Source organism: Silurus meridionalis, chromosome 7 (genome assembly GCF_014805685.1).
Source record: "Silurus meridionalis isolate SWU-2019-XX chromosome 7, ASM1480568v1, whole genome shotgun sequence".
Lineage (NCBI taxonomy): Eukaryota > Metazoa > Chordata > Actinopteri > Siluriformes > Siluridae > Silurus > Silurus meridionalis.
Genome location: NC_060890.1, coordinates 26708866 through 26780954, shown reverse-complemented (window position 1 = coordinate 26780954; position 72089 = coordinate 26708866). Strand labels below are relative to the sequence as shown.

Below are 72089 nucleotides of genomic sequence, written 5' to 3'. Positions count from 1 at the left end.
AGGTGAGAACCTGGCCAGCAGGATCCATGTCTGCTCTCCAGGACTGCTTTCAATGCACTGACTGGGACATGTTCAGGAAAGCTGCAACCAACGACGATTTCATTAACTTGGAGGAGTACACGTCAACAGTGACCAGCTACATCGGCAAGTGCATTGATGACGTGGCCATCTCCAAGACCATCACTAAACGCTGCAACCAGAAGCCATGGATGAAAACCAAGATGCGTCCGCTGCTAAAATTAAGAGTCTCTGCCTTCAGAGCAGAAGACAAGACGGCCTTAAAGACAGCAAGGGCCAAACTGTCCCGTGCCATCAGAGAGGCGAAGCGTGCACATGCCAAGAGAATTCATGGCCACGTCCAGGTCAGCGGAGACACCCGGCGCATGTGGCGGCAACATGGCGGTGAGGAAAACTCTTTACAGAGTTAACCCACCGAAGTCTGCTGGACCAGACAACATTCCTGGCAGAGTGCTCAGGGAATATGCACAACAGCTAGCGTATGTCTTCACAGACATCTTCAACATCTCCAAACCGCTCCACGGACGATGCCATCTCCATGACCCTACATCTGGCCCTCACCCACCTAAACAACAAGGACTCTTATGTTCAAATGCTGTTCATAGATTTCAGCTCAGCATTCAACATGATCATCCCTCAGCACCTGATTGAGAAGCTGAGCCTGCTGGGCCTGAACACCTCCCTCTGTAACTGGATCCTGGACTTCCTGTTTGGGAGATTCAGTCTGTCCAGATCGGAAACAGCATCTCCAGCACCACCACACTAAACACTGGGGCACCTCAGGGCTGTGTGCTCAGTCCACTGCTGTTCACTCTGCTGACTTATGACTGTGTAGCAATGCACAGCTCAAATCACATCAAGTTTGGCGATGACACAACCGTGGTGGGTCTCATCAGCAAGAACGATGAGTTAGCATACAGAAAGGAGGCGCAACGGTTATCAGCCTGGTGTGGAGCCAATAACCTGTCTCTGAACGTCGACAAAATGTAAGAGATGGTGGAGAGCACAGAGTGGCCATTCTCCACTGAACATCAATGGATCCTCCGTCTGTAGTCAATAAGTTCAGTGATTTGTGTTTTTTTCTGGGATAGGGATGATGGAAAGTTTAAAGCAGGCAGGCACTTCACACAGTTCCAGTGATCTGTTAAAGATCTATGAAACGATGGACACCAGCTGGTCTGCACAGGTTCTTAGACAGGCTGGTAAAACTCCATCTGTTCCTGGTTCTTTCCTTCTTTTTTGTTTCCTGAAGACCTGATGCACATCATCTTCACTGATCTGAAGTACAGGAGGGGGGATGGAGGCTGGTTGAGTGGTGAGATGGTCATAGAGTACATCTACAGTAAAACTTATTCAGATCATCAACCAGTTGTTGATTCCCTACAAAGAAAACTGATTTTCCTGCTTTTTAGAGTAGCTCCTCTTCTTAGCGTTATTATGGCAGCTCCTCTTATTAGCATTATTACAGCAGCTTCTCTTATGAGTGTTATTATAAAAGCTCCTATTTGCCACTCTAATCTCCTTTGTCAGTGTGTGTGTGTGTGTGTGTGTGTGTGTGTGTGTGTGTGTGTGTGTGTGTTCTTGGCCTGATTGTACAAGATCCTGGCCCCATTCCTGTAGGCCTCATGAAGTTGTCTAAGTCTTGCACCAGCGCGTCCAATTTGTTCCCGAAAATCAAGAAATTTAGGACATAGAAGACTTTGACAATAAAATATATGAACTAGATTTAAGAATGTTACTAGTAGAATACTAGTTACTAGGGGATACATCTTTATAAAGACATGCACAAGGCACCCAGGTTCATCTACAGCTGAGTCAGGACATGAGACAGAGGTATAATACACACAGTTTATTAAGAACTATTAAAATGACATAAAACCATACATCATATACCGCACAAGAATGCTTGGACTCCAGGGCTGGGGACCTTACTCTAATGATCTCCTATCCACAGCAAACTCACGTGCACTCATACGACACCACAATCCCACCTGTCGACCACTACACACCAAATGAAACCACCACCAAGCAGAGAGGAACTTGTCCCTCACACTAGAACTGGTCTCCCAGACACCTGGAGAAGAAGCAAACCACAGTATGGTCAAATCAAATTACCCACACACACACACACACACACACACACACAAATCAGGAAAGGACAATAACAATGACAAAAAGCAAAGAAAGTACAACCGATAAAAACAATTTCATTCAATACACCTCATAAAATAAGCACATGACCTCTTAGCATTCCGCTGGCTGTTGTTTTTATATATATATATATATATATATATATATATATATATATATATATATATATATAGCGCAGCAGTTTCTCAAGCCACCTCACAGCGGATCATAACAACGTTGAGCACTGAAACAGACACACTAACACTAATTATTTATATATATATATATATATATATATATATATATATATATATATATATATATATATATATTTATTTCTTAAGCCACCCATTCTCAATTTCTCAATAATAATTTATCATTATTTCTGTTTATCTGAGTAGTTGGAAGACCTCGATGCTATATTTTATATGATATATATATATATATATATATATATATATATATATATATATATATATAAATAAAGCACATAGTTCATTAACTCGCTAGCATTTAGCTCATTCGGTAATCCGTTAGCTATAGCATGGTATGGCTGGGACATGCATCCCACGCTGATGCACGGCACGTAGATAGCATGTACGCCGATGCAATATGTCACTTCGTCCACGCTTTAGTGACCCAAAGATCACAACACAGCCCGGCAGCAAAGCAACAAGACAGCTACACAGCCCAGCAAAACAGCAAAGCAACAAAAAGGCAGCCCAGCAAGAAGACAGCCCTGGTAAGACAGCCCACTACAACAGCTCTCAGTTCCTCACTTCCTAATTACAGAGAAATAAGCATAAAATCACCATCTTTTGACATCAGATATCAATACCTGACAATTAACGGACTTACCGGTTCAACCAGGTCACGATGCACCAAGAAACTCTAAACGAGGAAGTGGAATGATTTTAACCTGATAATGGCTGGATTCCTCAATCCACACTAAAACAAGAAACCAAACCACATTTAAAACCCAATCCACACAATCAGGCTACCAAACAGTCATGACTGTTCCCACTACCACACTGGGAATCATAGCGTCTCTTTATTGTATGTTAAATGTCCTGGTAGAAATGCATAAATCCTCACAGAAACTGATATTAGATCCTACAGAGTCTGTGAGTTTCATCCAGATCAGAAGCAGGAGCTTCAAACACACTCTAATCAGTGCAGTCAAAACAAGCTTGTGATGTCTGCTCTGTTTAATTAGTCCATCTTTTTAGACTTTACTACAGTCTTAGCAGATGAAGGTTGTTGCCTGTACTGTATGTGGAAGATGAACCAGGCAGTGGTCTGAGTCCTAAAGCAGCTCTGCAGATGGAGTGATATAAATCTTTTATTGTGGTGTAGCAGTGGTCCAGAATGGTTTTGTCTCTGGTAGAACATGTAATATGCTGTTAGCATTTTGGAAGTTGCCATGTGAAATGTGCTTTGAAGTCCCCGAGAATGATTATAGCAGAGTACAGGTGTTGGTGCTCAGTGCCTGTAATCCGAACAGCCAGCTATTGCAGTGCTGCGTTCAGGAAAAACTCCCATGGCGAGTAGATACACTTACAGTTGATGAAGAGCGCTTCTAGATCAGGACAGCACACACACTTTTTCATAGCTGTTACAACTGTACACCTCCTTTTATTAATGTAGAAGCAAGTCCCACCACCTCTCGATTTTACCGCCAATTCTATGTCATGGTCAGTTTGGCACATGTAACGTGCTGTCCATGTTGACAAGCCTGCACAATACTTAATACTGGCAAAATACTTAAACTGATGTAGGAAGTCCTTCCCCTGGTGGAAAATTAGTAACTTCGGTTCGAATTTGTGCCATCGACTGGCTATTGGACTTCATGGTGGTTGGCTTCCTTAGACCCGCAGGTAAACCACCCCTTTAAGCAGAGCAGGTGTTGGATTCGTGGACTCTCAACATCAATCAATGCCTCAGCTGGCTGCACAGCTTCCAGCATGAAGTCCTTCAGACTCTGTAGTCCTGCCTGTAATGTTCCTCTTGTTGTTCTATTCCGGTCAGGAACTCACAGAACACAGCAACCATCTTCCCTGCAGAGGCTGCAGCAGAAGAGACAGGTCTGACTTGAGATGAAATAGACTTGGATTAAGAAGGTGGCAGATTCTCCTCTGTCTCCTCTTCTGTAGACTTGACAGTATGCCAGACCACATTCTCCTTGGTCCGAGATGTCACAATTTAGACAGATGACGAAGTCAAAATAAGGACTTGCTAGCTTGTCTAAGTGTCTAAGTATTCAATACGTCAATACGCTTGTGTTTCTGTGATAATAATAGGAGTGAAAATATAATGCTTCAGATTCAGAGAGCACACAATTTCACACCACCACAATTAAATTAGAAATACTGTGGATCTGAACAAAATATAGAATATTATGTGAAATTATTATTTTAGAAAAAAAGTTTTGTAAATAGACATAAGTTCCAGTTTACTTAAAGCCTTTTTCAGGGAATGAAACACAAAAAATCTACCTGGAAAACATAAAAATAGAAATAAAGGCAGAAAGAGACTAGAAAATCAATATCTGTCAGCTAACAACATAGACCTTATCATCACTAGCACATTAGACACCGTTGACCCCATCCGGTTAGAAAAAGTTTAGAGAGAAAACACCTGCACCTTGGTATAATAGTCATACGCATGCCCTCGAGAGAACAACCCGTAATCTGGAGAGAAAATGGAAGAAAACTAAATTGGAGGTATTTAACATTTTTTGAAAACAACCAAAACAATGCCAGGTTCCTTTTCAGTATAGTAGCTAAATTAACACAAATCACGTATCTGAAAAATGTGTTCCATCACAGTTTAGTAGTGAGGACTTTATGAGTTTCTTCACTAAAAAAATGTATAGTATTAGAAACACAATTGTGGAGGTCCAACCTCTGATAGCATCTTGTGATCCAATTTTACCTACAACTCTACAACTACACTGCTTTACATGTACAGGACAGGAAGAGCTGTATGATGTTATTAACAAAGCTAAATCAACAACATGTCAGTTTGATCCCATTCCAACGAAACTACTGAAAGAAGTGTTACATACAGCTGATGAGCCTCTTCTGAATATTATTAACTCCTAACTATCTTCAGGTCACGTCCCTAAATCCCTCAACTTTGCAGTTATTAAGCCCCTCATTAAGAAACCTCATTTGGATCCAAACACACTATCAAATTACAGACCCATTTCAAATCTCCCATTTATGTCTAAGATTTTAGAAAAGATTGTTGCTGCCCAGTTCTGTTCCTACTTACAAGAAAACAAAATCTTTGAAGAATTTCAGTCAGGTTTCAGGCCCCATCATAGCACAGAAACTGCTCTAGTTACAATAACTAATGACCTGTTTTTAGCTTCAGACCAAGAACACAGCTCTCGGTTTTACTAGATCTTAGTGCTGCATTCGACACTATAGATCATGATCTTCTCCTAGATCGCTTTCAAAATTACATCGGCAATCAGGGACAGGCATTAAGCTGGTTTAAATCCTACCTGTCTGATCGCTACCATTTTTAAGACTTGGAGACTTGGAGAGCTATCCAGTTAATGCAAGTAAATTATGGCATGCCACAAGGTTCAGTTCTAGGACCCCTGCTTTTCACAATATACATGCTTCCCTTGAAAAATATTATTAGAAGACATGGGATTAGCTTCCACCATTATGCTGATGATACCCAGCGATACACTCAATTGGTTTGGATAACTGAGTGTGTTGAGGAATTAAAAGACTGGATGATTCAGAACTTTCTATTAGTAAATTCTGATAAGACAGAGTTTTTGCTTATCTGCCCAAAAAACAGTACACAGAAGCTCCAGCATTTCAACCTGCAATTAGACAGACGTTCTGTAACTACTAGTTCAACAGTAAAAGACCTGGGATTTATTTTAGACACCAACTTGTCTTTTAAAAATCATATCAACCATGTTACAAAAACAGCCTTCTTCCACCTTAGAAATATTGCTAAGCTAAGAAACATGTTATCTATATCTGATGCAGAGAAGCTCATCTATGCATTAATTACCTCCAGAAAAGACTATTGTAATGCATTATTAGGTGGTTGTCCTGCATCATTAATAAACAAGCTACAGTTTGTCCAGAATGCAGCAGTCAGAGTTCTCACAAAGTCTAAGAAATATCACCATTTAACCCCAATCTTCTCATCCATGCACTTGCTTCCTGTTAAGTTTCAAATCGACTACAAACTACTGCTACTTACTTACAAAAAACTAAATGGTTTATCTCCATGTATCTCTCCAGTCTTCTAACACGCTACAATCCATCACGCTCCTTCAGATCTCAAAACTCCGGACTTCTAGTAGTTCCTAGAATAGCAAAGTCCACTAAAGGTGGTAGAGCATTTTCACATTTAGCTCCTAAACTCTGGAACAGTCTTCCTGACAGTGTTCGTGGCTCAGACACACTCTCCCAGTTTAAGTGCAGATCAAAGACCTATCTTTTTAGCGAATTCTACACATAACACACATCACATCATAACCTTGTGCTCCAGAACACATCTGATCACATGCACATTATCAACTTGTGCTGCTAATATCATAAAACAGCAGCTATGCTAATTCCTCTCCACTGCTTCTCTTTCTCTACCCATCTCGAGGCATCATGAGGTTGCTCCAGCCCCAGTCACGGCCCACCTTATTAAGATTGTGGACCTTTAAAGAAGTAGATGCCGACCCTGCAAGCATCCCAAACCATTTAGAGACATACCAGTGCCAATTGGATCCCTTTCCATGTGGAGTTTGGACACTGGACCTCCTGGAGTGTTTAAAGGCTCTGGCATGGAGAACCTGGTGCTGTGATGATTTTATTTTATTTTATGAATTGCTTAGTAGTTCCTAGTTTCATAACCACAAATGACTTTGCAAGTGTCAGGGATCCACCTGCCATGCCCCCCCCCTCCGGCTTTCTCCCGGTGCAAGTCTTTACAATAAACATGACTGAGTTACTCCCGCTTCCTACGCATGGTCACGGCTCTAACAATAAGACTGTAGACATCACTCATAATCTTACACTCCAGTGCCCATGTTAGTTCTCACTCTCCAGTGTTCTGTAGTGTTTAAAGACTATAATCACACTCTTGATGTCACCAAAGGAGGATGAGGTTTCCCTTTTGAGTCTGGTTCCTCTCAAGGTTTCTTCCTCCGAACATCTAAGGGAGTTTTTTTCTTACCACAGTCGCCTTGGCTGCTCTGTCAGAAACTCTTGCGGGTGACTAGGTGAGTGAGAACCCAAATGCAGGATGCACACAGGGAGTAAGAAAAAATACAGGCTTTAATGTGGCAAAGGCAAAAACAAATCCAAAAAACAATCCAGGGTCTTAACACAGGCGAACAAGGCAATGCAGGGAGAGAACCAAAACCAAAAACCAAAACAGTCCAAAAAATCCATAGACCAGCAAACTGAGCAATACAGGCAGAGCAAAACATGAACCAAAAACAGTTCAGAGTTTAAACCAAAAGCAGAGGAGAACAGGGGTTGGGATCAGGAGCAGACAGAGTGCCGGTAAAATAATCTGGCCCCGAGCTAAAGTCCTTGGTGTCCTTAAATAGAAGGAGGTGTGGGAAAAATGCCAAGATGGCCTCTGACCTGGAAGTGCGTGCCATGGAACCGGAAGTGCATGCCAGGAAACCGAAAGTGCGTGCCGCATGCCTGAAATATCCTGACAGTTTCCACCATTTTCTTCCACTCTCTACCAGTCTCCATTAGTCTTCACTGTATTCTACCAGTCTTTACCATTCTCCACCATTCTTTACCATTATCCTCCAGTCTCCAACATTCTCCAGTTTCTACCAGTATTTACCAATCTCCATTATTCTCCACCATTTTCTACCAGTCTCCACTATTTCCCACCAGTCTTCACCATTCTCCTACAGTTTCCTCCAGTCTCCATCAGTCTTCCTAATTCTTCACCAGTCTCCACTATTCTCAATTTTCTACAATTCTTCACCAATCTCCATCAGTCTTCACCATTTTCTACCAGATTCTACCAGTCTCCACTAGTTTCCACCATTTTCTACCATTCTCCACATGTCTACACAATTTTCTACCAGTCTCTAATAGTTTCCACCATTTTCTACAAGTGTCCACCATTCCCCATTAGACCCATCAGTCTCCATCAGTTTTCTCCATTCTCCACCTTTCTCCACTAGTCTTTACTAGTCTCCATCATTCACCATGATTCTCCACCATACTCCACCAATTTCCACTATTCTCCTTTATTCTCCTCCATTTTTTACCAGTCCCCATCAGTCTCCACTATTTTCTATCAGTCTACACAATTTTCTACCAGTCTCCACCATTTCCACCATGCTCCACTAGTCTCCATTAGGCTCCTGCATTTTCTACCAGTCTCCAGCAATCTCCACCAGTCTCTGGTTAGTCTTGTGACCCAAATGTTGAAGAATTTATAGTTCCCTTGGTGTGGGAACCAGGCCAGGTGGGGAACACATTGCCACTTGCTCCACAGTTCCATAGCATTGAGGTTATAAGGTTTGTTGGAGTCACATTTTATAGAAAATAAATGTTACTACTCAAAGACTATGTCTTCAAAAAGGTGATTTATTGCTTGAGGGCAACGTTATGCCATAGAAGGATAAAAAAATGCCTGGGGCCATCAGGAAAAAAAAACATGCACGATCAACAATGCAGTGTATTCTGAGGGAAAATACCTCAGACCGCTACACCATAAAAGAGGAAGTTAAATGTGAAATTGGTTTTACAAGATGAAGTGAAAAACAAGTCTATATATGAATATAAGATTACAATCTGTTGATGAACTTTGGTTGAACATTTTCTTTCTCTTTCTTCATCAACTAAATGCATGCTGCTAATTTATCTAAAACATATTGCACTTATATTATAATGCATTAACATTACATTTTATTAAGAGGATCTAAAAGTATTTTTGTCACCACTCTATCATGTGTAGAACGGAGAATTCTATAAGGGTGTGGAGGAAAACTCTGGAGACATGTGGAATTGTATTTAGCTTCCATTTATTCAGTCTGCACTTTTCAGCACACTTTCAATATTTAACAAAAACAACAGAAAAGTTTATACCTTTTGTGTGTGTGTGTGTGTGTGTGTGTGTGTTTCTTAATCTGCCAGCTCTGCCACGCCACTTTCTGTTTCTGGTTATTGCAAATACTGAAAGCATTTTAAGTTACAAATAATGTATGTAGACTGGTGGTAAAAAGACACAGGTGGGAATCAGGTGAGTGAAAATAGAGACACTCAGTGAAATGTGACTCCTGTAAAAGTGTCCCTTTAAACGGTCATTTGAGTAAAAATACAAAGACCTTTAAATGTACTTAAGTATCCAAAGTACTGATTTAGTATAACTTTAATGTTCTTAATATCATTTTTATCACAAGACTCTATATTTAATCACCTTGGTTGATGTGAAAAGACTTGAATGTGACTCAGCACACTGATCTATTAATAGAATATTAATCACTCAAACACTGATTGATTTCTATTACAATTATCATGAACCCAAAACCTTCAAGTCAGAAGTTTTGAACTGTTGAACTGGTGTCTTTGCTTTATCCAATCAGACTTTGACTACACTGGGGCCATCTAGCAGGCGTACAATAACCTTACCTATAATGTCACAGAAAATATGTTTGTGGACTTAATAGATGTTTTTGTATTCTACAATGGCTGACAGAGTGGAATAAACTGATTTGGTCGTAGATACACTTACAAAGATATTTTTAAGATAGACCTTTCAAATAAAGCTGGACACTGTGAGAAAAGGTTCACCAAAACAGTTCAAAACAATGTACTTGTTACCATTTAGATTTTTGCATATGTGTTCTTGTAAAAGTTGCACAAAAACGCACAATTTGTTGAGAAAATTATATTATACCATTATGTATTTGACTGTGTGAGGACTGCAGTTTGTGCTTGATGTGGCAAGTGTAATGGTGTCACACTAGATTATTGGAATTACGATTAACAGAACTGGAAGTGCATGCCGGGAAACCGGAAGTGCGCGCCACATGCCCGGAAGATCCTGACAGTCTCCACCATTTTCTACCACTCTCTACCAGTCTCCATTAGTCTTCACCAGAGGTGGGAAGTAACGGAGTACAAATACTTTGTTACTGTACTTAAGTAGATTTTTCTGGTATCAGTACTTTACTCCACAAAACTTTTTACTTTTACTCATTACATTTTCACACAAATATCTGTACTTTTTGCTTCTTAAATTGTTAAAACCGGCTCGTTACTTTAGTTTTATTCCATTGATTTGGTGCAATATATTTTTTCTTTTCACTGTGTGCCGATTTCAGCCGAACAACTGATTTCCTGTTACTGCGCATCTTTTTCAATCCGCTGGTGTACAAAGTCCTGACACTCTTTATGGAGATAAGAATCAGCAGGCAGAAGGCAGTAAGAAGTTTGGGGTTAATGTGGATGAGACAGAGGGAGTCAGTGATGTAAACATGACTGAGAACAGACACATTTATGATCATCATCATCTTTTCTCTGCTTGTGTTCTATATGTGGATCTTCAGCCTGGATACATTCATTAGATAACAACATTTTTAATTTGTTTTGTATTGAGATATACAGGGAGTGCAGAATTATTAGGCAAGTTGTATTTTTGAGGATTAATTTTATTTGAGGATTTAATTTGAACAACAACCATGTTCTCAATGAACACAAAAAACTCATTAATATCAAAGCTGAATATTTTTGGAAGTAGTTTTTAGTTTTAGCTATTTTAGGGGGATATCTGTGTGTGCAGGTGACTATTACTGTGCATAATTATTAGGCAACTTAACAAAAAACAAATTCATACCCATTTCAATTATTTATTTTTACCAGTGAAACCAATATAACATCTCAACATTCACAAATATACATTTCTGACATTCAAAACCAAACAAAACAAATCAGTGACCAATATAGCCACCTTTCTTTGCAAGGACACTCAAAAGCCTGCCATCCATGGATTCTGTCAGTGTTTTGATCTGTTCACCATCAACATTGCGTGCAGCAGCAACCACAGCCTCCCAGACACTGTTCAGAGAGGTGTACTGTTTTCCTCCTTGTAAATCGCACATTTGATGATGGACCACAGGTTCTCAATGGGGTTCAGATCAGGTGAACAAGGAGGCCATATCATTAGATTTTCTTCTTTTATACCCTTTCTTGCCAGCCACGCTGTGGAGTACTTGGACGTGTGTGATGGAGCATTGTCCTGCATGAAAATCATGTTTTTCTTGAAGGATGCAGACTTCTTCCTGTACCACTGCTTGAAGAAGGTGTCTTCCAGAAACTGGCAGTAGGACTGGAAGTGCATGCCGGAAACCGGAAGTGCGCGCCACATGCCCGGAAGATCCTGACAGTCTCCACCATTTTCTACCACTCTCTACCAGTCTCCATTAGTCTTCACCAGAGGTGGGAAGTAACGGAGTACAAATACTTTGTTACTGTACTTAAGTAGATTTTTCTGGTATCAGTACTTTACTCCACAAAACTTTTACTTTTACTCATTACATTTTCACACAAATATCTGTACTTTTTGCTTCTTAAATTGTTAAAACCGCTCGTTACTTTAGTTTTATTCCATTGATTTGGTGCAATATATTTTTCTTTTCACTGTGTGCCGATTTCAGCCGAACAACTGATTTCCTGTTACTGCGCATCTTTTTCAATCCGCTGGTGTACAAAGTCCTGACACTCTTTATGGAGATAAGAATCAGCAGGCAGAAGGCAGTAAGAAGTTTGGGGTTAATGTGGATGAGACAGAGGAGTCAGTGATGTAAACATGACTGAGAACAGACACATTTATGATCATCATCATCTTTTCTCTGCTTGTGTTCTATATGTGGATCTTCAGCCTGGATACATTCATTAGATAACAACATTTTTAATTTGTTTTGTATTGAGATATACAGGGAGTGCAGAATTATTAGGCAAGTTGTATTTTGAGGATTAATTTTATTTGAGGATTAATTTGAACAACAACCATGTTCTCAATGAACACAAAAACTCATTAATATCAAAGCTGAATATTTTTGGAAGTAGTTTTAGTTTTAGCTATTTTAGGGGATATCTGTGTGTGCAGGTGACTATTACTGTGCATAATTATTAGGCAACAACAAAAACAAATTCATACCCATTTCAATTATTTATTTTACCAGTGAAACCAATATAACATCTCAACATTCACAAATATACATTTCTGACATTCAAAACCAAACAAAAACAAATCAGTGACCAATATAGCCACCTTTCTTTGCAAGGACACTCAAAAGCCTGCCATCCATGGATTCTGTCAGTGTTTTGATCTGTTCACCATCAACATTGCGTGCAGCAGCAACCACAACCTCCCAGACACTGTTCAGAGAGGTGTACTGTTTTCCCTCCTTGTAAATCGCACATTTGATGATGGACCACAGGTTCTCAATGGGGTTCAGATCAGGTGAACAAGGAGGCCATATCATTAGATTTTCTTCTTTTATACCCTTTCTTGCCAGCCACGCTGTGGAGTACTTGGGCGTGTGTGATGGAGCATTGTCCTGCATGAAAATCATGTTTTCTTGAAGGATGCAGACTTCTTCCTGTACCACTGCTTGAAGAAGGTGTCTTCCAGAAACTGGCAGTAGGACTGGGAGTTCAGCTTGACTCCATCCTCAACCCGAAAAGGCCCCACAAGCTCATCTTTGATGATACCAGCCCAAACCAGTACTCCACCTCCACCTTGCTGGCGCCTGAGTCGGACTGGAGCTCTCTGCCCTTTACCAATCCAGCCACGGGCCCATCCATCTGGCCCATCAAGACTCACTCTCATTTCATCAGTCCATAAAACCTTAGAAAAATCAGTCTTGAGATATTTCTTGGCCCAGTCTTGACGTTTCAGCTTGTGTGTCTTGTTCAGTGGTGGTCGACTTTCTGCCTTTCTTACCTTGGCCATGTCTCTGAGTATTGCACACCTTGTGCTTTTGGGCACCCAGTGATGTTGCAGCTCTGAAATATGGCCAAACTGGTGGCAAGTGGCATCTTGGCAGCTGCACGCTTGACTTTTCTCAGTTCACGGGCAGTTATTTTGCGCCTTGGTTTTTCCACACGCTTCTTGCGACCCTGTCGACTATTTTGAATGAAACGCTTGATTGTTCGATGATCACGCTCAGAAGCTTGGCTATTTTAAGACTGCTGCATCCTCTGCAATATATCTCACTATTTTTGACTTTTCTGAGCTTGTCAAGTCCTTCTTTTGACCCATTTTGCCAAAGGAAAGGAAGTTGCCTAATAATTATGCACACCTGATATAGGGTGTTGATGTCATTAGACCACACCCCTTCTCATTACAGAGATGCACATTACCTAATATGCTTAATTGGTAGTAGGCTTTCCAGCCTATACAGCTTGGAGTAAGACAACATGCATAACGAGGATGATGTGGTCAAAATACTCATTTGCCTAATAATTCTGCACTCCCTGTATATATATATATATATATATATATATATATATGGCTGTCAAAATTAAAATTATTGTAAACGGCATTAGGTTTTATTAACGCGCTATCAATTCAGCGTGCATTTGTTTCACCATTTTTATAAAAAAAGTAAATACATAAATAAATATATAAATATAAAAGGGGGGAGATTAAAACCTTCGAAAAAAAATACATTTATCCACGACGTCCTTTCTTTACTTAGATATAAAATAAATAAATAAACTCCAGATAAAAATATTTTTAATCAGTAAACTTTTGTTTTATTTATGCGCCAAGTCTCAAATCAAACACCAAATCCGCCATGTTTTACACAATTAACCCTCTAGGTGGCGTTTTGTGAGTTTTTCCCTCATAATGGCGACACAAACTACTTTTTACTGAAGTACATGTCAGAGCCAAGACTTCTTTACTTTCACTTGAGTAAAAAAGTTTAATCAGTACTTCAACTTTTACCCGAGTATTATAAAACATGAGTATCTGTACTTCTACTTAAGTAAAGGATGTGTGTACTTTTGCCACCTCTGGTCTTCACTGTTTTCTACCAGTCTTTACCATTCTCCACCATTTCTCACCATTCTCCTCCAGTCTCCAACATTCTTCAGTTTCTACCAGTATTCAGCAATCTCCATTTTTCTCCACCATTTTCTACCAGTCTCCATCAGTCTCCACTATTCTCAATTTTCTACAAGTCTTCATCAATCTCCATGTGTTTTCTGCAAAATAATGTTTTTTTTAAATGCCTTAGTTATTGTGTGGAAAAGGTGTTCTGGTAGCATGGTATAGACAGGACAAAAACTCCTTCAACTGTTGAGCAGTGAAGATCACATTATTTCAGAATTGTTGAATTGTTTATAAATTGTTCTCTAATTGTGATCGCCAGTGTATATACATATATATCTCCTGTATATTTCTAAACATATTCTCTCTCCAAATGCGGTTATATATAGCTATATCATTTAACAGCCTGAGAGACACAAAAGACATTTACATCTGCTTTTCTCTTTTTAAACACCAATCCGTCTGATTCCTCTCCATTTCACAGTGATGTTCCAGTAAACACTGAGTTTTTGCCAAATCTAAAGAGGAGAACATGAGCTTTAGTGCTAAATAGTATACAAAAGAGAAATCTGTGTCGTTATTATATAATTTATTATTATAAAACACTACTAATGAGATGAAGGCTGAGGTTCTGGCTGCATTACTGAGAAATTATTTTGACATTAGTGGAGGATGAAACCCACCTTATTCAGGACGGCTTCCTTTAGTGAAGGATCATTAACATCTGAATTGGCCTGAAGTTTGACTCGAATGATTTGTTTTCGTTCTGTGATTGCTGGTAAACAAGAAAACACGCATCAAATACACAATAATACCTGTAAAAGCTATGAATTGGGGTGAATATGAGAGTGAATGAAACTCACAGGAGTAACAGAAGAAAGGTTTTATGTCTGAGCAAAGCTCATCAGATGCTTCACTATTCGTTAAAGCCATACAGTTTTCGTTCTTTAGGAGATTATCTGGTTGTCCAGGCATCATGGGAATGCTGGTAAAATGGTACCATCTGACCATTTCCACGAATCTCTGAACAGACCAAACCATGTGTTGGCTTTGATCATTGCTTTGATGATTGAATTCTCTGTCGAGGTTTTTGCACTGGCCAGATCTGTGTGATACTGTCTGCAGTAACTTTGAGCATCAGACCAATTCTTTAAACTAGAGTAGTAAATGTATTGTCCTGTGCTTTTAGTGGCTGTGAGAATAAAAAAACAAACACAGTTACATACAATTCATTTTACACTGTTAAACAGAATAAATGCTTACAGTCACAAACCTTAACAAAATGAAAAACATGCCTCGACAGCACTGTAAATCGCTGATGTCACAGAAACTTCAAATATTTGTTTAAAAATGGTCACTATTTAGGAAACTTGGATGAGCTCATATGCTGCTGTAGTGCACATGGATTGCACTGAATAAAGTCCACACTAGCTTTATATTATGCTGGTTGGAGGGAGACGTTACAAGGACAAAGGACAGACAGTCACTAGTAGGGGTGTAACGGTACACAACATTCACGGTTCGGTTCCTACTTCAGTTTTTCACTTACAATCCGGTTCAATTTCGGTACAGTTTAAAGGAAGTTGTATTTTATTTTTTTTAACAAAGTTTACTATTATAAAACATGAGTATCTGTACTTCTACTTAAGTAAAGGATGTGTGTACTTTTGCCGCCTCTGGTCTTCACTGTTTTCTACCAGTCTTTACCATTCTCCACCATTTCTCACCATTCTCCTCCAGTCTCCAACATTCTTCAGTTTCTACCAGTATTCAGCAATCTCCATTTTTCTCCACCATTTTCTACCAGTCTCCATCAGTCTCCACTATTCTCAATTTTCTACAAGTCTTCATCAATCTCCATGTGTTTTCTGCAAAATAATGTTTTTTTTAAATGCCTTAGTTATTGTGTGGAAAAGGTGTTCTGGTAGCATGGTATAGACAGGACAAAAACTCCTTCAACTGTTGAGCAGTGAAGATCACATTATTTCAGAATTGTTGAATTGTTTATAAATTGTTCTCTAATTGTGATCGCCAGTGTATATACATATATATCTCCTGTATATTTCTAAACATATTCTCTCTCCAAATGCGGTTATATATAGCTATATCATTTAACAGCCTGAGAGACACAAAAGACATTTACATCTGCTTTTCTCTTTTTAAACACCAATCCGTCTGATTCCTCTCCATTTCACAGTGATGTTCCAGTAAACACTGAGTTTTTGCCAAATCTAAAGAGGAGAACATGAGCTTTAGTGCTAAATAGTATACAAAAGAGAAATCTGTGTCGTTATTATATAATTTATTATTATAAAAACACTACTAATGAGATGAAGGCTGAGGTTCTGGCTGCATTACTGAGAAATTATTTTGACATTAGTGGAGGATGAAACCCACCTTATTCAGGACGGCTTCCTTTAGTGAAGGATCATTAACATCTGAATTGGCCTGAAGTTTGACTCGAATGATTTGTTTTCGTTCTGTGATTGCTGGTAAACAAGAAAACACGCATCAAATACACAATAATACCTGTAAAAGCTATGAATTGGGGTGAATATGAGAGTGAATGAAACTCACAGGAGTAACAGAAGAAAGGTTTTATGTCTGAGCAAAGCTCATCAGATGCTTCACTATTCGTTAAAGCCATACAGTTTTCGTTCTTTAGGAGATTATCTGGTTGTCCAGGCATCATGGGAATGCTGGTAAAAATGGTACCATCTGACCATTTCCACGAATCTCTGAACAGACCAAACCATGTGTTGGCTTTGATCATTGCTTTGATGATTGAATTCTCTGTCGAGGTTTTTGCACTGGCCAGATCTGTGTGATACTGTCTGCAGTAACTTTGAGCATCAGACCAATTCTTTAAACTAGAGTAGTAAATGTATTGTCCTGTGCTTTTAGTGGCTGTGAGAATAAAAAAACAAACACAGTTACATACAATTCATTTTACACTGTTAAACAGAATAAATGCTTACAGTCACAAACCTTAACAAAATGAAAAACATGCCTCGACAGCACTGTAAATCGCTGATGTCACAGAAACTTCAAATATTTGTTTAAAAATGGTCACTATTTAGGAAACTTGGATGAGCTCATATGCTGCTGTAGTGCACATGGATTGCACTGAATAAAGTCCACACTAGCTTTATATTATGCTGGTTGGAGGGAGACGTTACAAGGACAAAGGACAGACAGTCACTAGTAGGGGTGTAACGGTACACAACATTCACGGTTCGGTTCCTACTTCAGTTTTTCACTTACAATCCGGTTCAATTTCGGTACAGTTTAAAGGAAGTTGTATTTTTATTTTTTTTTTAACAAAGTTTACTATTATTAACATATGTGATCATCAACATTTAAAAATTTGTAACAATTTTGAATACAATGCCTGCTGGGCATATAATATAATATATAAAATAATATCTCTGAATATTTTTATAAAAATAAAATAAATTAATTAAAAATAAATCAAATGAATCAATATACTTTATTATTAATTTAATCGAGTGATCGATTAAATTGACAGAAATTTAACTGATTAGATAAAATGTAAAAAATTTAAATATTTCATTAATAGTTTACATTTGTTAGACCCAATTTGGATCATTCAGATGTGTGTGTGTGTGTGTGTGTGTGTGTGTGTGTGTGTGTGTGTGTGTGTGTGTGTGTGTGTGTTTTTTACATTTAATATTTCATTTTCTAAAGTTATGATCCGAAATTGATGATCTGGTAATTTCAGCAGACTTTAACAGATGTCTTAATTCCTTCCTTCCATCCTTCATTCATTCATTCACTCTCTCAATATCAGAATCAGAGAGTTTTATTACGTTATTAATATTATTCAAGTATGTTTGCAGTTACAAGAAATGTGTTTTGGTAACAAGCTAAAAGGCAAAATTAAATTAAAAAGAATAAAAGCTATTTTAAATGTAAAATGTAGTATTGCACCTATGTTTTATTTGTTTTGAACAATGCTGAAAGAAAAACCTCCTCTGTTGAAGCTTTTTAACAGTGGACTTGATGTGATTGTTCCACTTGGGGCCTGAGAGATGGTGGTGCCCAGGAACCTGAATGACTCCACTGCTGCCACAGTGCTGTTCATGATGGTGAGTGAGGGAAGTGCAGAGGGGTTTCTCCTGAAATCCACAATCATCCCCAATGTTTCGAGGATTGCTTTGACTGCAGCAGACAGCCAGCTGCTGAACCTCACTTCTGAATGCAGACTCGTCACCATTATCAAAGTGGTAGATGACTGTAGTGTAGTCTGCAAACTTCAGGAGCTTGACAGAGGGTTTGTAGAGATGCAGGTGTTAGTGAACAGGGAGAAGAGCGGTGGGAAGAGAACACATCCCTGAGGAGCACCAGTGATGCTGTTTGACATGAATTTCTCCAGTTTTACTAACTGTTGCCAATCTGTCAGAAAGCTGCTGATCCACTGACAGGGGGAGCTCAGAACAGAGATCTGGGGTAGTTTGGTCTGGAAGAGTGTTGGGATGATGGTGTTGAAGGCCGAACTGAAGTCCACGAACAGGATCCTTAAATAAGTCCCCAGTTTGTCCAGATTTTGCAGGATGAAGTGCAGTCCCATGTTCACTGCATCGTCCACAAACTGCAGGGGGTCCAGCAAGGGTCTGGAGATGTCCTTCAGATAAACCAACACCAGTCTGTCAAATGGCTTTATGACCACGGACATTAGAGCAATCAGTCTGGAGACATTAAGTTCAGTGATTTGTGTTTTTTTGGGATGGGGATGATGGTCGAACATTTAAAGCTGTCAGGGACTCGGGTGCGGGGCTAGGTGAGTGGATGATAGGACCCAAATGCAGGATGCTCCAGACCAGGGGTGGCCAACCAGTCAGAGACCGAGAGCCACATTTTTGACTGTGTTGCCGCAAAGAGCCACATCATACACATGGGCACACATGAACATCACCCATCCCTTCCTCTTACACACACACACACACACACACACACACACACACACACACACCTCTGCTCAGCCAGATTTATTGTAAATGTCACACACCAACATAATGACAGAATTTGACTCCTACAGTTCTAAGACCACAGGACAGTCATTTTTAACAATGAACATTGTGTGCACTGTCTCACACACACAAACTCTGTTTAACCAAGTCCACAAACAAAAATATAATAATTTACAATAATTGGTCTTTCCGTTGTTGCCACTCGAAGCAATTCTTTCACATGGGTGTCAGTCAGAACAGATCAATGCTTTGATTTCACGTGTTTCAGGGTAGAAAACACAGACTTTGTTTGTGTTTTTTTTATGTGCGTGTTCACTTCGCTTGAGTTCAATACGGTATTTTCATCAAATGCGCATGTGCGTGAGATGAATATACCACAGGGGTGGGCAATTAATTTTTACAAGGGGCCACATGAGAAACCTGAATTGTGTCAGAGGGCCACACCAACGATAATATTTTAGGGATGCACCGAAATGAAAATTTAATTCAAAAGGCAATGAAATCCATCATTTTTTGTGTTATGCCTTTTGCCTCGGCACCATCACTGGAAAACTTTCCTGCCTTTTCAAAAACGTCCTCTACAGATGGAGTGCGCATGCTCGGATTGACTTTACTTTTCTGCGCCGCGTTCTTCTCATATTTAGAAGGAAATCGGGATGTTTGGATTTCAGGTGATTAAATTAAACCCGACTTGGAGAAACTCTTTGCAGATACACCCCCTCTTGAAATTTCAGCATTGCATGTTTTGCACATCGCTCTCCGCACACCGCAGACATGTGGCTTTTTTATTGCGTCATTACAATTGTGTTTCTGCCGTGTTGTTTCAGTGATTTAGGTATTTCCGAAAATTCTCGGTGCATCTCTGTAATTTATGATTGGCCTCATGCCAAGGTCTGATATACCGCAAAGTTTACCAGTAGTGGCGAGTTCATTTAAGTCTTAAAAATACCGTATTGAACTTAAGCAAAGCGAACACACACATTAAAAATCAAACACACAAAAATCGATATGAACGTAAGAGCCGCATGAAACCAGCCAAAGAGCCGCATGCGGCTCATGAGCATGAGTTGGCCACCCCTGCTCCAGACGATATGAATCGAGAGAGGAGGGTTGCACAGGCAGGAAATACTGAATGTCCGAATACAATAGCACAAAAACACAGTCGCGGCACGCACAGGGTTAAAGTAGAAGAAAAAGATGAGAAAGATAGAACAGGCAGGGAAGCAACATGTCCGAAAATGTATGAGCAAACAACAGAAGCACAAACTGGGTTAATATAGAGAAAAAAAGAAAAACAATAATGTCCAAATACTTTTGACCACGTAGTAGAAGCACACGTTGGGTTTATACAGAGAAAAGCAATAACGTCCGAATACTAATGAACACACAGTTGCGGCACTCACTGGGTTAATGTGAAGGTCCGTGGCACCGGGAGAGCGAAGCAGGGGGCGTGTCCGAAAACAGAAGCGAGTCCGAAAACAGACAGAGGGAGTGAGCCGGAGAACAGAGCAAAAGGGGAATCCAAAGATCCGAAAACCGAGGGCAGGCAAAAATCCGAAAAACCGGGAGATCCGAAAATGAAAGTAAACTTTCCACGGGGAAAAAATAAAGGCAGGAAGGTCTCAAAAGCGCGGAGTCGAACGAGACAATCTGGCAGCGAGTGCAGGCAGCCGGTGGCTATTTATACAGAAACAGGATGGCGGGCATGATGGTGTTGCCGGCTAAAAGATGACGCTGAACCGGAAGCGGACGTCGTGACCGCGGAAACGTTCAAGCGGCTGGCTGACAAAAGCAGGCAGCAACTTCACACAGTTCCAGTGATCTGTTAAAGATCTGTGTAAAGATGGACACCATCATTGCAGCTGGTCTGCAAAGGTTCTTAGACAGGCTGGTGAAACTCCGTCTGGTGCTTTCCTTCATTTTTGTTTCCTGAAGACCTAATGCACATCATCGATGGGTGTGAAGTGTGAGACCAGGAGTTCGGATCTACAGTAAAACTCGTTCTGATCATCAACCAGTTGTTGATTCCCTACAGAGCTGGAGGATGGTGTCTTGTAGATTGTGGTGTTCCTCAGGCCTTTCCACACTGAAGCTTCTCTCATTAGCGTTATTAAAGCAGCTTCTCTCATTAGTGTTATTACAGCAGCTCTTCTTATTAGCGTTATTTGAGTAGCTTCTCTTATTAGCGTTATTACAGCAGCTTCTCTTATTACTGTCGGAGTCTGACCAGCACCCCAACTCGCTTTCCATGCTTACGAGTCTTAAAGCATTTGAAGAACGTGGCTGCTCTGCCAACTACAGCAAAACGTCCAAATAGTCAAAAACCTTCAAAAGATTGTGTGGTGTGTTCTGCCGAATGTTCAGCAGTTCATCCCTGGTAAAAGTGACTGTAGATGAAATACAAAAGTCAGGACAAACTAATAAAAACTAACTTCAACTGGAAAACTCCACACCAAGGAAGCCATCTGCTGTGCCATCTTGGAGAAGATGAATTTGAATTATGTGAAATTGTCAGGATTTTATGATTTTAAGAGAAATTCTTGAAGCTGCACATCAAACTCTAAAGTATCCATAGTGTTTATATAATAACAAAAAAATTTACTCATTGTGCAAAGGCGGAGACTAAACATATTTGCGGTCCACCACTTAATATGATCCTGAGGGAACTCAGATTGTTACTATGATCTGCATGTAAAAAGGATTGCATTCAGTATGTGCACCCGTACCGAAAATGTTCAGTAGAAATACGTATACCGTTACACCCCTATTCACTACACTACTATGCAATACTGTCTGGTAGGAAATACTTTCTAGCAAGACATTATCAGGATCATTCTGTTACCATTACCAAACTCTGTTACTAAAAAATTTCAATTGGCCTCCACAATGCATTCAAACAGAAATGTTAGTATCTTAAAATATTTTACTGGTTTTATTTTACTTTAATCTACTCAGTCTAATGCACTAATAAATAAATAGATTTGGAACTGAATGTAAATCCACCACTTCATTCACTGTTTAATCTTAAAGCACTTTAAACCAGGATTAAGGTCAATAAGAACACTAAAAATACCCGTTATTTATTTTACTGGGTAAAAAAAACCCACAATTCTTCATTAAGAAAATGACCAAAGCAGGTAATATGTTGTTCCTTACCATCATAGCAGACAAAAGGATACAGGTTAGGACATGGACAATCAAGCCATCCCCATGGTGCTATTGCACCACAAGTTTCTTTTCCCTTCCAGTTGTCAGGATTTGTTCCATACCAGGTATAAAAGCTTCCAAGTGGTTGATTTCCCATTGACCAGCGCCAGCTTTTGACATCATTTGAAAGCCCAATCCAAGCACTAGAATTAAAATTTTCACTCTGTGTGACATATTGGACTCGGATCATGTTTTTGGTATCTTCTATGGTGGCCAGGTCAGTGTGAGTAGCTCGGCAGTAGGTCTGAGCATCACTCCATATTTTTCCTTGCTGGATCAGATAATACTTACGAGGGATAGAGAGAGTGAAGGGAATGAATCCTGTGGAGGAGAGTTAAAAGTGTTTTTGTGCTGAATAGTTGCTTACTTCACAGCATCTAGATTTCATTAATTATATTATAGACACCAAATACTGTGGGTGAAGACTGAAAAAAGGCTTTTTTCTAGACATACACTATATGGACAATACTACTGGGACACCTGACTTATGTGGTTCTTCCCAAAATGTTACCACAAAGTTGGAGATATTTTCCCTCCACTTGAACTTGGAGACCCAAATCTGTTTTAGCATGACAATGCCCCTGTGCACCAAACCATCTCCATGAAGATCATCTCCAGGTTATGAATGTAACCATAGTTCCCAGAGGAAACGGGACGCTGCATCAAAAACACTTTGGGAACGCTTCTGCATTGTTTACGTTCTGAATCACGTGTGTAATAAGTCCAATGGAAAAGCGCATCATCACCTGTGGAGTGACGTCATGACCAAGAAGCTATCAAAGCACAAGGGAAGGAAGCGCTTCAGGGATGCAGGCAGTGTGGCTTGGAGATGCAGCATTTGGTTCCCTCTGGGAACTATAGTTGCATTCATAACCTGGAGATGTTCCACTTCAGGAACACGAGTTGCATCAACAACGCTTTGGGAATGAGTGTCCAATAAAGCCAGAGCGACTAATCCCTACCTACAGTAGAAGACCACAGCTAGGTTGAAGGACAGAGGGGCCACTAGTGGCACTAAGGCCAAGGCTGTAAAACATGACAAAGCCCGCAGTGTTGCAGATGTCTTGGAGGGAAACTTCAGAGGACAAAGTAGAGTGAGCTCTGACCCCGAAAGGTCAGAGAAGCATTCACAATCCACCTGTTAAGGCCCTGCTTGTTGGCAGGAAGACCCCTCCTTAGAGGGCCATAGCAGATGAACAGCTGCTCTGACTTCCTCCACAGTTCAGTTCTGTGGACGTCAGTTAAGCTTCTCCTGGTCTGGGGCCTGAAAAGGAGGAGCAAAGAATGCCTGGAGTATAACAGGTCATGGGACGACTGGGGGTACCTTGGGGAAATACCCGACTTTGGGGTAGAGAAAGGCACTGGCCATGCCTGGAGTAAATTCCATAAATGAGGGGGCCACAGAGAGGGCCTGAAAATCCCCTAATCTAACCTAAGAGAGAGGAGATAGACAAGAAACACAGTCTTGACTGTAAGGAACCCTACTCAATGGCGCAAAAGGAGGCTCAAACAGGGCCTCCAAGACAATGGACAAATCCCACACAGGCACTCCAGATCGTACAGGAGGCCTCAGCCTCTGGATACCGCGAAAGTAATGTGTCACCAAAAAGTCTTTACCCAGCGACTGCCCAGCGAGGAACACGTAAACCTTCAGAGTGGAAGGAGGCAACCCTTTGGCGAACTGTTCTTGCAGGAATTCCAGCACTGGGTCGACCGGGCAGTTTACTGGATTTAAGTGGTGCTGTTTGCATCATGCCATGAACAAGCACGATCTCATGTCATAGGACCTCCTCATGGAGGGAGCTCTGGACTGGAGGATGGTCTTTACCACGTCAGTGGAGAGACCAGAATCTAGGATTTGTGCCCCTCACAGGGGCCAGAGCCACTGTCTCCTTAGCTCTGAACTGGGGTAAACTATTTTGCCCCCTGCCTGAGAGAGAAGATCTCTCCTGAGAGAAATCTCAGGGGGTGTTTGAAAATGGCTACCAGTTCTGCAAACCATGGCCTGCCTGGTCGCCATGGTACACCGGGAGGAAAAGAAGTCCCGGTGAATTCTATCCAGAACTCCGGGGAGCAGCCTTAATGGGGAAAAGGCGCTGCACCTGAACTATGGCGTCCAGCCTTAAAGGGAGCTGGGGGAGTAAGAAAGAACCACGGAGGACAGTGTGACGTCTCCTGAGTTGCAAACAGGTTCACTTGCGCTCTTCTCTGTAAAATCTCTCCCAAATCTGCTCCACAATTTCCAGGTAAATCACCATTTCCTGGACCTCAGCCCTTGCCTCGAGAGGGCGTCTGCTCCCTGATTTTAGTGGCCTGGGATATACGGTGCCCTCAAGGAGAGGAGCTTCCATTCATCCCACAGGAGTATTTGACGTGCCAGCTTGTACAGAAGGCGAGATTGCAGGACCCCCTGGTGGTTGATATCGGAGACCACAGACATGTTGTCCGTACAGACCAACACATGGTGGCCTTTGAGGTCTGGAAGGAAATGCTTCAGAACACGAAGCATGGCCAGCATCGCTAGGCAATTGATGTGCCACATCAGATGGGGCCTTCCGCAGAGACCTTGGGCAGAGAGGCTACTCTTGACCACCACATCCCGTGAAGGACCCATCTATCATCAGCGTTTCATGATGACCAGGAACTCCCAGCACTGTTCTGCTCTACAATCAGCTGCTTTGATTGAGCCAGTATCAACCAATTTTCAATATAATTTTGAATGCGGATTCGCCGGAGTCTCAGCGGGACCAGTGCCGCGTCCACACATTTTGTAAAGGGGCAGGGTAAGAGGGCAAGACCAAATGGTAAGTCCTGGTATCAGTTAGCTTTGGCTCCGCAAGTAAACTAAAGATCTATAGTGACAAACCAGTCCTCACACTTTATTTGAAACACGACCTAATTCAGAATTATCATCCAGAGATTGAGGGTGTGGACAACGCAGAAGCGTTCCCAAAGCGTTCTTAATGCAGCTTGAGTTCCTGAAGGGGAACTGCTTTACATGGGTTGGAAGATCTCCTGCACCAAACTTAAACACCTCTGGGACGCTGATTCCACCCGAGGCTTCCTCACTTTCATACCTACATCAGTACCTGACTTTAGTAACACCCTTGTAACTAAATAAATCTCCACAAATCTTCACACCCCCCAGAGGAAAATCTTTCCATAAGAAGGAATTGTAAGAGCGAATCCTCCTCAGTCCTCGTTCCTCTGCATGAACACAGAGAGCTGACTATCTACTAGTGTTCCTGTAGTTTTGAGAGGGAATTTCTTATTGTTATTTAAAGTGTGTGGCCGATCCAAACATTTTCATCACACAGCTTTGTTTATTTAACCTATTGTCCTATAATGATGTATTGTCATGTGTTAATGTATGTATTGTCATGTGTATATCTTATCTTATCTTATCTTATCTTATCTCATCTTATTTTATCTTAAGATCCATGAGGTTACTGTGGAGACTTAAACTCAAGAAACATGGTGATGGTTTTGGACTGTAAATTATATAAACTGTTTGCTACTATGGTTTAAGACTACTTTTGCCTAAAATAGTTTGGCATTCATGTCCATTACTGTACAGTTCTCAACCTCAAAAATTATAGATATGGAATGGACATTGAATGTCAACTTAATGAGGATGGGTCCCCTCTTCAGTAGATTTTATCTACTTCTGTAAATGCTGCTTTAGGAGCAGCCACTCTGTACTGTAAAGCTATTTTCATACTATTTGTCCCTTTTTACACCATCATTATGTTTAAACTGCCACTAACATAAATTTACTTCTTACACACACACACACACTTTTTTTTACTGCAGGCATCATGTGTTCATCACCAACCACACTTATACACTCACCAGACACACTGATTTCCTTTCTCACCTGTAAGCAAGAAAATGATAAAGAGATGCTCTTTCATCGCTGAAGTGTCAATGAAGAGCTCTGTGATCAACATTCCTCAGAGATCCGAATCGGAACACGTTCAACTGTAACCACGTGTCACAAATAAATAAATAAAAATTTTCACTAGAAGCAACATTTTCTAATAACTGAGAACACATTATAAAACTGTTAAACAATTCATCCATTCATTCAGACGTTATACATTACAAAATGTTTAAAAAGGAGTGGGATAAAGCAAAAGCTTATTATTGTTCCACCCATATACAGTTTTAACATTCCAGCATATCTTTATATTTTTATATTCCTTACAACATAACAAATTCACAATAAATTAAACAACCCAATAATCACCCATCCAAATGCAATCAACATTATAACCCCCATTCACAATCACCTCTAAACATCTATTTTATACTTCTAGAATGTATAGTTCTTAATGTTTTATATTTTATAAAATCAAAAACTGAACAGGTATCCATGTCCTTATATCGGGATAGGGAAAGGTCGCAGCGGAGTTTGGGGCAGACAGCCACTGGGTGGAATGCCTTTCAGGTCGGGAAAGGCCAGACAAAGGATGGAGCGAGTCTCTTTGTGGCTCTTTGGGGCAGGTCCTTGGTTGGCACCCAGGCTTTCTGGTCGACATGATGAGTCAGCAAGGTTTAGGCAGAGAGTGGTGCCGTCGGCAGGTTTGAGCGTGGAGCTGTGTAGTGAGCAAGATTTGGGCACATAGCGGGGCCATCGGTGGGAGCCCAGGAACCTTTGTAGTTGGCAGTGGGAGGTGGGGGTTGGCCGATCCCGGATATTCTGGATCCTGGCAGGGTCTATCTGGATGTTACAGCCTGAAAGCAGGTATCCAAGGAACGAGGTTTGTGAGGTGTGGAATTCAAATTTCTTAGGTTTCACATAGAGCCTGTTTTTGAGGAGTCTCTCCAAGACCTGCTGGATGTGTTCGTCCATGGAGTGGAAGAAGATCAGGATATCATCTAGATAGACAAACACAAAGCTGTTGAGCATGTTTAGGAGGACCTCATTGAGCAGTGCCTGAAAGACTGAACGGCATGACGAGGTACTTGTATTGATCGGCTGGGGTATTAAAGGTGGTTTCCATTCGTCACCCTCCCTGAAACGCGCCAGGTGGTATCCAGCTTAGCAATGACCATGGCACCATGCAGGAGCTCGAACGCTGAGGCCATAAGCGGCAACGAGTAACGGTTCTGGACAGTGATGGCGTTAAGACCAAAGTAGTCGATACATGGGCAAAGGGATTTATCCCTCTTCTATATGAAGAAGAACCCTGCCCCAGCTGGGGAGTAGGATGGTCAGTGATACCTGCTGCCAGGGGCTCCTGAATATACTGGTTCATGGCTGCTCTCTCTGGGGCTGATAATTGATACAGGCGGCCATGTGGGGGCTGGTTCTGGGAAGCAGCTCAATTGTACAGTCGAAGTGTCAGTGGGGAGGCAGGGAGGTAGCCAAGGCCTTACTGCACACAGGCGCAAGGTCATGATAGGTTTTAGGAACCAATGCTAAATCTGAGAGCATGGGAGTGACAACCAGCAGTGGTTTGGGTGGGGGGAAGGCGAGGCAGTGCCCAAAGCAATGCACACCCCAATCCAGTATATGCCCTGTCATCCAGTCCACATGTGGGTTGTGTTTCTGCAGCCAAAGGATCTCGAGCATGATGGGGGCTTGAGGCGAGGAGATGATCAGGAAGGAAAACAATTTCTGATGTTTCCCCACTGACATGAGAAGAGGCTTGGTGCAATGAGTGGCCCGGTCTAAAAGGCTGCCGCTCAGGACTCTGATCAGCAGAGCTTCGGGTAGGGGTTCCATGGGGACTCGTAGCTGCTTGGCAAGCTTGAGGTTGATTAGGTCAGCAGCAAATTCTGTGCCTCCTGGGCCTGACTGAAGGTGAACCAAGATAGTTGGTTTGGAGGGAGCGGGGGAATAGGGGTTCATGGGTGCTCCCTCTTTCACCAACGAGCCGAGCCTTTAACTGGGCATGATGCGGCCATGTGCCCTTTGCCTCCACAGTATAGGCATAGACCCAACGACCGAGGTCTCTCCTTCTCAGTGGGGTGGTGGCATCCTTTTTCCATGGCCTGCAGTGGGGAATGAGAGCGGGTGCCGGGACCCGAAGCACGAGGTGGGGAATTGTGTGTAGGGGAAAGACAGTAAGGATGAAGAGCCTGAGCAGGGTAACCGCGGTAGCCAAGATGATCAGAAAATCCAGATCCCGGGGTTGATCACAAGCGGCAAGTTCCTCCTTAAGGCAGGCGAGAGGCCCTGGAGGAAAGGATCATAAAGTGCTGTGTGATTTCATCCGCTGTCAATGGCCTGGGTCCAGAAGTCACCTGCAAACTCTGCCACAGAGCGATGCCCCTGTGTGGCCAAGATCAGGGCGCAGACGGCATCTCGGGGTGGCGTAGAGCCAAAAACCTTCCGGAGTTCGGCAGAAAAGGTGGCAAATTATGTGCAGTTAGCCGATTGGCTTTTCCACTCCACGGTGGCCCAGGGTTTGGGTTTAGGGTTTCACCTGATAGGAGGGAAATGACGTAGTCCACCTTAGAGCGCTCCGCACCAAATTGAGTGGGCTGCATACTAAAAATCAGATCACACTGCATGATGAAAGAGCAGCAGGAGTCTGGGTCGCCTGAAAATCAGGCTGGCAGCACGAGCTGAGGTTTACGCAGAGCCGAGGTGCCTGTAGGTGAAGCAGGGGCCGGTGCTGTGGGTGCCTGCAGGACTGGGGCAGCAGGCAATGAGGACGGCTGAGTACCTTTGGGAATTCTGTCACCAAAACTTGTGCGCAAGAATCCCATGATTTCCGGCATGCCTGCAGAGAGGTTTTAAATCTGGTGCTCCTGCGCCGCTTGTGGGCGAGACACAGCAGTTAGAGTGGTGCGAGAGGTGGGTGCACATACTTTATTTGCGGTTTTCAGCATATCTTTAATCTAAAATTACACCTTAATTACACTTCATTTCCATATACTCTTTCTATACTTACATTCAGTTTTCAATTCTACCTGAATATTTGTTTTATATTTTCCAAATAACATAATCTTTGTTTTGTTTGTATTTAATGAGTTTATTTACATCAAACCACTGTTTTAATTGATTAATTTATGTTGTTATCACCTCTAAAAGTTGCTGTAAATTATCCCTCGGAACAGAAAATATTTGTGATATCAGCAAATAAAATACATTTTAGTATATCTTATACATATCTTATATTTAGTATATTATATACAGTTTTGGACCTAAAACCAATTCTTGTGGTACACCACAATTAATGTTCCTGCATATAGATTTATATCCACCAATTTCTACAAACTGTTGCCTGTTTCTTAGATAACTACTAACTATTTAAAATAAATAAATAAACTCAAAACAAAATAATAACAACAAAACGCTGTGTTTTTGTAAAATAAAGTAAACCGAAAGGGGGCGCTCTCTGCCATGTAATCTCTCTTTACAAACACAAATAAAACAACCTGAATATCACTGAATATTTACCTCACAGACAGAATAAATATATGTGTAGAAAACTCGAAATGTCTTTTAGATAAACCACATTCGCATTGAATAAAAATATTCTCTGATTCTGTAATCGGTATGATTTATACCATAAATCCCATAAAACCATTACAGACCATAAATCAGTATGATTATGACAAAAGCTTCTTGACTTGAAGAGGTGCAGTTTCTCTGGTATCACCTTATTAACTGTCCGTGTGGAAACAAAGCAAAGGTTCCATTTGATGTCCTGATGATTTACATAATTTAAACCATCATTATTACTTTAAAACATTTACAAGAATATTTTGTCTTCATGCTCTATGTTGCATCCATATTTCTCAATGTCCATGTTGCTTAAAGTATTAAAAACAGGAAGTATTAATATATGGTACATTTAGAACAGATAGAAATGTGTGATTTAATATTTAATTTGATTGAAAGCTCTAATATTAATATGATGTGGGGTTCAGTTACCAGCGTGACACTAAAACAGGTAGAAGTAATAACTACTATTTACTGAAGTACATGTCAGAGCCAAAACTTCTTTACTTTCACTTGAGTAAAAAAGAATAATCAGTACTTCAACTTTTACCCGAGTATTTTAAAACATAAGTATCTGTACTTCTACTTAAGTAAAGGATGTGTGTATTTTTGCCACCTCTGGTCACCAGGGATTCTAACAAGTTTTTACCACTGCATCATCGAGAGCATCCTGACCAACTCCATCACTGATTGGTATGGATGCTCCACTGTGTGTGAACGTAAACCCCAGCAAAGGCTCAAAAAAAAGCGCCCATCGCATCATTGGTACAGAACTACTCGCCATTGAGCACCTTCACCACAGCAGATGTCTGTGTAGAGCTCACAACATTATCAAGGACTCTTCACATCCCAGTCACAAACTGTTTAACCTCCTTCCATCAAGAAGGAGATACAGGAACATACGCAACAGAAACAGCAAGTTCAGGACCGGCTTTTTTCCATCCACCATCACCATCACCTTCACCTTCCCCATCACCATCACCATTACCTTCACCTTCACTATCACCCTACTGAACTCTACACTCCATCACTGTATAAACGCTGTATAGAACTTCTGTACAATTCGACATACAATGTACATACTACATATTGTATTTTTTATACTCCTCATTCTTTACACATATTACAAACATCTGCACTATTTTATTTGTATTATCTATCTATCTATCTATCTATCTATCTATCTATCTATCTATCTATCTATCTATCTATCTAGTTTATTTTATAACTACAGAGTAATTTCTGATTACAGCAACATTTATTTCCAGGAGCTAAGCTTTACTGTCTTCCTGGAGAACTATTATATAATATACTATGATCTAATATACTGTATATTTAAATACAGCAGTGTCTCCAATGTAAACATCTCTATGAGATATTAATGGACTTGTATTTGCAGAGTTACATAGGAGTTATTAAACAGCTTTATAGTGTTAATAATAAACTACCACTATAAAATAGTGAAATAGAAAATTAGGAGATACCTTAAACTGAGAGCGAGGGAGCGATCATTTGCTGGTTGTCTTGGTGTTTTAGTGTCTTCTGTGTGTTGGCGATTTCTTCTTCTGTCAGATGGCTAATGTTGTCTTTGGCCTTTTCTACTTTGATTTCTCAGAAAACTACTTTCCCTATTCAAAGCTGAAGGAAATTATTACGATTCACATTCAAGGCAGGTGGTTGTCTTTGTACATGTAAACATGTAAACAAAACATGTAAAGTCAATGTTCTACTACTGTCTAGAGAACTAATATATTTCTCTATTTCAAATTATAAATCAAAATTTATCAAAGAGTAAATAAAAACTAGTGTAATCATCATAACAAATGACAAATTAAGAGATTAAACAGAACAGGTCTAAATTGCAGGTAAATTGCATTCAATATCAGTTGAATAACTCTAAATAGAATATTTTATTTTAAATCTATTTGACGAATGGACAAATTTTCACAGGTAAAAAAAGTCTAAATCTCAGGAAACCCAGGAAGTGAATTTCATATCGATGCTAAAATTACAAACTCTCTATCTTGAGTTGTCTCTATATACTCTAAGGCCAAATGTATTGGGACACCTGACCCATGTGTGTTTTTTCCCCAAACTGTTTGCACAAACATGGAGGCACACAATTGTATCAGAGGTCTTTGGATGCTGCATGAAATTTTGCCTTCACTTAAACTAGTAGACCCAAACCTGTTCCAGCATGTCAATGCTCCTGTGCACAAATCCAGTTCCATAAAGAGCTGCTTTACATGGGGTTGAGTGCAAGATCTTACGTGGCCTGCAACAGAACTCTGACTGCAACTCTGTTGAACACCTTTGGGATAAAATGGAGCTCTGACTTCACCTCAGGCCTCCTCACCTCACCTCCAGTACCATTGTGGCTGAATGAGCACAAATCTCCACTAATCTTCATTTCACTATGATGATCCCTGATTGTTTTGTTAATGTACAGAACACAATGTGAGGTTTATTCATTATTTTTATAGTGCTATTTTACAATGCACAATATTTCACATTGACTCAACGCTGATTTATACAGATAAAGATTTTAGATGGTGGTATAAAACAATGTGTACATTTATTGCCTGTAAGTTTGTTCTGTATAATTGTTTATCTCTGATGAGAGAGTCAGTGTACACTGGGGTGAGCGAAAAACCTCCCGAGATGGTATGAGGAAAAAACCTTGAGAGCAACCAGACGCAAAAGGGAACCTCATTCTCATCTGGGGGGCACTGAATGTCCATTTATTACAGATTAGTTGTTGAGGTGTCTAGTAATAGGTGTGAAAGTGCAGAATGCAGACTGCGAGGTACATGGCAGTGAAGTAGTAATGAGAAAAAAATGTATTATATTCAAATAAGGGAGGATGAGACACACCTTGTCCTTCACTGCAATTATATTCACATTAACCTTAACGCTTGTGTGAATTTGTTTTTGTCCACACACACACACCCACTTAATTTTACATTCAAAATAAAACTTCATGTTAATAAAATTAGGTTTTTATCACCTGTCGGACAGTGGAAAGGCTTAAGGCATGAGCACAGAGCAACAACTGCTTAACTGCTTAAAATAAACAACACAAGTACTTTTCTGGTGGGAGGGAAATATTTAGTTCTTCGAATGCTCCATTAATTTACTAAATGAGAATATACAGTAGCTGCTGATACCAGGGAAGCGATCTGTGAGGACTGAAGATTTAAAAGAATACTCAATTAATTCTATGTGAATTAAAACATTAAATTCTTTCTGTAACATTTATTGTTGCAAAGAAGCAACAATGAGTCCAATAAGCAATGTTTCAATTCCCATTTGCTCAAATGTATAAATGAGTTTAATGGAAAATATAATATAGAATTGCTAATGGGAATAAACAAAAATAAACAAGAGCACTACCATTTACCCATATCGCTTATGCTAATATGGATTATAACATTTTGTAATCACACGGCTCACGGAGAAAAGAATTTCACAAGAATTTACCCATGCTTCAATGTATATATGAGAATTAAAGGCTGTTTGTTACCTGGTGAAATCCTTCAAGTTGGATATTATTCTTTTTATCTGCTTTCATCAGCTTTTTAGGAAAAAGTAGATCAATAAATGATGAGCTCAGATGAATTTCAAAAGATGTTATAGAAGGGCAATGACCAGGTGATAAACTAACCATTAATCCAGACACAAGTTCATGGTCATCTGTTTGTATTATACTAAACAAAATTATAAACACAACACTTTTGTTTTTGCCCCAATTTTCCATGAGCTGAACTCAATTATCTAAGACTTTTTCTATGTACACAAAAGCCCAATTTCTCTCAAATACTGTTCACAAATCTGTCTAAATGTGTGTTAGTGAGCACTTCTCCTTCACAGAGAGAATCATCCACCTCACAGGTGTGGCAGATCAAGATGCTGATTAGACCGCATGATTATTGCACAAGTGTGCTTTAGGCTGGACACAATAAAAGGCCACTCTAAACACTCCATGTTCTCTCTGTATACATCTGGGAACTCAGGAGAGCAGGTGCTAAAGTTTTGGGAGAGGAATGTTCTCCCATATGTGTCTGATACAGGATTCGAGCTGCTCAACAGTTCTGGGTTTCCTTTGTTTTATTTTTCATTTCATGATGCACCAAATGTTTATAAATGGTGAAAGGTCTAGACTGCAGACAGGTGAGTTCAGCACCCGAACTCTTCAACTATGAGGTCATCCTATTGTAAAAGATGCAGTTTACATGTTTTATCCAAATATGCATGACCTTCCCTTAAATTTTTTTTTCTGGATGTTTCTCTAAAACCTGTATATAATGTACAGCTATTTCTGGAGCCTTTCCAAATGTTCAAGCTCATGTCAAGAATCATGACTGTTTTAAAACATGTTTTGTACATTGATAATATTAACAGGAAGTTGTAGAATTCTCAGTCTAGTCTACTGATTTCAATAAACCGACCCTTTTTGAAGAATGTAAAACCACCTGCTGATGACTCAGATGATGAACCAAAAGTGAAAGATATTGTTGGGTATAAAAGCGGTGATCTCCTCAGGACACTCACTCAGGACACTCACTCACAACAAACAAAGCAGGTAATAAACAACACATTACTAATTTGATTTTAGTAATTTTTGGGTTTTACATTTTATTGATAGAAGTTTTGTTATTTAAGTTATTGTATAGCATTTTTTTGTATAGTAAGTTATTGTTTAGCATTTTAATTTCCAAGATTATTAAAATATTAAATTATTCACATTTAAGCAGATGAAGTCTGAATGAATTAAAAAAAATTAAATACACTTTTGTCTCATTCTCCTTTTATTTCTATTTCCCAGATTTCCTGTGTAAATTTCCAGTGGTTTCTCCCTGAAAATGCCTGTCAAATGCCAAAAACCTAAAAGAAAATTAAAGAAACGTAAGCTCCCAATAATTAAATTTATATTTTTGTTTGAAAAAATTCTGAAATTTTATATAGTTTTACATTTGTGAGCATTAATTTTTCATTCTATCCACATCATCACTGCCAAACAGAGCAACACAGAAACATATTCATTCACTACATTTATCACTAAAGAGCTTCTAGTTGTGTTAGAAATAAACAATGTACTGTATATGATGTTATTGATGTAAATGATAGAGTGAGGAATTAGAGATGAAGAATGTGGAGTTGCTTATAAATATAAATCTGCACTGTTGTCAGAGCTGCTGTTGATTAGAGAATTGATCAACACTTTCTGACCAATCACAATCCAGAACTCAGCAGCAGCGTGATAAACTTTATCTCATTATGGTTTTTAATTCGATTCTTTCAAAACATCTTGCAGTTGCTACAGCACAAGGCATCTTCGAGATAATTGATAACATTGACAGACCAGCAGAGGTGTACGCTGATGGAATGTACGCTGACACGGACACGTACGCTCATGCTTTTAATAATGAACCTGGAAAGCGCATCCCAAAAGCTGGAGCCATTGCTGAGGCTGGTGTAGGACGAGCTGGAGCAGCGTGGAGCATCTTCTCAGTTGCAGCTAGAGGTCCAAATGCTTCTGCTGAGGCTGAGGCTAACGGTCTGGAAGCAGGAGCCATGCTTCAAGCCGAGCTTGCAAGTGTAGCAGCTGCTGCTGGTCCAGTTGAAGCAAAGCTGGGTCTGGGGATTGATACTGGTGTCACAATTGGACCCACTAAAGTAGAATTAAAGTTTCTAGGTACAGGAGTGACACTGGGCAGCACAATTGGAGTGTCACTTTTTGGAAGTGAGGCTAAAATTAAATTTTTCTGAATGTAAAGTGGATCATTTTTATAAGAAGTTTAAAGTGATTCTTTCAGAAATTTGATGTGATCATTAATGGAAGCTGCATTAATTTTATGTTTTTTTTGTTGTCACATGATGGCTGTATTAATGTGTAGGTGTTCCTAATAAAGTGGACAATAAATGTGTGTAAAATGTAAAACTTATTTCTTTGCAACTTCTTTTTCTCAATTTACCTCTGATATTAATTTACTTTAATTTTTATAATTTTATAATTTATCTCAAAATATAATTGACTTCATTATTATAGTCTGCAGTAAACTGAACTATAAATTAGTTCCGTCATTATTTTACCTCATGTTATAATTTGCACCAGGATGAAATTGACCTCAGATTAACATTTAACTGAAATGTGCTCATTTTATAATTCACTGACTATAATTTTCTTCATTTTATAGGCTATAATTTACTTCGGGTTTATTTCATTTTAATTTGCTTCATTTTAGAATTTAAGTTAGGTACCATTTTACCTCAGGTGGGAATTTACTACATATTATAATTTCCCTCAGGCTGTAAATGATCTCAGACTATAAATTTACGTCAAACTGTAATTTACCTTGTTATAATGTACAAACCCGATTCTAAAAAAGTTGGGACACTGTACAAATTGATGAGTTTTACATTCATACAGTCAATTTATTAAAATTATTAGACTGGACTGGTAATTCTACACAATCATATTGATATCATTCCCTTCTTCTTTCTTGTCTAACTGAATGCTGTGTGTGTGTGTGTGTGTGTGTGTGTGTGTGTGTGTGTGTGTGTGTGCGCTTCATAATCTGCGAGTGCACAGAGATACAGTTAAACAGACTGGTGGTCATAAGACACTGGTGAGAATCATTACAGTGTTTCAACTCAATATAATATAAGTGAATAATGATTTCTTTTCTAATGCAGGAACATTATAATATTATATACTATTATATTTCTATATTCACAATATGTTTTACACAAATTACCAGCATACAGTTTTACAAGAAAGAAGAAGGGCATCAGAGTTTGTTAGTTTTTCCTTTAGGAACCCGGTTTCACATAATTGTTTGGGGAATTCTCCATCCTCAGGATGTTTGGTTGAGATGATGTCATGATTATAATTGATTAAAGGTATATGATATGAGAAAGAAACCATGAGAGAAACTTCTATACTTGTTAGAGTTTATCTGGGGTTAGGGATATTTTTTATTTATTTAATTTCTATTTACATGTTGGACAGTCATAACAATCATTTCATTACATGTTGTACTCTGTATGAATGCGTATGTGACAAACAAAATTTGTTTTGAATTGATTTAATTTGATTTGGGTGACACCAGAGAGTACCATCATAAATACCTTTTATAACTGTGTACTGGATGTTCAAAAGAATGCAACCAAGATATTCACTTAGTTTCATTTAGTCTGCTGAATTATCAACTGATGGAGACTGGTGGAGACTGATGGAGACTGGTGAAGACTGATGGTAACTGATGCGGACTGATGCAGAATTGTGGAGGATGATGGAGACTGGTGAAGACTGGTGGAGACTGGTAGAGACTGATGTAGACTGATCAAGGCTGTTGGAGGCTGATGCAGACTGGTGGAGTTTGATGGATACTGATGGCAACTGATGCAGATTGGTGGACACTGATGGCAACTGATGCAGACTGATGGAGACTGGTGGACACTAATGGAGACTGATAATAACTGATGCAGACTTGTGAAAACTGATGGTAACTGATGCAGACTGGTGGAGACTGGTGGAGATTGATGGATCTAAAAAAGTTGGGACACTGTACAAATTGTAAATAAAAAAGGAATGCAATAATTTACAAATCTCATAAACTTATATTTTATACACAATAGAATATAGAAACATATCAAATGTTGAAAGTGAGACATTTTGAGATGTCACGCAAAATATTGGTTCATTTTGGATTTCATGAGAGCTACGCATTCCAAAAAAGTTGGGACAGGAAGCAATAAGAGGCCGTAAAAGTTAAATGTGCATATAAGGAACAGCTGGAGGACCAATTTGCAACTTATTAGGTCAATTGGCAACATGATTGGGTATAAAAAGAGCCTCTCAGAGTGGCAGTGTCTCTCAGAAGTCAAGATGAGCAGAGGATCACCAGTTCCCCTAATGTTGCGGTGAAAAATAGTGGAGCAACATCAGAAAGGAGTTTCTCAGAGAAAAATTGCAAAGAGTTTGAAGTTCTCATCATCTACAGTGCATCATATCATCCAAAGATTCAGAGAATCTAGAACAATCTCTGTGTGTAAGGGTCAAGGCTGGAAAACCATACGAGAAGGAATGCTGCTGTAATGGAAATCACAACATGGGCTCAGGAAAACTTCCAGAAAACATTGTTGGTGAACACAATCCACAGCACCATTCGCCGTCGCCGGCTAAAACTCTATAGGTCTAAAAAGAAGCCGTATCTAAACATTATCCAGAAGCTCAGGTGTTTTCTCTGGGCCAAGGCTCATTTAAAATGCACTGTGGCAAAGTGGAAAACTGCTCTGTGGTCAGACGAATCAAAATTTGAAGTTCTTTATGGAAAACTGGGACGCCATGTCATCCGGACTAAAGAGGACCAGACAACCCAAGTTGTTCTCAGCGCTCAGTTCAGAAGCCTGCATCTCTGATGGTATGAGTTGCATGAGTGCGTGTGGCATGGGCAGCTGCACATCTGGAAAGGCACTATCAATGCTGAAAGGTTTATCCAAGTTCTAGAACAACATATGCTCCCATCCAGACGTCGTCTCTTTCAGGGAAGACCTTGCATTTTCCAACATGACAATGCCAGACCACATACTGCATCAATTACAACATCATGGCTGTGTAGAAGAAGGATCCAGGTACTGAAATGTCCAGCCTGCAGTCCAGATCTTTCACCCATAGAAAACATTTGGTGCATCATAAAGAGGAAGATGCGACAAAGAAGACCTGAGACAGTTGAGCAACTAGAAGCCTGTATTAGACAAGAATGGGAGAATATTCCTATTCCTAAACTTGAGCAGCTTGTCTCCTCAGTCCCCAGACGTGTACAGACTTAATACAGTTATAAAAAGAAGAGAGGACGCCACACAGTGGTAAACATGGCCTTGTCCCAACTTTTTTGAGATGTGGTGATGCCATGAAATTTAAAATCAACCCATTTGTTTCCCTTAAAATGAAACATTTGCTCAGTTTAAACATTTGATATGTCGTCTATGTTGTATTCTGAATAAAATATTGAAATTTGAAACTTCCACATCATACATTCTGTTTTTATTCACTATTTGTACAGTGTCCCAACTTTTTTGAAATCAGTTTTGGAAATGAATCATTCAAGAATGACTCATTATTAGTTTCTAATGTGAGCTTTAATAAATGTCTACAATGCACATGCACTTGCAGCTGTAAAATTTACCAGCATATTGACTGAACACAACTGAGTCCAATGATGCACTTCACTCACATGCATACAACTCTGGTTTATTCTCACTACTGCTCTTACTAAGTATACAGTTTCAACAGTTCAGTGACATAAAACAGATAAGATTAATTTGATTATTTAAAGCAAATTTCAGAAAGTAATATTTATTTTTGCACAGTAAATGTCAAGTCAAGTCATGTTAATCTCTATTGCGCTTTTCACAACAGACATTGTCTCAAAGCAGCTTTACAGAAATCACCAGTGAAGGTGAACGGTGTGTGTTTATCCCTGATGAACAGCCGCGACTGTGGCAAGGAAAAACTCCCTTAGATGTTATGAGGAAGAAACCTTGAGAGGAACCAGACTCAAAAGCAGAACCTTATCCTCATTTGGGTGACATCAAGAGTTTGATCATAAATCTTTCAACAATACAGAACACTGGAGAGAGAGAACTAACATGAGCACTGGAGTATAAGAATGTGTGTCCAACCACTAATTATATTTTGGTTTATGTTATTATCTACAGTACATCAGGTGTAATAAGGTTACATAGAAATAACAGGAAATGTGGCAGGGGTTCAGTTCAGTTAAACGGCTTTGATGAGTATATTAATTTGTATAAATGCACCATTTACAGGAATTCAAAACCCTGGTGATGACTCAGTCCAAAAGTGAAAGCTAAAGATAACTGTTATAAAAGCTTCTGATGCATCTCCTTAGAAACTAAAGCATCACAGGAGATAAGACAGGTAAGAAATAGTGTTAATAATCAGATAAATATGGAATGAATTTTGAGTGTTATATTGTATTAATAAAAGACTATCTTTACATCCATTATAATGCATTTAATGAATATAAGTCATTTATAAATTTTCTAAACTGCAGCTCTGCTCATTAACAAACTGCACAAATCTGATAAATGCTTAAAAACATCCTGCAGAAATACTGCACTGTATCTTTACTGCATTATGAACAGTGACATTCATACAGCTCTTTTTATTCTGTTTGTTCTCTACTTTGCTTATGTAGGTTATGAAGCAAATATGTGCCAGTTTATTAAGAATTCCTTGCCTGTGTATACGTGACATAACCTCTTACCTGATTTTAGAAACTACAATTATTAACACTTTCTTTTTTCCCTCTTTAGTATTCCAGTGTGAATTTACAAAAGAAAAAAAATGTAAGCTCACAATAATGAAGCCTGTGTTATTTCAGTGTGACTTCTACATTTTTTAATTTTACATAATATTCCTAATTGGATTGTATTGTTGTGGAAAGTTCTCTCGGAATCTGAGGTATTATTTTATCACTTTTAACTGCATCATCGCTGTCAGGGAGTCACAAACATGTATTTGTGTTTATCACTAAAGAGTGTCTAGTAGAGATGAGGTAGTGAGGTAGATTTACTGTTATCACCGTGAAGTTTAGTCATTTTCTTGTAACATTAAATTCTTCTCATACCACAGCCAAAGCAACGAATGGCATCTGGGCAATTGACGCTAAAGGTCCAAGTGCTTCTGTAGAAAAAACAACTAAGAAGACAGGATCAGCATCCATGCTTCGAGCTGAGCTTGGAAGTGTATCAGCTGCAGCTGGACCAGTTGAAGCCAAGCTGGGTCTGGGATTTGATGCCGGTGCCAAATTCGGACCTGATAAAGCAGAAGTAAAGGTCTTTGGGACTGGACTGACACTGGGCAGGACAATGGGAGTGTCATTTTTGGGAAATGAGCTTAAATTTAAACTTTATTGAAGGTAAACTGGATAATGTTCTTTTTATGAATAAGATTAATGAGCTAATTGCTCCTACAGCATGGATCTTTGCACTGCCTTGAAGTGGATGATGTGTGTGCATGTGTACAAATCATCTATGTAGCACGTTACTTTTGAAATAAACTCATTCAATAAATAAACTCATTTCTTTGCAAGTTCTTTATTTTGGTCAATGACTGGATTTGTGTGATTTTTGTTACAATAAAGAATTAAAAGTTCTTTTTTTTCTTGTTAGAAATACATCACGATTATTTGTGCTTCAGCAGTAAGAAGAAAAAAAAACGAGGTTTTCAGAAAGTAATCTCCCGGCTCACGTGACTGATGGCTTCAGTGATGCTAGAGGAAACAAATAAAAAATAAGTGTAATTAGAAATATAAAAAGAAATGACTGGTGGTGTTTCATTCCAGATTCAGTTCTGAAAAAGTGAAATTCATTAAATACCTCTCAACCTCCAAACCACACTCGCACAGATTCACTAACACCTGCAGGTGAGAACGAGTGACAACAAACTGCAGAGAGAGAGAGCGAGAGAGAGAGAGAGAGAGAGAGAGAGAGATGAGTCAAGGACCCATTAGGAGATAGAGACATGGGGCAGGACCCCTGATACAAAATGTGTTAAACACAGCCCCTGATATTAATAGAAAGCAATAATATTACGTTAGTTATATGAAGAAAATTAAAACTGTAACTCTATTAAAACTTTCTTTTTACTATCTGGTGGACTATTATACCTTTACATGAACATCAGCTTTAATTTTAAAAGAACTTTAATGTAATAATTATAATCTTTATAAAATTAAATATTTTATCTTTGATGTTTGTGCCGGGTGTTGAAGACCCCTGGTTGAAGATCCATGGTTTAACCTTACAAATGATATATTAATGCTGTTAACATTAATGATGATGTAAATGCTTGTGTTCTCCCACAATGCTCACTCCGCCTCTGGCCTTATTGCCATTATTCCATATATCTATGGTCTTGCCACCATTGTAGATCCCCCAAGTCCCCCTCGGCCTTGCCGTTGTCATCACTTCACCCCCATCGCTGGTCAATCCCGGTTCCTGGACTTGCTCCATTTTAAAACAGAACTTTTTTACACTTTAAGTCTGGTAAGTAAACAAAAACACACCTACACTAAATGGACACTAGTATTAGGATACATGATTTGGGAGACCCAAACCTGTTCCAGCATGACAATGCCCCTGTGCACAAAGCCAGCTTCATAAAGATCCGGTGTTGGAAGAGTGGAAGATCCTGAGGGACCCACTATAGAGCCCTGATCTTAACTCTATTGAACACCTTTGGGATAAATTGACCACAAACACATAATGCATATAATGTATATGCTGCATGTATATACTTACCGGCTCCTTCTCCCAGTTGAAGAGATTTTTCTTGAAATGCTCAGCCACCACTTTGAGTTCGTAAGTGCGAGTCACCTCGTGTTTTCTGGTAAGAACTTGTAAAGCGTTTGTACGCTCAGCAATCTTCTGCAGTGCCTCATCCATCATCTTCCTCTTCTACAAATGTGATTGCATTATACAATTTTAATCTAAACAGACAAAAGCGACTGCTACATAATAATATGTAAATTATCACAAAATAAAAAATCTCAACACCCAAATATGCGTGACGCATGTGTGAGTGGTTTTATTTTATATAATGGGTGGGATTAAGCCCCCACGTTTGGGACTCACAGATGAAAACCTGCCTAATTAAAATGTTCCTGACAACAGTGTGCTACAAAGCTACATAGGTATTTTAGGAAAGAAGACACTTTGCGCTTCACTATGCAGAGTTTATTTTGCTCAAAAAGATAATAAATTATAGGCACTGAAATTCCTAAAATAAAAATGTTCTGCATTTACATTTTATTTAAATTTTTATTTATTTTATTTCATATAAACTGTATGTACGTACATGAAATCAGTCTTGGAGCAAAACAGTGTGTCTTTTAAGAATGTCTTATGTAGGATTGAGCGTAACTTTCAACTTAATTCCGTTTTAACAATGGGCATTGTCTCAAAGCAGCTTTACAAAGAGTATAAGTTTGTTCCTTGTAATTGTAAATTTTTCCCTAATAAGTAAGTCAGTGGGGACTGTGGCAAAAAACAAATCTCCCTGAGATGGCCTGAGGAGGAAACTTCAAGATGATCTTGCTTTGTAAAAATCAAGAGTTATAGTCTGATTTATATTAAGTTTGTAATCTGGCGTACTGGTGTAGATTTATTCATTGCTAAAAACTCAAAGCACTTTTCTACGCCGCTCTGGACACAGACGTCTGCTAAATGCAGCAAAGGTAAATGTAAGAAGAAACCTCATTCTCCTCTGGGTGGCACTCTACTGTTCTGCTGCAACCGTTTCTGGGATTTTAAAACTAAAAGGGAGGTTTGAGATTGGCCTTTAGTTGAACAGCCATAAACAACTTTTCATCACTTCACCACATCACCTGTTCATCATGTAGTATTTTAGCGTAACAGCTCCACACTGTTTTTTATTTATATATTACAGGGTTATTTTGATGTATCCATATTTAAGTCAGGGTGTGGATACGGTGAGAGTGAATCTGTTCAGAATTCAGAACGGTAAATAATGCAGTACAGTAAGAAGAGGATTACTCACATTTTTAAGATCCTCATATTGCTTTTGCAGGGACTGACGTTTTTCCGGGTCCTGTTCATTTTTCACCTTGTTTTCTTGGAGTATCAGAGGAACTTCTGTAATGTCTACAACATCCGATACTTCAATATGCACGAGCTGGGACGTGTAGGTCTCGCTGACCGAGCCGGGGGAGCCTCCAAAAAATTCACTCAACATTAACTTCATTATGCTCTAAAAAACACACCCAGTGAGGAAGAAGAAATAAGACACTCGTTTTATTTGCAACATTACCATTAACATTTATTTTTCATAAAAAAATTCAACGTTGGTGATTATAATGTGGAATAAAAGCTTTTTGGAATTTGTGTTACTGTTTCAATGTTTTGGATTTTCTTTAAATCATGTACCGCTTCACTTTTTGAATTAAAATATCATAATGATATAATACTTTTATTTATTTTATTTATACACACCTTGTCCCCATAGTTACACGGTGTCTCAGCCACGCCGACCTTCTTCGCATCCTTACTCACTTTTTTCTCCAGGTAGGAAAACTGCTCTCCAAATGAAGTCATGGTGAGTTTTACCTTTAAAGCGAAATGAAGAAGTAAACGAGTGGTGCTTAATTTAAATACTTTACAAAATCTGTACAAATTCTAAGTACATCTTATTGGTGTAAAAAGTGGGATTAAAGTATGAATTCCTCAAATAATGCTCTAAACTCTTACTGTGTCCATGTGCTGTAGCCAGTTAATGCTGAAGAGATCAGACAGGAAGGTATTTCTTTCCTTGTCGAAGAAACAAGCATAGGTATATTCATCAGGCCTGCACGAAGAAACTGCATACACTGAAAGAAAAAAAGATGAAGCCCTTTAAGACACGTGAGAAGAACAAACCTGAACATCAGATGCAGGACTTTACAGAAAACCTATTCCGATTCATATCGCACTAACCGTTGCTGTCAGACAGATGATTCAGCATTGATCCAGAATGACACGATTCCAAATAAATGACCATCTGCAAACACACAAACACACACACACAAAAAACTATAAATGCACAACAATAAACACATTTTCTTTACATAACTCCAGACTACAAAATGACCACTGAGGACTACAACACCCAGTCATCACCATCGCTATCACTTTCAACCTCGTTCTGATTACACACATACACACACACACACACACACACACACACACACACACACACACACACATACACACACACAGTAAATATAATGACTCATTTCATCAGTACACTCAGATCCTTTTTCTGTAGTTTCAGCATCACGTATCTCTGGGTGTGTGCTTGTTTCTGATTCCTGTTTTTTTTTGTCCACACTAGTTTCTGTTGTTTGTTGAACCCCGGACCGTTACCTGTTGTTAGACTATACTGTTGTCGAACCCTTTGGATTTGTTTTCCTGCATTTATATAAAACTCCTGTTACTGGGATTTGATGTTCCTGCAGCAGTAAACATCTCACACTGAGATCATCACAAATAAAGCTTTTAATTAATGTTGGGTTCAAAACCAATCTATAAGGCAGGTCTGAGTCAAGACCAAGATAATGGATTCTGAGACAAGACAGAGACACATGAGTCAAAGTGAAGAATGAGACAATGGAGGCTGAGTCAAAGGTTGAGACAATGGAGTCTAAATCAAAACCAAGACAATTCGGTCTGTGCAAACAAGAATCTGAGTCAAGATCAAGACAATGGAATCACATGAAGGCTGAGACAAGAATAAGATATTGGAATCAGAGTGAATGATGAGACAGTGAATGCAGGGGACGAGATAACAGAGTCTGAAATCAAGACCAAGAATACAAAGTTTAAGTCAAGATTCAAGATCAAGATCGGATCATTTTAGTGACTCGGTTCTTTAAATCTCGTTCATCAAAATGAACAAATCTTTTTTGAGTCATTTGGTTCCTCTGATCAGAAATAAAACAAAATGTTACATTTTAAATAAGTTGATCCACAACATGTCTACATTCACCAACTTTAACTATAATTCCAATCATTTATAAATGACAATGTAGCTGAAGATAAATGATGATAAACAGAATGAGTAGCTTCATCCCTCATATCTTCTGGTGAGTATCGTTAGTTCTTTGTTCACATGAGTCTCATAATTATTGTAACATAATATCAAGATTTGGACCAAAAAATGCACTGCATAGCGAACAACTCGGCCCGGAAGAGTCGAGAGATGAACTACTCGATTCTGTTTCCTGTACATAACCTACAGAGTTTTTGTGATGCTTTGCTCGTGAGCGTCCAGTCGAAAATGAGTGAATCACTGTTTGAGACGACTCGTTCTTCTGAGTCACATTAAAGACTCGTTCATAAATGACTCATCCCGAGTTATTAGTCTGAGGTCTGAGCTGCGTTTGTGTTTGACCTTCACTGTGTCTAGTGCTCTGATATTGATTAGATTTCCGATCTGTGATATTAAGACAACATCTTGAAGTTGTTATAGACCCAGACAGTCTGGATCTTAATGTTCCTCCTCAGAAACCTTTTCACATCTGAATACTTTACTCCTCGTCCTTGAGCCCTGGGATACTAAAATATAAATCAGGAGATAAAATACGCACCTTTGAGAATTTGTGGTTCTTGGACATGGTCTTCACCGTGTTAATGAGATCATGTGCATAAAGCTGTAACAGGAAGAGAAGATCAGCATGTATTATTAGAAGGAACTGGTTCTCTAATTGATATTGTGTTTATCACTAATCAATTCTAAAGAAATAAAAACAGTTTACTATTGTGATGTTCCACCTCCACAACACCAAATGCAAAAATGTAGAGCTGCGTACAGAAATATGGAAGAGAAGCAGAAGAACATTTACTAACTGTGGAGTTGGGGAAGTGAAAGATCCCTTTATTTCCATGGTCTGATAGGTAGATGAAGATCGAGTCGTTTTCACCACTGAAAGAGAAAGTAGACTTTCTGGACTTTTCAACAAAACAAACAACGCTAGCCGTGAATATTCGGCATTAGACAATAGAGACGAATTTAAGTTCTGTTTTCATAGTATTTTTGTCGGGAAACAACACACACACACACACACACACACACACACACACACACACACACACACACACATGCATAACACTAAGAGCTGTATAAACAGCAGAACGTGCAAACATTTTTATTATTTTTGATATATGTGAAGCAGTGAAGTGAGTGTGTATTCGCTCACTCTGTAAGCTCTGTTAATTAAGCAGTTCCTATTTTTCACCACTAGGTGCAATAAGAACATTTCCTGGTTACGTATGTAACAATGGTTCCCTGAGGGCACAAGACGCTGCCGTGTTGTCCATGCTCTGAATCACATGTATAATCAGTCCAATGGAAAGCATGCCATCACCAGTGGGGTGACATCATGACTAGGAAGAATAAAAGCACATGGAGTAAAACCAGTGCTAGCTTCTGAAAAGCAAAGGAAGCACAGCAGGGATGCAGGCAGTGTGGCATAGAGACACAACAGCTTGTTCCCTAAGGACACCATGATTACATACCTAATCTGGAGACGTTCCCCTTCAGGAAATAGAGCTGCGTCAGAAATGCTTTGGGAACTAGAGTCAGTCAGGCCAGACTGTCCAATTCCTGCCTAGTGTGGATGGTCACAGCTAGTGTCAGAGGGAGGAAGGACAGAGGGCCAGGAGTGGTAAGGTCAAGGCAATAGAACCTAAAAAAGAGGAAGAAATAACATCCACAATCCATCTGCTTAGCATCTGCTTATTCACAAGGAGACCTCTCCTTGGAGGGCTATAGCAGACGAGCAGCTGTTCTATTTATTCTACAGGTCAGTTATGTAGATGTATGTTGGTTAAGCTTCTCCTGGTATGAGGCCTAAAAAAGAGGAGGAGAAAATGCCTGGAGCATCACAGGTTATAGGACGACTGAGAGTACCTTAGGAACATACCCTGATCTAGGATAGAGGAAGGCACCGGCCAAGCCTGGAGTGAATTCCAGAAAAGAAGAAGCCACAGAGAAGGCCTGAAAGTCCCCTACTCTCTTGAGAGAGGAGGTGGCCAAGAGATAAACTTTAATGGTGGATAGAGCTAACCCTTTGGCAAAATGTATTCCAACACTGAACTGACTGGGCAATTAACTGGATCTAAGTGGTGTTGTTTACACCATGGCCTCCCCCAGAGACCTTTAGCGGAGCGCTATACAAATAAAAATGAATTGAATTGAAAAGCTTTGGCCCTGAAAGCAAACCTCAGAAACTGTGAGCCGGAAGAATGGATACATGAAAGTATGCATTCTTCAGATATATGATCACAAACCAGTCCTCGGGCCTGATTTAGGACACAACCTGTTTCAAGGTCAACATCTTAAGCCTGAAACAAGTGTTTCAGCTGACACAGATCCAGTAAACAACAAAACCACCCATCCTTTTTGGGACCTATTAAGTACTGGCTGTAGAACTCTAAATCTCATTGCTGGACCACCTCAATGGCCACCTCCCTCAAGAGACTGACCAGTTCCTGTTCCATGACCAGAGCCTGCTTGGGCCCCAACTAGACGGGGGACACTCCGTCGGTAGGCGAGACCCGAACTGAATCGCATAGCCTCTGTCTACAGTGCGCAGGACCCATCAGGACACGTCTGTCAGAGCCTGCCAGGCTAATAGATAGTCTCTTAAGGGAATCAGTCTCTTGAGACTGACCTCTGGTACGGACTTGCTGACCACCCGAGACATCCACCCGAGACATCTCCCACATCTAGCTCCAGATTTAAATCGGCCTGATAGGCCTGTAGCACAGCCATAGTGTTCAGACAGTGTGCGGCTTTACCCACTGAGGCATAAATCTTACCCACCAGTGCCAAGGTGGTTCTCAGGGGCTTGGTAGACAGCACTGGTGCTTTAAGAGATGACGCATCATCCGGGAAGAGATAGCTAGCAAGCGTTTTTTTTTTTAATCCGGGGCATCGCCCCATAATCACAATCTCTCTCAAACTATTTTCAAATATAGTGACACCCTAAGACTAAAGAGGCAAGAAAAATAAGGCCTAGCCCAGGACATGAACACCTCAGAGTGCAGATCTGAAAAGAAAGGCAAGCCCCGGCATGGAGACAGTAACGCAGGTTGCAGAAAGCGCTCGTCAAGCTTACTAGGCAGATGAGCCTTCTGCTGCTCAGCCGGCCATTTGATCTTGAACTTGGCAACAGCACGGGTCCCTTCCTCTAGGGGCTCTTTGAAAAGGACTGACTGAAGGGGTAGTCTCACAGGGGGGTCGCAGACCTCCATCCCCCCCTCAGAGGAAAAGAGGTGGAGCTGAGCTCTCTCTTCACAAAGGGAAGAAACCAGCAAAAGTCATGCTTCCAAACCTTGTGGTCGGGCGCTGGACCTGGCAGGTGAGGAAGGAGAAAGGGAAGAGCCTGTCTCCAGACCCTCTGCCAGGTCCACTTGCAAACCCCAGGTCCTCTCCATTGGACTGATTATACACGTGATTCAGAGCATGGACAACACGTAAGCATTCCCAAAGCGTTTCTGATGCAGCTCCAGTTCCTTAAGGGGAACTTCATCTATCCATTAATCCATCTTCTATTTCACTTATCTTACAGATCACCTAGAGCCTGTCATATACTCAGAGGACACAATGGATAGGGTTTTAATCCATCTGAGGACACAATCATTTACACACACACAGGGCAGAGGCAAGATTCATACCAATGACCTCAGAGATGCATCCACATCTACAGAGAAGCTCAAATGCAGCATCAGAATATATGTATATTTTCACAGCAACTATTTTAAGAATCGCTCACTGAAATGATGTGAATAAAGTCTTTATGAAGACCTAAGATTGGATAAAAACGTGATCGGACTGAACAAGATGTTGTAGCAAGTGTTGTTATAGCCAGACGTCATGCACATAATATAAACCTGCACTCTCTGAGCAGCTGGTGTGGAGAATTCATCAACACCTTCTGACCTAATCAGAATTCAGCAGTGCTTCAGTGTACACGTCTATTCAAGGTACAGACTAAACGCCACCTGTGGAATTTAGTGAGTAAAACTAAAGGGTTTCTACCTTTCTATTACTTTTTTCCTTCCTGTTTTCTTCACAGCAGCTGAATCTCCACACAGGACAGCCAGAAAGTTTTCAGCAGATACCTCCTAAAAACACACGATTTACAAACCTGTTATTCATTCATTCATTCATTCATCCATTCATTCATTCCAGAACACATTACCTCTCCAGTGTAGTCCTTTAGAACCCCAGGGTAAACATTAGGACCGTTTGGGGCGTTGATGATATTTCCAGGAAAAGGATTTCTGCACAGAAATCAGAATCAGCACAAGAGCTTTATTGTGAAGTATGTTTGCATTTGCAAATCTGTTTTGGTGACAGAAGCTTCAAGCTGCCAAATTTGAATAAAAGATAAATAAAATAAATAAAATAACATAAAATAAGATATCACACATTTCTTATTAAAATAAATAAATAAAAAGTATTATTGCACAAGAAAAAAAATCTGCACATATTTCATTTTTTTTATTGCACAATGTGGAAAACATTTAAAATGTTCTTGAGGTTCTTTGCATTGGGGGAAGAAACCTTTCTTGTTAGAAACTTTGCTGTGTAATATCAGATCAGTAAATAATCATAAAACTAATTATTCATTAGGAAATGTATTATTCTACACATAACATACAATCTTATAAACATATTTGTTTGTTTGTTTGTTTGTTTGTTTGTTTATTCAAGCCTCTACACAGTTAAATACTGTAACATACTCTATGAATGTAATGAACATCAGGAAGAATAATACAATGAGAAATCATAATAATATAATCATAAACACACCCCACTTAATCTCACACTACTTCTAGTTATGAAAGTGATAATCAGATTTAAAAAATCATTCCTACTTTACTACTTCATATTTAAATTTTCAACATCAGAACTGAAATAGAGATGAAACAGGAAGCAGAAGAGTGTTTTGCATCAACATCATGAAATATAGATTTTATACTCACTGCTGACTATAAGCGACATCATCGTACATCATCACCACAATCTGCTGATCTGGAACGCCGCTGCGGTGAGCCACCTGGTAAGCGTGACACACATTGGCCTGGAAAACAAACACTCAGTCAGAGATGGAAAGAGTAACTGAAAATCCTACTTGAGTACAGATACCCCGCTGCAGAACTTACTCCATCACAAGTCACCAATTCCAGTATGACTTGAGTAAAACGTTCGGGTTATGTATGTATGTATGTGTGTGTGTGTGTGTGTATGGCTGGATGGATGGATGGATAGATGTAAGTGTATGTGTATGTATGTACAGTATGTATGTATGTATGTATGGATGGATGTAAGTGTGTGTGTGTATGTGTGTGTGTATGTATGTATGTATGTATGTATGTATGTATGTATGTATGTGTGTGTATGGATGGATGTATGGATGTATGTGTGTGTGTGTGTGTGTGTGTGTGTGTGTGTGTGTGTGTGTGTCTGTGTGTGTGTGTATGTTCAGTATGTGTATTAGCACCACCTAAGGACATCAATAGAAGACTAAAACAGAGCCACTGTTTTATATATAAATACCTGCACATCATAATCTTCCCAGCCTTTAGAACCTGCTGCCAGGAGGATCCACTGTTTCCCACTACTGGCTACGTCCATGTTCCTCTTAAACAGAGCAGTAAGAATCACATGTCACAGGAACAACAAGATTATTCACAATACCAAATTATAAAATAAACTGCAATAATGCAGAAATAAAGCAGATGTTTTCTTATTAATGTGTGGGTTTACTCCAGTTTCCTGGAGTGTGTGTGTGTGTGTGTGTGTGTGTGTGTGTGTGTGTGTGTGTCCATGAGGAAAACTTCACATTACACCATTACCTCTGACTTTTGCACAGCGCTGACACTGGAGACTCCTTCCATAAGTGTTAAATGAATGTCTCCAGAATTCTCCAGTTATTTAATATAATGAATACAAATGTATTATAAATTAGTATATTTAATTATTCTAAATTATATTAATAGTATTATATTTTAACATCATAATATGTATAATAACTTGTACATGCATACAGAAACGCATGCACACACACACACACACACACACACACACACACACACACACACACACACACACACAAACACATTATAATTATTATTTGTAGCATTTAGATGTAAGCATTTTGCCAGTAAACCATAATATCCATAAGCACACTCAAAACCTAGTGAAACATTTTCCCAAAAAAAGTTGAGAGAATTATTATTAAGAGTGAATTGGGCGAATTGGGACTAAATGTGGAATTTGATTCTCAAAAGCACATACTATATTTATGACCAGATGTCCACAATTTTTTTATCAATAAAGTGTATATTTGAGATGGGCCCCTGTATGAAACCGTTACATCGCTGAGCAGCTCTTTTAGTGACAGACTGATACATCCCAAGTGTCTGAAGGAGCGATACAGAAGGTCTTTTCTCCCTGCTGCTATTAGACTATACAACCAAAGCTGTTCCCAGTAAAACCAGTCACCACCATACAACACTGCTATTACTTTTTAAGATGTGCAATAACTTTATCTGTGTGTAATATTATTAAACGAATCAGGTACAATATTATGTGCAATATTACCCGCAATTTACGTGCAATACTACCTCAAAACATGACTTAAAAAGCGTACTTTAGTTTTTTCCTATTTGTATTATTACATTGTACTGTATATATACTGGTATTGTAGTATATGTATATTATTTTTTAGATATTTGCATTTATTTTTATTTCTTTGTTGTTGTTATTATTATTATTATTATTATTATTATTATTTATTTTTATTTCTGTTTTTTATTTTTTTGTATAGTCTTCTTTTTTTATATATATTTGCATCTATTTTTATTTCTTTGTCTTGCTGCTGTAACATAGAAATTTCCCCACTGTGGGACGAATAAAGGTTTATCTTATCTTATCTTAACTCAGGAGATAAAAATTAGACGTCTTTTTTAAGTGTTGTGAGTTTTTTTAACTCACAACACCGAATGGGCCACTGATTTCATCGTATCTGCACTGAGATCCATCCTGATCCATTTATTAGACACTATATCACATTATATCACTACATCTACGAGAGTTCCGTAAAAAAATGAACAGGAAAAAAAACTGTGTGTGATGTGTCCTGGAATACATGACCGTTCTTCTTCTTCTTCTTCTTATTATTATTATTATTATTATTAGCCTTCCATTATATTCAAGCATTCTGCAAGTAAACCGATTTAAACTGGCACTAATGTTTCTGAATCAATAGTTAGAAAAGTGTTGATCTGTACCTGTTTTCTCTCCTGTGATGGCTTCAGCTCAGCGTTCAGTGAAGTGAGTGTCCTGGAAAAGGTGCATCAGGTGTTTTTATATTCAGCAAACGTCCACTTTCGCTTCATCTCCCAAGCCATCAGCATCTTTTGGTTTTGACCTGGACACAAGCAGCTTCATAAACTGACTCTTTAAACTGAGCTGGAAATCGAGTGGACATGTCTGAATATCTGACCAGGCATTGCTACTGCACCACTGTATCTTCTGTAGATCTTATAAACCATATATCATAACATTTAATTTTTATCAGTGTACTAAATGCTACATGTAATAACTTTGAGGTTGGAACAGGGGTGACATCTACACCACCAAAGCCAAACCAGGATTTATTTTCAAACTCAAGCTTATTTTGACTCTTTCACTTTCTTATTGACGCTGAGTATCATGTGCCACTCTTCAGAAATGAAGTATATGTTAAACGGTGGTTGCTCAGCCATTTTTAAGTATTGCAGGTGATTGTTTGGGTGATGGTTGTTGTTAGTAGAGGGTCAATATTATATTCCACATGGCTATAGTTGCAAAGGTTGCATGGAAAGTTGGTTGCTGATGTACAGTATGGGTGGTGTTTAGGTAAGATGTTGCTAGCTGCAGAAGTAAAAGTAATGCTTTTTTTAAAGAAGCAATATCACATGAGCTGCAGTTTTAGAGCGGTGGCTTCTTTATATCCTTTTAGAATTTCCTCTAATGATGTGTATTGCATTTTATTATTAAAATTAATCACTACATTCATTTATCCACTAGTTTTCCTTTAGTGTTGTTTTTTTTTTTTTTTTCTTCGTACAAACATAGTGTGAAAGTGATCATTCTTTCATTCATTTCTCAGAGCCCATTTCACAGAGAAACCAAAAGCTCATGTGCTTTAACATCCCAAACAGGAAGTGATCAAACTGCCCACTTTCTCCTTTCTCTTTCCACAAATCTTTAATTTATTCAATCTTTTTTTAATATAAAAGTAAATGCAGGTCATTTATTTATTATCTGATCATTGTTATTAATCAGTATATGTGTCAGGGAGCCACCAGTCACACCTCCCTCCAATACTCACACTCTCACTCAGCCTCTCCCACCTACAAATCACCTACACCCGTCCTCTTTATAAGGGTCCTATTTCCCTTAGTCCTATTCTCATAGACCTGTGTTGTTCCCTGTGCTTTATGCTTCCATGCTGTCAGAGATACACCAGCCACGCCTCCCTCCTGCACCCAGCACACTCGCTCAGCCTCGCCCTCCTACTATTCACCCACACCTGTTCCAAATCTTCACTCCCCTTTATGAGGCCCCGTTTCCCCTCACCTCACCGTCTAATCTACAGGTTACGCCATAGAAATTTACAAGCCTACCCTATACTCTGCATGCTACTTGTTTCCAGTCATCGCTTCTCTGGAAGTACTCTGCTCCGTGTACCAAGGCAAATAAAGCGTTATCTACTTTACTCTCGGTTTTTGATGCATGGTCTATCTGTGACACATGCTCCTGGCTTCGCTTCTCTCAGTTAAGTGTGCCATTTTGCTCCAGTCACATCTCAAAACTCGCTTTTGTTTGTATATGTAAGACAATAAAGAACATTCTGTATTACTCCCGGTTTCTGATAAAAGCCAAATATTTTACAGTTTGGTGTTATGAAACATTCAGATGTGTGTCTACAACATGCCAAGTAGAACAGAAAATCAGTCATAACTTTAGAAAAGCAATTGTTGCTGCTCTTTAATCAGAGAAGGGTTATAAGGCCATTTCCAAACATATGAAATTCAGTGAGATTGTTTACATATAATAAGCCTTCAAGACTGTTGTCAGTCGTTTCAGCCCTGCAAATTCAGAGATGTAAAGGGGAAGGTGCTAGCCTAGTGGTAAATGCTTTAGACATTTAAAATGAAGGTCATATGTTTGAATCCTGAGCCACACCACGATTTTCCATTTACATTTACATTTGCGGCATTTAGCAGACGCCCTTATCCAGAGCGACGTACAAAAGTGCTTTGAGTCTCTAGTAATGAATAAATCTACACTGGTACGCAAGATTACACACTTGACATAAATATAACCCTAGAATTCTGGAAGTGCTAATTGAAGTATTTCAGGAAGATGAAGGTCTTCAGCCGTCACTTGAAGATAGTCAGGGACTCCGCTGTATGGACATCTAGAGGAAGTTCCTTCCACCACCTTGATGCCAGAACAGAGAAGAGCCTTGAAGTGTACTTACCTCTCATTCTGAGAGAAGATGCCACTCTTGGGCCCCTGAGCAAGGCCCTTAACCCCATATCTGATCAGTTGTATGAATGAAAACTGAAAAACAGTAAGACAATTTATAAAGGCATCTGCCAAATGCCGCAAATGTAAATTAAACACAGAGGGCTACATCATGTGACTAATAGGCCGACGTATTTATTAAATGTTTGACTGTACATTCAGGAAAAAGACTGAACAAGTAAGGCTTTAATGGAACAGCATCCTTAGGTTTAGGAGAACACGGTGGATATGTTTGTCAAACACAGCAAAGCACCACGAATACCTCCTACAAGTGTGACTATGTTTATGGCGGTGTAATGATTGTTCTGCAGTCCCAGGGCCTGGGAAACCTGTATTTATGGAGAAAAAGATTAAATAAACCTTACACCAGAATGTTCTTGGAAATAATTTGATACTATCCATAAAGCTGCTTGAGCTGGGCTAAGATTTTGTCAACAAAAAGAACACTGATCATAAACACACCAGCAAAACAACATATGGTGGCTGAAGAAGAATATAATGAAGATGATGAAATGTTCAAGTCAAAGTTCAGACCTCAGCCCAATAGTGATGGGAAGATTGGATCATTTTAGGGAATCTCTTTTATCCAAATTAACTAATCTTTTTTTGTCATTTATTTCATGTTGTTCCTTTAATCCTTTATTAATAATAATAATAATAATAATAATAATAATAATAACAACAATAATAATCATATCCTCTATGGGAGTCACGTGATAAAAGATCAAAGGTTTCTGACTAAAAGAGTCGAGGGATGAACTACTCTGGTCTTTTTCCTGTACATAACCTACTGAGTCACATTAAAGACTCGTCCAAAATGAATGAATTGTTCACTCCTTCACTACAGCAACAATGAAATGCTGTGGTGGGATCTTAAGAGAGCTGTGCATAAACAAATTCCCTCAAACATCAACAAACTCAATCGAAGTTGTCAAGAAGTATCAGCAAAATCTCTGCAAAATGATGTGAAAGACTCATAAACGTCTATAGACCACATTTACTTTAGGTTATTGCTAAATTTAGCTACCACTTAAAAGTAAATGAAGCCTTGGTCTTGTCAGGTTTCAGGGCAAATTAACTTGTTAAAAATCTTGTCTCATGAGCTGCTCAATCTCGATGCCGTTTCCCAGTAAACACCAAGACCCACAATCCGTCCTCAAAGCACCCGTTCTACTCCGGAATTACATGGAACCACCCAAGGTGTTGATGAGAGACCATCCCAAGCTGCACAGAAGTGTGAAGATCCATGGAGGGGAGAGGGGCAGGAACAGTGTCACTGGAGCCTCAGGAGCATGTTTAACTCGACCGAGAGAGAGAGAGAGAGAGAGAGAGAGAGAGAGAGAGAGAAGGATATGGATTATTAAGTGTAACTATTGGTGTATGAAAGTTAATGTCACTGTGCAGTTTGGACTCCGGCAAGACTCGCTATGGCAGCATAACTAAAAGAGAGAACCAGAAGGTAACACAGACATGAGTGATCTCTGGGATAAGAGACGACCCACCACACCACCGTCAACAAACCTGAGTGAACGTGTGAATGTGAGGGGACGACAGCATACAAATATACCAGTTCACCAAACACTCTATATCCATGTTCCCTCCAGATCTGAGCCTTTACCTAAGAAAAATCTACTGATAAAAGGCTTGACTAAATTAATAAGTTTTCAACCTCGACTTGAACACTGAGACTGTGTCTGAGTCCCGAACACTGGTTGGAAGACTTCCACATCTCACACACACCTCAACCTTCTCAAACACACTCCTGCTGAGGAGAACAAATTCAGACACTGTACATATTGAACCCTGTTATGTTGTGAACTTTTTGAAGTGTACGCTTAGTTGCATTTGTCTTTGTCAGTACCAAGCCTTGTTCCTTTGTCCTTGACCTGATTTGACCTTTTATATGGTTTATGTTTAGCCTTTCTGGTGAACTTCTGAACTTCATTTGACATTCAGCTGAACTCTAAACCTGCAGCATTTGCAGTTTTCCGTATCCAGAACAACTTATAATTATCTCACTTGTCTCACTTCCGGAAAAGATACATTTTTTCTGTAAATGAGATTCAGGACATTCCAACAGCGGGGAACACCTTAAACATCTGCATCATCAAATAGCAAGTTGACTAAATGTGAAACTGGTTTCCAAAGACAACAATTACAGTGACAGAGTTAATAAGGAGAACAACCAAAATGTATAAAAGAGAGCTGAACTTACACAAGATGTTTCAGATCAAATCTGAGGATACTGAAGTGAGACTTCAATAACTTCTCATCTCACTGGTCTTTAAGACTTAATCACATTTTCTTTGTTCTTCATATACTTGTGAGTGTGCTGTTAATTCCTGTTATACAGTTTCATTTGTGCTATTATATGATTCCTGCTTTTGCTTCTTGTTACTAAATCCCTATTGTTTTCTATAATCTGTCTATCAGCTGTGTGTGTATAGTGTTATTTATCTCTCTTCTTTTGAGGGTCACCAATGGCTGGAACCAAATTCCTTGTGTGTGTCAATAAACCTGATTCTGATTCTCGTTAATTTTACTTATTAAAAAATTTATCAACAAGAAAATTCCAAATCATTAAAATTATTGACTTTTTTTATAAAAATAACAAAAACAATGACATTTTAGGCTGTAATTAAACAACACACATATAATATCAGTTTAATCAATATACCTTTTTTTTATCCCCTATATTTAATATATTTTCCTTTGTTTTTTCTTTCAGGGTTTTTGCAGCTTCTGTTTTTACTCCACCTGAAAATGGCACTGAAGCGAAGTAAGTTCACAAAAGAATAGAGATATCTTACATCCACAAGTCACATTAAACATAAGAAGAAAAAGAAGGAACTGATTTTATTTGACATTCAGCGAGTCGAATTCACCAAAAGAGAAAAAAAGCTTAATAATTGTAGCAAATATTCTGAAATATTTTCAGAAATAATTGTACTTGAATTGTATTTTGCATGTAGAATTGTGGATCTCAATGCAAACATTTCAATCAAACGTCATCATCGTCATCATTATTTAAAAATTATCAGCTATTTTGTATTTTTTTTTTTTTAAACTTTTATTTTATCTGTTTCTCATTTTACAATGTGGAGCATAAAAAGAATCGAGTCAGTTTCTGGTCTTACTCATTAAATACAAACAAAGATACGCATGACACTGGACACTGGAGTCTCCTTCATACATTACAGTTATAATGTGTGGCAGCTAATAATTATCTCATTTATACACCTGAGCAGTTGAGGGTTAAGAGCTTTACTCGAGGGTCCTGCAGTTGCAGCTTGGTGTTGCTGTGATTTGAACTCATGTCCTTCTGAAAAAAGATTCAACATCATCTTTCTTGAATGCTTTGCTCTCCATTCGCTAAATTCCACTCGTCCACATCCCACTTCCACAGTCTCCTTACAGAAAACCTCATATCATTCGCTGTACACGTCCCTATGAAGGTCCCACAGAACGCATTATATTCTGTGTTCTAGAGAATTTATCATCACCTTCTGACCAATCTGCAGAGCTGTGCTGTAAATCAGTTTATTCATTTTCATATTTTTTTATATTTATTCCAGCTCCTTCAGCTCTTGGCCTCTTAGACATCATCGATAACATCGACAGGCCAGCAGAAGCGTTCGCTGATGGAGCGTACGCAGATACAGAAACATACACTAATGGTTTTGAAGACAAACCTGGGAAGCGCATCCCTAAAGCCGGAGCTGTTGCTGAGGCCGGTGTAGGACGAGCTGGAGCATCATGGAGCATCTTTACAGTTGGAGCTCAAGGTCCACATGCTTCTCTGAAGGCTGAGGCTAAAGGGCTGGAAGCAGGAGCCATGGCTCATGCTGAGCTTGGAAGTGTATCTGCTGTAGCTGGTCCGGCTAAATTGAAGCTGGGTCTGGGGATCGATACCGGTTTTAAAATTAGCCCCACTAAAGTGAAGGTAAAGGTTCTTGGCACAGGAGTGACAATCGGATCTACAATGGGATTTTATTTTTTTGGAAGTGAAATTAAATTCAAGATTTGGTAAAAATTTGTTTCAAATCTCTTTACTTTTTAACTGATGAATCTTTTCAGGAGGAGTAATAGATCATTAATCCTCATATTCTATAAAACAGAAGTTACTCCAACCCTCATGTGTGTGTTATAGAGTGTACGTGCAGGATATTAGCTTGTTCATAGTCAATAAAATTTCATCTCAGTGATCAAAGAGAAAAATAAAACTATATATTTTTACTGCTGGTTTTGTTTGTATTTATTCTCAATTTTTTTTATTGTTTACATCCACACACACACTTCAATAAATGAGAATATCATTAAAATGTTGATTTATTTCAGTAATTCAATACAGAAAGTGAAACTGGTATATTATATAAATTCAACACACACACACACACACACACACACACACACACACACACACACACACGATATCTCAAGTGTTTATTTCTTTTCATTATGATGATTTTTGGCTCACAGCAGATGAAAACACAAAATTCAGTATCTCGAAAATAGAATATTACTTAAGACCAATAAAAGAAAATAAAAAATCATTTTTAACACAGAAATGTTGGACTACTGAAAAGTATGAAGATGTACAGAAGTCAATACTCAGACGCTCCTCCTGCATGAGTTACTGCAGCAGTGCGGCATGGCGTGGAGGCGATCGGTCTGTGAAGCTGCTGATGTGTTCCAGAAGCCCAGGTTGCTCTGATAGCAGCCTTCAGCTCTTCTACATTGTTGGGTCTGGTGTCTCATATCTTCCTCTTTACAATAAACCAGAGATTCCCCATGGGGTTCAGGTCTGGAGAGTTTGCTCCAGTCACCACACCAACACCATCATTTAACCAGCTGCTGGTGCTTTTGCATGTGGGCAGGTGCCAAATCCTGCTGGAAAATGAAATCAGCATCTCCATAAAGCTGGTCAGCACACGACTCTCCAAACCACCACTGACTGTGAACACTTTACACTGGACCTCCAGCAGCTTGGATTCTGTGCCTCTTCTCTTCTTCTTCTCTTCTTCTTCTTCTTCTTCTTCTTCCTCCAGACTCTGGGACCCTGATTTCCACATGAAATGTTAAATTTTCTTTCATCTGAAAAGACGACTTTGTCCCACTGAGCAACAGTCCAGTGCTTTTTGTCCTTTGTCCAGGTAAGACACCTCTGACGTTGTGTCTGGTTCAGCAGAGGTTCGACATGAGGAGTGAGTCAGTTGTAGCTCATGGAGACGTCTGTGTGTGGAGGCTCCTGAAGCACTGACTCCAGCTGCAGTCCATTCTTTGTGAATCTTCAAAAATTCTTGAATGAGCTTTATTTCACCTTTTTCTACTACGTTTTCCTTCCATTCAACTTTCCATTAATGTTCTTGGATCCAGCAGTCTGTGAACAGCAGCTTCTTCAGTGATGATCTTTTGTGTCTCATCCTCCATGTGCAGGGGGTCAGTGATCATCTTCTGGAGAACTGTCGAGTCAGCAGTCTTCCACCATGATTGTGGAGCCTGAATCAGACTGAGACACCATTTAAAGACTCAGGAAACCTGAGCAGGTGTTTGGAGTTAATGAGCTGATTAGAGTGAGACATCACGAGTCTCCAATATTCAACTTTCTCACAATATTCTCATTTTCTGCTACTGAATTTTGAGTTTTTATCTGCTGAAATGAAAAGAAATAAACACTTAATATATCAGTGTGTGTGTGTGTGTGTGTGTGTGTGTGTGTGTGTGTGTGTGTGAGTGTGTGTGTGTGTAAATATATATATATATATCCTTCTGAACATTAAGTCTCTATTTGCTGTTATAATAAGCTCCACTCAGCGTTCACATTCATCCTCGTGGTGTTCAGTAGTTCTATAGCGGGAGATCTTCCACTCCAACCCATGGAAAGCAGATCTTTATGGAGCTGGCTTTGTACACAGAAGTATCAAGCATACAGGTTTTGGGTCTCCAAGTTCAAATAAAGGCAAAATGTCATGCTCCTGTATCCAAAGATACAATTGTCTGCTTCCAAGTTTGTGCTAAAAGTATGGAGAAGAACCACATCTGAGTGGAACATTCTGGTGCCCCAATACTTTTGGTCATTTAGTGTGTATTATAAATAAATAAATTGGAAGTGTAAGAGCTGCAGCTGGTCCAGTCAAAGGGAAGATGTGGCCTGGGGAGTGTAAAGACGGTACAGATACATTTACATTTACATTTACATTTACATTTGCGGCATTTAGCAGACTCCCTTATCCAGAGCGACGTACAAAAGTGCTTTGAGTCTCTAGTAATGAATAAATCTACACTGGTACGCAAGATTACACACTTAATATAAATATAACTCTTGAATTCTACAAACTTGGAAAGTGCTAATTTAGGTATTTCAGGAAGATGAAGGTCTTCAGTCGTCGCTTGAAGATAATCAGGGACTCTGCTGTACGGACATCTAGGGGAAGTTCATTCCACCACCTCGGTGCCAGAACAGAGAAGAGCCTAGAAGTGTACTTACCTCTCATTCTGAGAGAAGGCGGTACCAGTGGAGCAGTGCTGGAGGATCTCAGACAGCGTGGTGCAGTGCGAGATGTGATGAGGTCACTGAGGTAAGATGGTGCTGGTCCATTTTTGGCCTTGTAGGCAAGCATCAGTGTTTTGAATCTGATACGTGCAGCTACTGGAAGCCAGTGAAGGAGCAGCAGTGGGGTGGTGTGGGAGAACTTGGGCTGATTGAACACAAGTCGTGCAGCTGCGTTTTGGATCATTTGCAGTGGACGAATAGTGTTCAGGGGAAGACCTGCCAGCAGAGAGTTGCAGTAGCAGAAATGACAAGAGAAATACATTTAAATACGGTATATACATATACAAATAAATATGGTAAATACATTTACATTTATGTGATGTTGAAAAGTAAAATTCTTCCCCAAGCAAATCTTGAAAAGAATCCTAGCACTTCATTTAACCCTCAGGGTACAGTCACAGCTCACTCTGTCATTTCATCCCATTTGTTTGTTTGTTTGTATTCTTTTTTTTTACAGCGTGGGAAATGAGTTCACTGTGGTGATCATGCATTTCTGATTTGCAGTTTACAGAGGATTTCCAAACATTCCTGTTTTCTGCACGTAAAACTCCACTCCAGAAAGGAATTCTACCCTGATTGCTCGCTCATCCCAGTGGTCAGGCAAAATAAAGCAAGAGCACAAAGACTAGAACTGAGCGAATACTTTAAATAGTCATGAATGAACCCTCGTAGCAGAAATCATTCACACCTCACTGCCATATGAATTATATGTGAAGGTGAATGTTGTGTTTGGGGCGACTGTGGTGAAGGAAAAACTCCCTTAGATGTTATGAGGAAGAAACCTTGAGAGGAACCAGACTCAAAAGCAGAACCTCATCCTCATTTGGGTGACATCAAGAGTGTGATTATAGTCTTTAAACACTACAGAACACTGGAGAGTGAGAACTAACATGAGCACTGGAGTGTGTGATTATAAGTGATGATCTTTCTACAATCTTTTACAGTCAGATGATGTTGTGGAACCAGGAGCTACTGAGCAACTCATAAAATAGCTCAACATCTGAGATCATCATAAATCCAACACCAGCTTCTCCATGCCAGAACCTTTAAACACTCAAAGAGGTCCAGTGTCAAAACTCCACATAAAGTGGGGTTTAATTGGCGCTGGTACGTCTCTAGATGGTTCGGAATGTTTGCAGCATCTATTTTTTTAAAAGCTCCACAATCTTCATGAGGTGGGACATGACTGGAGCTGGAGCAACCATTAAATAAACATGGGTCTGATATGTTTTCCACATGTGACAAATTTTCTTTACATTCTGGGTTTTTCCAGCTGTTTTGTGGAGTCTACAGCTGCTTCCACACGGAATTCAGTTCAGATTATTATGAAATTAAAGCAAAAGAGAAAACACGTTAACAATGAAAATTCTGTATGAAAGCACTCGTTTCCGCCCTCTAGTGACAGAATGAGGAACTTCAACAAATAACAATCAAATAAATAAGAAATAATTCAAAAACAATACATGATATTAAATTTCATTAAGGAGGAAAGGAAGGAAGGTGTTCTAATTAAATAGGAACCATAGATGAAGAGTGTCAAAACTAATGAACAAACAATTTAATAAATAAATAACTCACAAACTGTGTGTGTGTATTTTAGGTGTTGTTTTTTTATTTGTTTGTATGATGTCAGCATTGGGAATCTAAAAGCAACCACTTTTTATGCACTGTGGTTAGTGGTTATGCTGTGTGTGTGTGTGTGTGTGTGTGTGTGTGTGTGTGTGTGTGTGTGTGTGTGTGTGTGTGTGTGTGTTAGATAGAGAGAGAAATAAAACACTGCATATTGTGGATGTAACACACATTTAAATATGTCACTAACAGAAAGCTCCTGTGTTTCACTTCAGCTTCATGAAATTACACAATTTGATAAACAAACAAACACACACAAACACACACACACACACACACAAACAATGTCTGATTTAGTATATTTTAGTGTCTGATTTTAAATCAGTGATTGTTTTATTTACAGTAGGGGTTGGTTCAGTAAGCTTCAAATCAATCAATAAATTTAGTCAGAACTTTGTACATTGGATCTGTGTTTGTATCTGTGAAATAATTGATATTTATTGGCAGCTCATTGATCTGCTATCAGAAATTAGAGCTAAAGATTCCTGCCTTTTCTCGATCATACAGCGGGACTGTGTGTTGGTTTGAATGTGAAAATAATTATTTTAAATCCACCAATATAATCATATAATAAAATATATATTTGATAGAAAAATATAAACAATGATTACTGTTCACTTTAAACAAATCAGTAAAGAAATCAGAAAGAATGATTTGTACCAACTGAACCTACTGAACTGATTTGCATTAGTGAAGTGCCCTGCCCTTTCTGCCCTCCATGCCCTCTCTGCCCTACCTGCCAGTTTAGTGTTTAATGTTAATGTGCTCCTCTCTGAATGAAGCCCTGTTCCCCGGCTGTGAGACTGCACTCTCTGTTCGCTTTTACTTTTCCTACAGACCTCATTTCATTAACATTCCAGAAGTCACTGATTGGTCCAGCTGCTATTTTTTTTTCTTACTGAATGACAGGCTTCAAGATGAATAGCTGAATAATAATCCAAGAGTCTTAAAGAGTTCAACGAGGAGAACATCTGCACCCTGCAATACCGCTTGTGTCCATCAGAGGGCACGATCACCTACACACATATTGTCTTGAATGTGAAACATATTATTATTATTATTATTATTATTATTATTATTATTATTATTATTATTATTACAGCACAATACTGTAATTATAGACACATTTAAATACCTTACACTCCCTGTGTCTTTTTTATTACATTCACAAATCTAATCAAATTTATCCCAGAATTTTGATCACTAAATGTCCACCATAGATTATATTTTGTCAAGTCAGGTTTATTTGTATAGCGCTTTTCACAACAGACTTTGTCTCAAAGCAGCTTTACAGAAATCAACAGTGAAGGTGAATGGTGTGTGTTTATCCCTGATGAGCACCATGGCCTGGCAAGGAAAAACTCCCTTAGATGTTATGAGGAAGAAACCTTGAGAGGAACCAGACTCAAAAGGGGAACCCATCCTTATTTGGGTGACATCAAGAGTTTGATCATAAATCTTTCAACAATACAGAACACTGGAGAGTGAGAACTAACATGAGCACTGGAGTATAAGATTATAAGTAAATGTTCTTTCAACAGTCTTTGGTATAAAAGTATCAACATTTGTGATCATCACAGATCCAGCATCAGCTTCTCCATGCCAGAGCATTTAAACACTCCAGGAGGTCCAATGTCAAACTCCACACATGCAGTGGGATCCACTGGCACTGGTACGTCTCTAGATGGTTCAGGATGTTTGTGAGTTCTTCATCTACTTCTTTAAAGTCCATAATCTTCATGAGGTGGGACGTGACTGGAGCTGGAGCAACCTCAGGGTGTCTCGGGATGGGGAGAGAAAGAGAAGCAGTGGAGAGAAATTAGCGTAGCTGCTGTTCATGATATTAACAGCACAAGTTGATAATGTGCATGTGATCAGATGTTCTGGAGCACAAGGTTATGATGTGATGTGTGTTATGTGTAGGCTTTGCTAAAAAGATATGTTTTTAGTCTGCACTTAAACTGGGAGAGTGTGTCTGAGACCCGAACACTGTCAGGAAGACTATTACAGAGTTTAGGAGCTAAATCTGAAAATGCTCTACCACCTTTAGTGGACTTTGCTCTTCTAGAAACTACTAGAAGTCCAGAGTTTTGAGATCTCAGGGAGAGTGACGGATTGTAGGAGAATCCTAAATGGAGATAAACCATTTAGTGTTTTATAAGTGAGTAGCAGTAGATTGTAGTCTATTCGAAACTTAACAGGAAGCCAGTGTAGGGATGAGTAGATTGGGGTTATATGGTGATTTTCTCAACCTTGTGAGAACTCTGACTGCCGCATTCTGAACTAACTGAAGCTTGTTTATTAATGATGCAGGACATCCACCTAGTAATGCATTACAGTAGTCTATTCTGGAGGTCATGAACGCATGGACGCATTTCTTAATTTCAGTTTAGAAATCTTTATTATTTAGAATTTATTATCCATAATGCTGCATGAAATGGATGTGGGAAGTAAAAACAGGATTATTTTCCAATAACAGCACATAAAATCAGAAAGTATTTTATGCATTTTAAACCACAACCTTTATTTCTGCCAGAGCTGCTGGTCCGGTCACCAACACCTGATCAATTCTGAATCACCCTGAATGTCCTGAAAATGTATCTGCATGATGTAATACCTGTGCTGCTGCTTCTGCTTCATGATTGGTTCGTTAGAGAAGTGCATGAATGGGCAGGTGTTTCTAATAAAGTGGACAGTGAGTGTAGTATGTAAGTATGATGTAAGTTATTTCTGAAGGGGTAAAATTTTTCAGTGATCTATATTTTGTTGCCATTATTAAAATTCAGGTAATTTTGATTATTTAACTTAACAATCCTGATCTAGAGCCTGATCTAAACCCCGCCTTCCTGATAAACACAGCCTGCTCTAAACCCCGCCTCACTGAGAAACACAGCCTGCTCTAAACCCCGCCTTCCTCAGAAACACAGCCTGCTCTAAACCCCGCCTCCCTGAGAAACAGCTTGCGCTAAACCCCGCCTCACTGAGAAACACAGCCTGCTCTAAACCCCTAAGAAACAGTCTGTGAGAAAGGTCTGAAAGATTGGAGTAAATAAATGGGTTGTGTGTGTGTGTGTGTGTGTGTGTGTGTGTGTGTGTGTGTGTGTGTGTGTGTCCTGGCCTGAAACAGCATTTCCTCCTGTAGCATGATGAGGGTCACGAGACGAGCACAAAGACGTACTCATTCAGCCTCAATGGCAGCGTTTGTGTCCACAAAAGAGCAGTAGGGAAACATCCCAAACCCAGCGCTGATGCCCCTACATGCCAACCTGCTGCCACTTTTCACACAGGGACGGGAAAAGCACACGCTGTTCTGCCTCACAGCTGCATCACAGCTTCCTCAGAACTTCTCCAGAACTGCCTCAGAACTGCCCCAGCAAGAGTCTGGAGTGGTCTTAGAAGAACTACACAAAAGTTCTGTAATCTGAAGCTTTTAAGATTTTAACACATCTTTACAATGTTCCTCATCAGAATCACGATGCTACTGAAAACATCAGCAGAAACCCTGAATCTTTATTGACTTAAATGGTAATAATGGGAATTCTACTGGTAATAATGAAAGCTGTAATAATGGAAGCTGTATCGGCCTCTGTTGCTCTGTACTGGGAATTTCTTTACTGGTAATCTGGTGACCAATACAGCACCTACTATACTGTTTTATGTTTTGCTGTGTTGTTTGTTTTGTGTTGTTTTGTGTGTACTGGGTTGTAAATGTTGTATTGTGTATGAGTGTGTTGTGTGTATTAGATTGTGTAGTATGTTGTATTATGTATTTGTGCATTGTTCAGTGCTTGGCATCTATTTCTTTAAAGGTTCACAATCTTCATGAGGTGGGACGTGACTGGAGCTGGAGCAACCTCAGGAAGCCTCGGGATGGGGAGAGAAAGAGAAGCAGTGGAGAGGAATTAGCGTAGCTGCTGTTCATGATATTAACAGCACAAGTTGATAATGTGATGTGATCAGATGTTCTGGAGCACAAGGTTATGATGTGATGTGTGTTATGTGTAGAACTCGCTAAAAAGATACGTCTTTAATCTGCACTTAAACTGGGAGAGTGTGTCTGAGCGCCGAACACTGTCAGGAAGACTATTCCAGAGTTTAGGAGCTAAATGTGAAAATGTTCTACCACCTTTAGTGGACTTTGCTATTCTAGGAACTACTAGAAGCCCAGAGTTTCGAGATCTCAGGGAGCGTGGTGGATTGTAGCGTGTTAAAAGACTGGAGAGATACATGGAAATAATCCATTTAGTGTTTTATAAGTAAGTAGCAGTAGTTTGTAGTGTATTCGAAACTTAACAGGAAGCCAGTGTAGGGACGATAAGATCGGGGTTATGTGATTATATTTTTTTGATCTTGTAAGAACTCTGGCTGCTGCATTCTGGACTAACTGAAGCTTGTTTATTAATGATGCAGGACATCCACCTAGTAATGCATTACAGTAGTCTATTCTGGAGGTCATGAACGCATGGACGAGCTTCTCTGCGTCAGATATAGACAACATGTTTCTTAGCTTAGAAATATTTCTAAGGTGGAAGAAGGCTGTTTTTGTAACTTGGTTGATATGATTATTAAAAGATAAGTTGCTCTAAAATAACTCCCAGGTCTTTTACCGTTGAACTAGTGGTTACAGAACATCTGTCTAAATGCAGGTTGAGATGCTGGAGCTTCTGTATACTGGTTTTTGGGCCGATAAGCAAAATCTCTGTCTTATCAGAATTTAATAGTAGAAAGTTATGAGTCATCCAATCTTTTAATTCTTCAACACACTCAGTTATCCGGGTTAATTGAGCGTATCGCCTGGTTTAGATGAGATATATAGCTGGGTATCATCAGCATAACAATGGAAGCTAATTCCATGCCTTCTAATAATATTTCCTAAGGGAAGCATGTATATTGTGAAAAGCAGGGGTCCTAGAACTGAACCTTGTGGCACGTTGCCTGGATAGCCCTGCATTTAAGTATACGAAATGGTAACGATCAGACAGGTAGGATTTAAACCAGCTTAATGCCTGTCCCCGAATGCTGATGTAATTCTGTAAGCGATCTAGGAGGAGATCATGATCTATAGTGTCGAATGCAGCACTAAGATCTAGTAAAACTAACAAAGAGATGAAGCCTTGAACCCAATACACACAACACTCCAATGCACAATACAACATACACAACAGTTATTAAGCCTCTAATTAAGAAAACAAATTTGGATCCAAATGTTTGATCAAATTACAGACCCAGTTCTGTTCCTACTAACAAGAGAACAATATCAGAAACAGAATAACAGAAACTGTGCTATGATGGAGCCTAAAACTCTTCAAAGATATTGTTCTCTTGTAAGTAGGAACAGAACTGGGTCTGTAATTTGATCGATCATTTGGATCCAAATTCATTTTCTTAATTAGAGGCTTAATAACTGTTTATGTTAATTGTGCTGTTTAAATTGTAGTATGTTTTGGTGTGTTGTGTATATTGTGTTGTTTATGTTTATTGTGTTGTGTATATTGTAGTTTGTTGTGTTGTTAGTTTATTGTGTTGTGTATATTGTGTTGTTAGTTTATTATGTTGTGTATATTGTAGTTTATTGTGTTGTGTATATTGTAGTTTGTTGTGTTATTAGTTTATTGTGTTGTGTATATTGTGTTGTTTATGTTTATTGTGTTGTGTATATTATTGTATGTTGTGTTGTTTGTTTATTGTGTTGTATATTGTGTTGTTAGTTTATTGTGTTGTATATTGTAGTTTATTGTGTTGTTAGTTTATTGTGTTGTGTATATTGTTGTATGTTGTGTTGTTTGTTTATTGTGTTGTGTATATTGTAGTTTGTTGTGTTGTTAGTTTATTGTGTTGTGTATATTGTTGTATGTTGTGTTGTTTGTTTATTATTATTTGTGTATATTGTAGTTTGTTGTGTTGTTAGTTTATTGTGTTGTGTATATTGTTGTATGTTGTGTTGTTTGTTTATGTCAGTATGTATTGCAGGTTTAGAGCCACAGCAGGAGTAAACACATGCAGCAGGCGGCTCCTTGTTGTTCATGCTGAAGAATGTTCACATGCTCCCACTCGTGTTTACATTAGAACAGCTACTATCTTTAAACCAACAGTTGAGTTTGTGACCCCTCCATGGGGTATGTGTGTGTGTGTGTGTGTGTGTGGAGGGACTATTTGAAGGAATCTGAAGGGGGTCAGGGAGCTGAATCAGGCTTTCAGGAAGGAACGATTGCAGATTTCTGTGCGGCAGAGAGACTGTGAGACGAGACGAGTCCCAGCTGGTTCAGCATATATCAGGAAATCAGAATTTGGAACAATCAACCCGTCATTTACATATTCAAGCTACAGCGTGGAAGTCTTTGTACAGTCTTTATCTTTGCTACGAGCGAGGCTATCTATCTATCTATCTATCTATCTATCTATCTATCTATCTATCTATCTATCTATCTATCTATCTATCTATCTATCTATCCCAAAGGTATTCAGACACCCAACCTTTCCACCTTTATGTGGTTCTTCCCCAAATAAACTTAGAGGCACATGATTGTATCAGACGTCTCTGGATGCAGCATGAAATATTGCTTTCACTTGAACTAGGAGAGCCAAACTGTTCCAGCAAGACGATACCCAGGTGCACAAACCCAGCACTATGAAGATCTGCTTTCCATGGGCTGGTGTGGAAGATCTCCTGCTATAGAGCACCACCCTATAGAACCTCCTCACCTTCTCACCTTCTCTCACTAGCAAATGGAGAGTAGATGTAGTTCAAAAAGAAGCACATGATCTTATGTTAATGTGTCCACAAACTTTTGGCTCTAGAGTTTAAAATTCTATTTAAAAACATTTTACATGAATTTATTGTTTGATGAAGATCCAGTGTAAATATAGTTTGTAATAAAGTCAGTGGTCAGAACCTGCACAGGTTGTCTCTGGTGTTTGGGTTACAGTGGGGGGAAAAAACATCTCCAGTCGGACACACGTCTGGTCGTCTTTCACTCGTTTGACTAAACGTTTAAAGAATAAACATGCGGTGTGGAGGCACAGCCCCGTTTCCACCAGAAACTCTAAAATATCCTTTAAAGGAAAAGACCTGCTGTGGACAGGAAGTGAGACAAAGCACTGACAATATACCGAAGATATTCAGGAAGTAGACCAGTCGAGTGTTTTTAAAAGCAGGAGAATGGGAGAGAGAAAAGAGAGAGAGAGAGAGAGAGAGAGAGAGAGAGAGAGAGAGAGAGAGAGAGAGAGAGAGATGATACACAATCGAGTTCTCAGACAGTTCTGCTGTAGTGTGTAGATTCGAGATGATTTGATGTCAGTGATAGTGTTCATTACTACAGATTATGAGACACACACACACACTCATGCACACACACGCACACACACACACACACACACACACACACACACACACACACACACACGCACACACACACACACCGTCTCTCTTCTCACTTCTCTATTCCTACATGAATGATAGTCGTTTGTTCATCTATAATCAAATTGTCTCTCAGGGGAGCATCAGTGACTCTCTCTCTCTCTCTCTCTCTCTCTCTCATGCTGTATATCTTTACCAGAAGAACAGCAGGGTGTTGACAGACACAAATCGGCTGTGAGAGTGATTCAGTTGGAGATGTGGTTTCCATGGTGTTTACTCTAATCTTTCTCTCTCCCCCACTTTTCTCTCTCTCTCTCTCTCTCTCTCTCTCTCTCTCTCTCTCTCTCTCACACACACACACACACACACACACACACACACACACATACACACACAACACTGCACAAAGCCTAATCTCTGACACTGACATTCACTCAGTAGAGCTTGGGGATGAAGAACCTCAGCAGAACCAATGCAGAGAAAAATCCCTCTGTTATCACAATCACCAACAGAAAGAATAGCATTTCATCAGCTGTTAAACCCTGAGGATCATGTGACCAGTGCATTCATTATACTCACCAATCCACCTCTGAGTATCATCAGAACAAAATACTTCAGATCTATATAATCTATCTAATATAATGAGAAGAAGAGAAAAGATGAGACGAGAACAGATGAGATGAGAAGTGAAGAGAACGTCTCTAGGTTCTGTATGTAAACCTAGTTCCTTTAGGGAACTAGGACAATGCGAGGTGTTGTCCACGATCTAAATCACGTGTGAAATCCGGCCAATAGGCAAGTCGTGACGTCATCGGCGGGCAACGTCACGTAAACCAGGAAGCTACAAAATGGTTGAGCGATGGTAGCGACATTAGCTTCTGAAAAAGAGAAGGTAAGCGCCACAGGGATGCAGGGAGTATGGCCTGTTGACGCAGCATCTCGTTCCCTCAGGAAACTATGGTTACATAGTTTTTCCTTGCCACAGTCGCCATGGCTCCTCATCAGGTATAAATGCACACCATTCACCTTAACTGTGGATTTCTGTAAAGTTGCTTTGAGACAAAGTCTGCTGTGAAAAGTTCTAAAGAAATAAACTTGACTTGACATACGTAACCTAGAGACTTTACCTTCCAGGAACTCGAGCTGCGACGAAATGCTTTGGGAACAAGTGTCCAATCATGCCATACTGACCAGTCCCTGCCTAGTGTGTCTAAGCACCACCAGCATGCAAGAAAGAGGAGCCAGGAGTGGCTCTGATGTCAAGGTCATAAAACCTGATGATGGGAAGGGAAACCCCCGTGGAACAGGGCATAGAGGTTGGCATACTCCAAGTTGAATGAGCTTTACTCCGAAAGGAGTGGGAACACCAGAGGACTCATAACATGTGGTAATAGCATCCAATATCCATCTGCTGAGAGTCTGCTTATTGCCAGGAAAACCTTTTCTGTGAGGGCCACAGCTGCTCTGACTTTCTCCACTCGTCCTGTGGAGATATGTAT

General features: G+C 39.4%; 3 protein-coding genes across 4 annotated transcripts; 1 reads left to right on the top strand and 2 right to left on the bottom strand.

The window, feature by feature from the left end:
* Nucleotides 1-15945: 15945 nt before the first annotated feature.
* On the bottom strand, nt 15946-31446 carry LOC124388499 (C-type mannose receptor 2-like). Its single transcript, XM_046853192.1, has 7 exons — nt 31359-31446; nt 26293-26396; nt 22365-22736; nt 16795-17124; nt 16615-16706; nt 16361-16448; nt 15946-16085 (listed from the first exon to the last, which is right to left on the bottom strand). Exons 2-6 carry the CDS (start codon nt 26363-26365, stop codon nt 16377-16379), a joined length of 939 nt encoding a protein of 312 aa, XP_046709148.1. The 5' UTR covers nt 26366-26396; nt 31359-31446; the 3' UTR covers nt 15946-16085; nt 16361-16376.
* Nucleotides 31447-40985: 9539 nt separating this feature from the next.
* Nucleotides 40986-52850, bottom strand: LOC124388482 (legumain-like). Its single transcript, XM_046853148.1, has 14 exons — nt 52765-52850; nt 51029-51112; nt 50455-50552; nt 49668-49749; nt 49505-49590; nt 46309-46384; nt 46050-46112; nt 44398-44461; nt 44173-44291; nt 43918-44031; nt 43466-43675; nt 42208-42363; nt 41284-41351; nt 40986-41177 (listed from the first exon to the last, which is right to left on the bottom strand). Exons 2-14 carry the CDS (start codon nt 51104-51106, stop codon nt 41132-41134), a joined length of 1260 nt encoding a protein of 419 aa, XP_046709104.1. The 5' UTR covers nt 51107-51112; nt 52765-52850; the 3' UTR covers nt 40986-41131.
* Nucleotides 52851-54145: 1295 nt separating this feature from the next.
* LOC124388511 lies at nt 54146-59210 on the top strand. Of its 2 annotated transcripts, none has more exons than XM_046853210.1 (3): nt 54146-54295; nt 57780-57830; nt 58627-59210. In XM_046853210.1, the coding sequence occupies exons 1-3, from the start codon at nt 54157-54159 to the stop codon at nt 59079-59081; spliced, it is 645 nt and encodes a 214-aa protein (XP_046709166.1). In that variant the 5' UTR covers nt 54146-54156; the 3' UTR covers nt 59082-59210. The 2 variants fall into 2 exon arrangements, with proteins under 2 accessions (XP_046709166.1, XP_046709167.1); XM_046853211.1 differs by lacking the exon at nt 54146-54295 and adding an exon at nt 56820-57374.
* The last annotated feature ends 12879 nt before the right edge of the window (nt 59211-72089 follow it).

Excerpts from the sequence above, each read along its gene's own strand:
- LOC124388511 (XM_046853210.1), top strand. The coding sequence starts at position 54,157 with ATGCTACTTGTTTCCAGTCATCGCTTCTCTGGAAGTACTCTGCTCCGT. Across the intron at positions 54,296-57,779 it reads TCCTGGCTTCGCTTCTCTCA|GGTTTTTGCAGCTTCTGTTT; the intron begins GTTAAGTGTGCC and ends TTTTTCTTTCAG. Across the intron at positions 57,831-58,626 it reads GAAAATGGCACTGAAGCGAA|CTCCTTCAGCTCTTGGCCTC; the intron begins GTAAGTTCACAA and ends TATTTATTCCAG.
- LOC124388499 (XM_046853192.1), bottom strand. The coding sequence starts at position 26,365 with ATGTTGATCACAGAGCTCTTCATTGACACTTCAGCGATGAAAGAGCAT. Across the intron at positions 22,737-26,292 it reads TATCATTTTCTTGCTTACAG|GATTCATTCCCTTCACTCTC; the intron begins GTGAGAAAGGAA and ends TCTCCTCCACAG. Across the intron at positions 17,125-22,364 it reads TCCTTTTGTCTGCTATGATG|CCACTAAAAGCACAGGACAA; the intron begins GTAAGGAACAAC and ends TTATTCTCACAG.
- LOC124388482 (XM_046853148.1), bottom strand. The coding sequence starts at position 51,106 with ATGGACGTAGCCAGTAGTGGGAAACAGTGGATCCTCCTGGCAGCAGGT. Across the intron at positions 44,032-44,172 it reads GGCTACAGCACATGGACACA|GTAAAACTCACCATGACTTC; the intron begins GTAAGAGTTTAG and ends TTCGCTTTAAAG. Across the intron at positions 41,352-42,207 it reads TCAACTGGGAGAAGGAGCCG|TTTGTTGTCACTCGTTCTCA; the intron begins GTAAGTATATAC and ends CTCTCTCTGCAG.